This window comes from Sorghum bicolor, chromosome 7 (assembly GCF_000003195.3).
Source record: "Sorghum bicolor cultivar BTx623 chromosome 7, Sorghum_bicolor_NCBIv3, whole genome shotgun sequence".
Classification (NCBI taxonomy): Eukaryota; Viridiplantae; Streptophyta; class Magnoliopsida; order Poales; family Poaceae; genus Sorghum; species Sorghum bicolor.
Genome location: NC_012876.2, coordinates 59783667 through 59854524, shown reverse-complemented (window position 1 = coordinate 59854524; position 70858 = coordinate 59783667). Strand labels below are relative to the sequence as shown.

Genomic DNA, 70858 nt, shown 5'->3' with positions numbered 1-70858 from the left:
TAGCATTTTAGGTACATAGTTTTTGCTACATATTTAAATAAATGATATGTCTAGACACATAATAAAAGTTGACGTCAACAACCTATAATTCAGAATGGAGGGAGTATAGACTAACTATTAGCTAGCAAATTATTAGTAGGGACTGTTAGGATCCACCTACTAATATGTTTGTAATAGGTGGTTGGTGCATATATATGTATTAGTACCTATTATCAGGGATGAAAACGGTACAAATATTTTTTAATCGTATTCGAGACCAAATTCGTTTAGAATGGTTCACTGTATCCGAGTCCGAATATTCAACATCTGATACTGTATCTATATCCGAATACTTAAATTGTATATTTATGATGTCGATATCCAATTTTATCTTATCTGACATGGTTGACATTATCTTTATTCCAATTCAAATAAACAAATATAATATTAATGATATTTATCTATATCTAATCTATTTTCATCTCTACCTGTTAGCAAACCCCGAACTTACTAGCTAGTAGAAGTGTAGCCCCTTAGCTAATATAATGGAAGTTCGCAAAATTATTGAATGTTTATATAAAAGCGAAGTATGGAGGGTGTAACTATATTACTAGTTAAGTAGCCCTCAAGATAGACTAAAGAGAAATCGTTCGAATCGATAAAACAAAAGTGATTACTGATGGTACATGAAAAGTGCAGTGCAGTATATATTGTTAATTGATGGACGCACGAGAAAGACAAAGCAGGCAGCTAGCTTAGCGAACTAAAGCGTACAACTAACAACTAATAAAATGTAGGCGAAGCCGCGAAGGAAAGAAGAACAATCAAAAGGACGGATCGGAAGCGGGTGAGCCGGCTCACATGCAGGCCAGGACCAATGCCAATCGTGAATAAAAAAGTACTCCCGCCTTTGCAATAAAATACAAGGACTTTAGTACATTTGGGAGCATTTGAGCTTATAAATTAAATCTGTCAACTATTCAACAGTGTTTGGCTTATTAGCCGAGCGTTTCTGTATCGTGTAGACTCTTCTGCACCTAAGGTGCTAGGTGCCGTTAAGGGCTTAAGGCATGCATGTTGTCTCTATTTAAGTACAGAGATGTGCTCAACCATTTTGTGTGATCGGAAATAAAGTTTGACTAAATTTATTGAAAAAACAATAATACTTGTGATAATAAATTACCATCATTCAGTATATTATTATGAAATATAATTTTTTATAATTTACCTCTTTGTTATATATGGATATGGTAGATATGTCAATATTATTTTTTATATGTTTAATCAATTTAACACCATTTGACTTCGAACAAATTAAAAAATTTTATATTTTTGGATAGATCAGGAGCAAGTGAATACGACCGGCCTTACGAGTCAGTCTCGCTTCTGTGCATTGCGTTGCATTGTCGGGCATCTATCATGCACAATGCTTGGATGTTGTACACATATAGATATATACTATATGCTACTAGTGACGATGTTCGACTGCTAGTGGATGATAACATATGTAAATACTAGAGTGGGCTCTTAGTGCTCGTCGTCTCATCAATCAGGCCTCACTACTTTATTTATTTGCACTACGTACTGCACTAAAAAAAATCATGTGTGTGGGTACGTAAGATCGATGTGGAATAATATACATGGCAGATGGAAAGGATTAGGAGGTGCCTTCTTCGTCGTCAGATCATCAGTTTATATTAACAAACAAAGGCAGTTTCAGTTAGTGCTAACTGCTATGAATGACAAGACAAACCAGAAGCATATGCATGAAACCGCATGCTAGCTAGCTCTAGGTAGGACGTGGAAGAACCGTGCATGTATCAGTTCAAAATAATCAATATAAGCAAGCGGCGGCGTATGCAATCATATATGCATTATATATGTATGTAAAAGTACTTAATTGGCATTATAAATATATTGGTCTGCGCAACAAAACTGTGTTGTCCCGTGATTCATGGACGGACCTCACCTGTGCTGAAGAAGAAGATAGATTGATTCCTTGAGACTATATTTCTTGATTGATTTCTTCTATTATAAAGCCGGCCGGCCACGCACTTTTGACTTACCAGAGAGTCAACATGTACTGACATTCAAGATAGATATGTACAATATTTATTTCAGTCATAGGTTCTTTTTAGAAAACTATAAACATTTCACGGTACATGAAAACCGCGTGATAGTGATGGCCGCATGAAAACTGCATAATATTTACAGTATTACCTTGATCTCACCACATAAACAGCTGCAGCCGTGGCAGTGCTGTTTATATCAAGGACTATGATGCCCCTCATCCAAGAGATGGAAGAGCAGAGTTTTTTTTTTCACCATTTCATCAAAGCGTTGGACAGTAATGAATTAATGATACATGGGGCAATTGCTTGATCTATTTGGCCTCAGGAACAAGATTCAAATCTTTGCTTGACCGATTTGATCTTGTTGTGTAGGAACAAGATTCATCAATCGTTTATTCATCATTAATACCCCATCTGCATGCATCGTTGCACTTCTATCAGACACCTAGCTAGTCACTTTGGAATCACTCAAAAGTGAAGGTTTCTTTGGCAAACTCAATGGTGACCGATTGTAATGAACACCCATTTACTCAATGGTCCAAGAGAGAGGGGGTAAACTGGACTCTCAAAATTAAATACAATAACCTTAGTATGCAGAAACTACTCACCTCTTTACATGCATGGTAGAAGTCTCGGACTAAAAAGATCACATTAAGAATAAGTCCTTAGGACCATCATATTATTAGACATGATGCACTTAGAAGATTTGTAGCGATGAAGAAATTAACTAGAGTAACATGCTATGCATGTCTACAAAGGGCTTTACGCATTGATTAACACAAAACAACTAGATATGTAACCAGAGAAAAGTTCATGGTTCCACTAAGATAAGTTTCTTAACTTGTGGAAATTAAAACCCATAACATGGAAACACATAGAAAAACAAGGATTTAACGTTTATCTTAATTCAAAAATTCAAAACATTCAAATTGAAATTGTTACACCATTCAAATTTCAATAACATTCTAAATTTGATTTTTAGATAACTTATATGCAACTCTATAAGGACGGCCCGAGAGGGGTGCATTGGGCTCTAAAAATTAAATACAAGCCTTGGCTTATGTAAAATCTAGGGAAAAAATCTACTTTTCATCCTTCAACTTCAAAACCAAGCAAATCACCTCCTTCAACTTTTCAAACCGGGCATTTTACCTCCCTAGAGCGGTTTTGAAGGTAGTTTTGCTACAGTGAATTGTGGTTTTGCTACAGTGATGGTGGTTTTATCTTTTTCTTTTTTTTTATTTTGGCTGGATCTTTGAAAATTCATAGTAAATCAGAGAAAAATCATAAAATAGAAAATCTAATTTTATTAGACTCCACATAAGTAGATCTACACAATGAACATATAATATTGTATGTTTTAGTACAAGTTTTTGTTATAAAGGTTTTGACTTTTCTTTTTTTTATTTATTTTAGCTAAATATTTGAAAAATCATAGTAAATTACAGAAAAAAATCATAAAATAGAAAATTGAATTTTGTTAGACTCCACATGAGCATATCTACATAATAAATATATAATATAGTATGCTTTAGTACAAATTTTTTGTTGTAGCTTTAGATGTATGCTTTTTTAGTTAATTGAAATAATTCATAGCTCCAACTTCTATAATTATTTTGTCAGACTAAAGCATACCTATATTATATGTTCGTGGTGTATATACACTCATGTGGAGTACAAAAAAATTAGATTTTCTATTTTATGATTTTTCTGTGACTTACTATAATTTTTCAAAGATTCAGCCAAATAAATAAAAAAGATAAAGATAAAACCTTTATAGCAAAAACTTTGTACTAAAGCATATCATATTATATATTTACTCAGTATATCTACTTATGTGTGGAGTCCAAAAAAATGGATTTTCCATTTTATGATTTTTCTGTGATTTATTATGACTTTTCAAAGATTCAGACAAAATAATTAAAAAAGAAAAAGATAAAATCACCGTCATTGTAGCAAAACCATCATTCACTGTAGCAAAACCACCATCGAAACCGCTCTAGAGAGGTAAAATGCACGGTTTAAAAAGTTGAGAGAGGTGGTTTGACCGGTTTTAGAGTTGACGAAGGAAAATGGTACTTTCGTGAAAGTTGGAGGAGGAAAAGTAGACTTTTTTCTAAAATCTAAACCCAAAGCTTCTTAGCTCGTAAGTTCTTCTACAAAGCAAACTTGCTAGTAGTTACAATTAAATTAAACAATCAATGTAGATGTGATATAATGTATTTTAAATTATTTAAATTTATTCAAAGTTTTTTCTAACAAATTGCATAATTTACTGTCATAGAGTACTAATATAATTCTAAATTAAATTCCTGTCATCGGTATATGATTCTTTAAGGGAACATTTTCAAAACTATAGATATATATTTATTTGTCATGCAGACATATATATACTTAGTCTGCATGGTGGCACACCACATGTATATTTACTTTGTATTAATCTATGTATTAATAGTGTTAGATGTTGCTAATTTATAGATAAATATATAGGAAGGTCAAATTTATGGTTATCTTTTTAAGAATAGCGTATGATGAAAATTTAGATGCAGATTGGATATGACATTTAGTTTGGAAACTAAAAGAGTTATTAGATGATCTATTACGAGGCATAGGTAGGTACTTTGGATACAAACTTTGGGTTTTATTTGCTCTAGAGAGATTTTTCATAATGAAATATGTTGGTAATTTAGGCACAGATATAGGAGGTTTACTTGATGCTTTAATAGTAGAGGTGGGTAATTGTTAGAGAAAGAGGATAGATTGAACAATTATAAGAGTCTTTACCTTAATGACACTAGTGTTTCTGATTTTCATGAGGATTTTCTAACTTTTTTTTTCAAACACACCTGAGTAAGATAATACATTCGAGTGTCATGCAAATGGCTTTTAAGCCTTCCTGCCAGCTCCATCCAGCTGCAGAAAGAGCATGTGCCACATCATATTGCATGCTGCTACAGGACAGTAGTAGATGACAAACTAAAGCAGGATACAGTCGAGTTAATAATATGGTTAATTATGTCACTGAGATCTCGATTGTGGTTATCATTTGCTTGTTGCATGATTTTTTTTGTAAGGCTTGTTGCATGATTGATCATTGTACAAGCAAGGTAAGCTAAAGCAACCACTGCACATCTATGGATCGATCGTTTCCTATAATAAAGCATCGTACCGGGACGATCTCATCTACCGATGCCTAATAGCTACAATTATGCTCGATCATGCTTTAATTTACACACCTGGCAGAAACGCAAAGCAAATTAAAGCTAGATATGATATATATGCTTTCACGACGGAAAAAGTATATGTACTGATTGGATGATTAAAAGAAGCGCTGCCAATCCTTCTTCTCAAGTTTCCTAAAAAAATCCTTCTTCTCAAATAAACTCTCTTTATCCTGGAAATATATAAGGAATTCAAATTTATCTTAAGTTAAACTATACAAACTATACAAAGTTGAACCAAATTATAGAGAAGGGTATTAATATCTATCATATCAAAGACATAAATTATGATGCTAATTTGATGTCATAAATATTATTCTTATTTTCTACAATTTAGTCAAAATTAACATAATTTGACTTAGCACAAACGTAAATCCTATATTTCATCGGGCCAGATGGAGTACTATCCTATTAGAAATAGCATGTACCCATATCTCTTTTTTAAAGAGGTCTGAAGCCGAGATTTTTCCTTTAATCGCATAGACACGTTAATTATACTCTACTCTCTCTGCACCTAAACAAATAGTAGCAAGTTTAGGGCAGAGTACTATGACAGAGAAATGACCATACTACCGTGCACACTGATGGTGATTGTTTCAAAAGCACACTAATTATAGCATTTAGTATACACATCCAGAAACTCATAATACTAGAGTGAGAAATGGGAAGGGATGCAGTAAATGCGAGAAGACTTGAAAAAAAAATAAATGGAGTAGTAGACCAATTTGCCCTCTAGAGATTGATTTCGTAGACAATTTGTTTTGCCAATTTATTTGGCAGACTATTATTTTTTTAACATTTACATTTATTAATTGTGTTTACATAAATTATTTTTTATCTTTCTTTCCAACTCGTATGAAAATTAAATCGCTAGTTTTCTTGTATTTATTATCCCAAATTTAATATTTGTTAACTGTATTAAGCATGAATTTTTTGTCATAAAATTGAATGATCTAGGTTTTTTTCAGTTCGGCCTTGTTTAGTTCTCACCTAAAAATAAAAAACTTTTTAAGATTTCCTGTCACATCGAATCTTGCGGCATATGCATAATAAAACGAATCTTTTAAGCCTAGCTACTCCATAATTGGACAATTTTTATCAAATAAAAACAAAATGCTATAGTGCCAAAATCCAAAAAAAAATTGGATCTAAACAAGGCCTTCATATGGTGACTAATTATAAACTGTATCATACATGGACTCTTAAGTGATCATCAATTCATCATAAATCCAACATTGTAGCTAGCTTCTTTTTTTCTAAATAGTCTCCTACTAAGGCCTTGTTTAGTTCTGAAAAAATTTCGGATTTCGGTATTGTACCATTTTCGTTTTTATTTGACAAATATTATCCAATCATAGACTAACTATGCTCAAAAGATTCATCTCGTGATTTACAGGCAAACTGTGCAATTAGTTTTTGTTTTCGTCTATATCTAATGCGTTATGCATGTGCCCCAAGATTCGATGTAATGGAGAATCTTGAAAAGTTTTTGATTTTTGGGGTGAACTAAACAAGGGTAACAGATTAACATTCATCATATAAAAGCATATTATATATGTGGTGATCATGATTTGGGTCTCTACTCAACGACAGTTAGAAGTACCACTCACACTCTCTCTCTCTCTCTCAGGACACTCGATGATTGATTGATATTAAGCAGAGCAGGTAATTCTCATTAAGTACAAGTACCTTTTTTTGATCAAACGTACATGTATTAGATTTAAATTTAAGTAAAATGTACATATACCAGTACAAATATAGGTATGCAACAGTAGGACACAGAGGATAGCTATCTCAACCTATTTGCAGAAAGGGCCCTAGAAAAAAACAAAAATTACAAGCAAGTCCCTGGACCCTCTGCTCGTCCAAAACGCCTGCATCTGCCGCTGCCGATCGCCGGAAGCCAGCACACACAGGCAACGTCTGCCCTAAATCCGAGATCGCTCCATCGCATAAAGGCTTTGTGCAGAGCCGCGGTAGAAACTCATCCAAACAAATGAGTAGAGACATCGAAGGACACACATCGACCGGGGCCATGCCCCGAGCAAACTCGGCCTTGAATCAGAGCTCGCCGTCGATGACAACCATCGCCATGGGAAGCATGAGCTCGATCCAACCTCCACATCGCCGCGCAACCCAGAGCTTTCTCTCCATCCTAGAAACAAAAGGCCAACACCAATCTTATCTCGGCGAACACCAGAAAATGAACACCAAGAAAAGAGTGGCGGACGGCCATGGACTCGTGCACAGGGGCTCCATAAGCAGAAACCCACCTCTATGGACTCGTCGCCGGCACTGGAGAGAAGCACCAACAGGACGGGGATGAATCCAGAAGGACTTATTCCATTGCGCCGTCGCCGTCTTGGCAACGATGGCCGGAAACCTACTACTACTGTATACCTGCACAGTCGCTTTCTGGTACAATAAAATGAAAGTAGACAGCCATATTATTTTATTGCAGTGACGATAATAGCCTGCGTAGCAAATACTATACAGTTAATTGGGTGGAGCGAGATCGATGATGGGCGATAGCACGACATGTGGTGTCACGTACCCGTGCAGAGTCGCCGTACGTGCGGCCCCGTTTGATTAAAAGTTTAACTCTCGTCACATTGTATGTTTGAATACATACATAAAGTATTAGATATAGACTATTTATAAAACTAAAAACACAGTTAAAGAATAATTTATGAGATGAATCTTTTAATTCTAATTAATCTATAATTGGACTAATTGTCAAATAAAACAAAAATATTATAGTACCTGTTAAACATTAACAACTCCAACCAAACACGTGTATTTGGCTGGCTGTTTTTTTTTTGCGATGTTGACGTTGATGATAATTTGTTATAGGAGAAAAATATTATTTTATAGTTGGTTGATGACTGATCACTGGGAGATGGACGCTGTTAGCTTGAAGTAGCTTAACCCATGGATCATGGCGCCGTCGGATGAGTAGTAGGTAGTACTAGGCCTTGTTGAGTTTCGAAAAGTGAAAAGTTTTTGATACTGTAGTATTTTCGTTTGTTTATAACAAATATTATCCAATCATGGACTAACAAGGATCAAAAGATTCGTCTCGTGATTTACAGCTAAATTGTGTAATTAGTTTTTGTTTTCGTTTATATTTAATGTTTTATGCATATGCCACAAAATTCGATGTGACGGGAATCTTAAAAACTTTTTAGTTTTCAGAGTGAACTAAACAAGTCAAAACGATCGATGCTTGCTCAAATTTCAACTCCGTAGCACTTATTTACGGCTAATTAAATGCCGGTGCCTGGTTTGCTTGCTTCGGACCATCTATGTACAAACAACAACCCGCGATGTACGTGCGTAGGTACGACCGGACCGATCATTACTAGTTTACTCAAAAACTAAAAACCAAATTTTACGGGCAATTGCATTTTACGGCAAACCATAGCTTAAATGATTCGTCTCGCCAATTCCGACCAAACTGTATAATTAATTTTTATTTTCGTCTATATTTAATACTCCATGCATGTGCTTAAAGATTCGATGTGACGGAGAATCTAAAAAACTTTGCAAAATTTTCTAAACAAGGCCTTGGTTTGTTAGCAAAAAGAATTTTTTTTCATACTGTAACATATTTGTAACTATATCAATAAGTGTTTAATCATAAACTAATTAGGTTTAAAGATTTATCTCACAAAATACATACAAACTGTATAATTAATTATTTTTTTTAATTTATATTTAATGCTTTGTTCATGTATCTAAACATTTGATACTCATGACCGTGCATTTCGTGTCGAACCATGTCCACATTCCTCGTTATGCGTAAAGATGACAAATTTTACCAGAAACCCGATGGGTAATTACCTCATTAGGGTAAGGGTATGGCTATTTTTTTTACCCATGGGTAAAATAATAGGGAAAAAGCTTTACCCAGCAGGTAAAGCGGGTAAGGGTATGAGACTGCATTGTCCGTATCCGTTAACCTATAGGTAATTTTAACCCGATTTAATAAGTTAGAATCATGGGCTAAAATCACCATACACAACTGAAGCCCAATAAAAAATCATATATAATACTGTAAAAACCTAGCCCTTCACCTTAGTACCTCACTGAAAGTGCATCTAGCCCTTTGTGGGTTTTGGTGAATTGAATGACAACATGATTAAAGGTCTAATAAGTTTGCTAAGTGTTGAACAGGATATTGAGTCTATTGCACATACTTGTGGATTGTGTATTAACAAGTATGTTCAAGGCTCAACAAGCAGGCAAACTTGATGATATGCCACATAATGTTGAAATGAAGGCCAAATTGTGTATTGTTGTATTAAAGGATTATGGAAACAATCTAGGTCAAGCAAAAGACAACAATGCAAATAAAATCTATGGAATGGCTTATATGCTGTGGGATATCATAACATCATGAGAAAGCAAGCATATTTGACAAATGGCAAAAGAGACATGAGTTGATGTTCTTGGATTGGTGTCTACAATGGCTTGCTTTTCATGAACAAGAAAAGCTTGATAGTGAACTAGGTTTGATCAAGCTAGAAGTATGAAGATCAATATTGAAGTGAGTATTGAGTGTCAAGCCAAAATAGAGAGGATATAAGGAACTGTGAATTGGCTTGATCATATTGATGTTGATCCATATATGTCTCTATGTGAGTCAAACTGAAGCTTGATTAATCTCAATATTTATATCTAGAAGATATTCAAGCAAGGATCACAATATTGAAGAAATGGTTATTCAATGGATGCTTAATGTGATATGACTTGAGTATGGCTTGATAAGGTGAAGATAGCAAGGAAAGGGCTTCGAGGGACTAAGCGGAGGTGAAGGGATAAGCGACGGCTTAAGGATCGAGGTACCATGGCTAAGGTGAAGAAGAGAGTACTTGCATTGAGTCGAGGAACTAATCAAGCTATGAGGAGTCATATTGTGTTGAGGATCAAATCTTTAGTAGAAGTGACTTGAAGCCATGGAGGTGAACTCATATGTGTTGAATTGGGTCAAGTCACATGCTCAAGGTGTGTTTGCTCAAGAAAAGGAGACAAAGTTGATTGCAACCCTTTATGGAGTAATATTGAGAAGAAATGGCATATGAAGACATTGAAGACTCAAGTGATCAAATTAGTTATATATTCTCTTGTTCTTGAGTATAGGTATGCCGTACTATCAAGGGGGATGCAATACGAATGATAGACAAGTCTCAAGTGCTCAAACTAACCGAACCCAAGTGCTAACATGAGAGAAAACACTTAGCACTGCACCTGCACAAGTTGATCTTGGAGCTTGTTCTCTACAGGGTTAGATAGCCCTCGAAATAAGCTTTCCAAAAAGTCCAAGATCACTGTAAACGGAGTTCGGAGTAAAAAGTTATGGCTTTTTCGGTAAGGTGACCTGTGCTGTTTTTACAAGGGCGGCAGTGCCGCACTTGATGGGCGGCAGTGCCGCCCTTGTACAGTCACAACGGCTAGTTTTCAAATCCTAACGGCTAGTTTGAGTGGAATGAGTATATATACCCATCCCACTGCTTCTGGTCGTGCTGCTGATGCTCCAGACTTTCCCAACCTTTGCAAAGCCTCTCCCCAACCCTCTCTTTGTGGGAGTGAAGTGCTTAGTGCACAATTAAGTGTTGGGGCTGTGTGATTAAGTGTTAGAGAGCATATTAGAGCAATCCTAACCTTGAGCACTTGCTGAGCTTCGTCGATCTTTGTTGTGCATTTGTTACTCTTGGAGGTAAATCCTCCTAGATGGCTAGGCGTCGTCCGGCGAGCTCCCGTGCTTGTGGTGAGCAGCGGGACAGTTTGTAAGACTCTCTTGCAGCTAGTGAAATCACCCCTCATCTCAAGAGTTCATTCTCTTGATTTGAGAATGAGGGCAAGGCAAGCCTTGGTGGCGAGCCAATCCTTTTGTGGATACCTCAACAACGTGGACTTAGGCAAGCCTTGGTGGCGAGCTGAACCACGGGATAAACACCGTGTCATATTGTGCTTGTTTTACATTCTTGCAAGTTTATATTGTTGTTGAGGTGCTTGTAAGGTTTGTTGCCGATCTACTTGGTGGTACTTGTTCTGCTGCGTATAACTACTATTCAGTGACTAACATACTTGTAGGAAGCTGGGAAATTTACCTGATCTAAATTTCCTTGGTTGGATTTTGAATTGTACTAAGTTCCTCCTGCGCAGGCCGGCAGTGCTGCCCTCCAAGGCCGGCAGTGCCGCCCTCTAATCTGATAGTGTTTTGAGTTGAAACTTTGCAGATTTGTCATTGGATACCTCTAGTACTTCTTCACCAAGTTTGGGCTCATTTGGACACACGGTTGCAGGAAGGCAGTGCCGCCCTCAAAGGGAGGCAGTGCCGCCCTAAGTTTTAATTTCAGTTTGAGCAGAATTTTTTTGGCAGGCCTATTCACCCCCCCTCTAGGCCTCCTCGGCGACATCAAGGTCCTTTCAATTGGTATCGGAGCTAGGCTCTCAATTTCGGGCTTAACCGCCTTGAGAGACGATGTCGACAAGTAAGGAGGTATCTCTAGAACTTTTACTTTTAGATGGCTCAAATTATACATCTTGGTCTGCTTGTATGCTTGATTTTTTTAGGGCCATGGGTCCTCAAATAGAGCAGATTATAGATGTAAGTATTTCACCTCCTACTGATAATTTGGACTATCTATCTAGAGAGGAAGTGAAATGCTTACAATACAATGCTCAAGCTACTAATGTCTTATTTAGTGCTTTGAGTGAAGATGTTCTTGATGTCATCATATTTGGAGATGGTGAACCACTTGATGATGCTCATATCATTTGGACCACGCTCAAAGAAAGATATGGCAGCTCCAAATGTGATGAGAAGTTGCTCTCATTGGAGGAACCACTTGAGAGGTGCTCAACTTCACCGACAAATGATGAGCCTCAAGTGATTCTCTCAAAAGGCCTAATGGATCATACCACATCCACTTCCTTGCCAACACATGACTTAATTGATGGTAATGAAATGGTTGGTGAGAACAATGCTTTTACATGTGGTACTTCTACTTCCTCTAGTTTTTGTTGTTCTAACATTTTGAAGGAAGGAGAAGCTTGTGATTGGTGGAGGCCAAACGATGAATCCACCTCACCTACAAGCTCAACTCTCCATGACACTTCTCCTATGTGTCTCATGGCAAAAGGTGAGAAGGTAAAATCAAAAGCCAAACCTCCTTCACCTCCTAGTGACATCTCTAGCAGTGATCTTAGTGATAGATCTAGTGATGATGAATCTAGTGATGAAGAGATTGATGACATAATTAAAAATTTGGATCCTAAGACCAAACTCTTCATCTCTAAACTAATGGAGGATTTAGAGAGCATTCAAGCTGAACTAGCAACTAGAGATGATGATCTTATTGCACAAGAAAATATTTATATTGCTAGTAAGGAAGCTCTTGCATTAGAGAGAAGTGAGGTGGCCTCCTTGCACAAGGCTTTGGCTAAAGAGCAAGATGACCATGCTCTCACAAGGAAGGCAAATATTGCACTCAATCAAAAGTATTGTGACTTAGATGAAAAGCACAAAGAGCTTGAGCTGCAATATAATCTTCTTTGGGAGAGCACCTCACATCCCTCTAAGGCAAAGGATGTTTCTACTCCCTCCACTAGCCAAGGTTGTGGAAAATGCTTTAATCTTGATTTGAATATTTATGCCACTAACCTTGCTAATATGGAGGTCATGAGAAAGGAGATTGCTAGGCTCAATGAAATCATAGCAGCAGGGTGCATGAATGACAAAACTCAATATGCTGGCAAGAAAATTGTGAATGGCCTTAAATGTGTGCAGTTTGAGAGGAGGGAGCAGTTTGGTACAGTTCAGCCTGCACAGACTGCGGCAGTGCCGCACCCCAAGGGCGGCAGTGCCGCACCCCGCAAAAATGGGAAGGCTACCAATCTGTCTCCTGATCAAACTAAGCTCATAATGAAAAAGTCAAGACAGAACAACAAAGCTCCCAAAGCCATCAAGGTGCAGCATCAACCAAAGAAGACTCTCATCACTTGCTTCAAGTGCAAGAAAGAGGGTCACCATGTGAAGGGCTGCACCTTAAAGAAAGAAGAGAAGAGCATGAGCAAGATTCAAGAGAAGAAGAAGATGGCTCATGTCAAGTCCTCTGGTAAGGGACATAATGATTTTATGTGTTCCAACAAAGTTGATGACCAAGCCACACTTCCAAAGAACAAGACAAGAAGAAGCAAGAGGAAGTGTTATGAATGCAAAGAGAAGGGACATGAAATTGACTCATGTCCCAACAAGAAAAGTAAAGGTTTGTCATCATCAACAAAGAGGCTCTTCAGCAAGGTAGCAAGCAAAATGCAAGAAAAGAAGGCTAACAAGAACAAGAGCCGCCTATGCTACACTTGTAGAGGAAAGGGACACCTAAGCATAGATTGTCCCATGGGTAACACTCACAAGCCCAACTCATCAATTGATTCAAATATGCTTAGGAGGCCTAAAAATGACATTTGTGCTAGAAAGGTGATTGGTTCACCAAGTGCTAGCACAAAGGCCATTTGGGTGCCTAAGTCTCTTGTAACTAACCATGATGGACCCAACATAGTTTGGGTACCAAATTGTGCTTGATGAGTGTTGTAGGTACTTGAAGGTGATATGATGCTTCGAGGTGCTTGAGCAAGTTGATTGAAAATATTCACTCAAGCTATCAATCTATTTATATTGTTTCTTCTTATATGGTTGACCCGAAGATAAATTAATGGAATTATTTCAGACTTCATATTCACCTTGGTAACTAGTACCTAACCCTTGCTAGCTAGCCATCTGACTTGTGTAGTCTCTAGTAGTTCACAAATATATGTGTGTTTGTGAATTATCAAGAATGGCTAGAGTATTTCAAGTTAAACGAATCATTTGCCATATGATGCTTTTAATGGCTCTCTCTAGTAGAGCAAGATCTTATTTATATTGTAGGTAATGAGGAATCACCTTATGAGGAAATCAAGAAAATGACCACGGGTGATATGAGACCAAAAGAGTCCAAGTTGCACTGATAAGGATATCCTCAAGCTGCTGCTGCACCTAATTCCGCTGACACCTCTGATGCGGTAGTGCCGCCCCTCAGAGCGGCAGTGCCGCCCCTATATAGATAGCAGCAGCTGACATCAGTCCAAGACATGGATGAAGCCTACAACATGATGATGAGCAAAGTGAAAATGATGAGACCACCTCATCCATTATATCTCAAGAAGGGTGGTAACAACAATATCTCAAGTGCAATTATTTAAAACTAAACTCCTTTGTGTCTTGTGTAGTCACTTAGGATAAATGAAGCACTTGGAGATATTCATTGGTTGCTGGTCATGAAAGAAAAGTATGATTGGAATTGAATAGATCATCCACACCAAGCAACATAGATGACTTTAAGGAGTTTCCTCTGTGGACCTCAAACCAAGAATTCCAAGAAAGCTCAAGTAGAGGCACTTATTATTTACAATTCAAGAACTCTCTACTTGATGGAATCTAGTCATATGGTAGATTGCCAAAATTCTCATTTTCATCTTAAGGGCATCTACATGCTGTAATGGTTTGTAAGTATCTCTTGGCATATTTCAATTTGATTACACTATTTTTGCCACGACCTAGACATAGAGTGAAAATCCCAAGTTCTTGAATGAATAAAAGTGTTATATGAGAAATTCAAATGCTTAGAGCACTTATCAAAAGGGAATTTACTCTATGACTAGAGTTGTGAGACTAACCATTTCTCTAAGTGATTTATGTAGTCTCACTAAATGAGAATGTGTTTCTCAAATGGAGTGTGCTGTTATATGAAGATCATTATTCCAAAACCATGTGATGTATTCTCTCTAGCTATTTTGGAATTGATTCATCTATGATTAGCCACTCACCATAATATGGCTTAAATCTGCCCTTTGGACTTAATTGACCAACCATGCACATTCACACTTTTATTTCTACTCAAAGAGTGTGCATGAGACATCAAGGGAGATTTAGTCCATATTGTGAGGTTTCTCTATTTAGTGACCCACTTGCCATCCACATATAAAGGGTAACTAAGTGAGAAACTAGTGCTTGTGTTTCTAATACCCTCTTGAGCTTGAACTTGTATAGGAAATCAATAAGAGGTTATGATTGACTTAATTGAACAATTCACAAGCTTGAAGGTTACTCTTCACCTAAAGTAAGATATTGCTGCTAGAGGTCATATTGATCAAAAATCTGAATTTGAATGAAATCAAGTTTGAGGTTAAATTGGATGAGCTATATTAGAAGAATTCACAAGATGACAAGTACTGATCAGAGGACTGAATGGAAATTGCATCTTCTGAGTATTCTCAACCAATTCCACCTCAAGACTGGACAAGAAGCAAAGAAGAATTGTGAAATATCAAATCTGTCCAGAAATTTGAAAATCTGAATTGGCTGCCTTCAAGCATGGATTTGAAAGTCCAAACACTGATGAATTGACCTAAAACGTTGTGAGCATGACACACATATCTAATACTTGTTGCTTTACAGTTTGCATGAAGATTGGTTAAGAAGAAAACCAGTTTTGAGTTGAATTCTGTCAGCTTCAGCATTGCAGATTCAGACCATAGCAGTTTTGGTAGAAAAATTCTTTGACTGATTAAATGGGATCCAAATGAGCTGAAATTTATATAGTAGTTAAAGGACTCATAGATGAAGACCTCTACCAAATTTCATGCATATTGGGCTAGTAGTCTGAGAGATATGAAATTTTCTCTAAGGATGACAGAATCTGAAAACTAGCAGTTTGGAATTGGATTGCAGTATAACAACAAGATTCAGTTGGCTCTCAAGTTGGTCATGAAAAATTTATTGAAAATGAGCAGCATCAGTTTGGATAAAGAAGTTTCATTGGAATAAGAGAACTCAGACAAGGATCCAAACAAATTGCAATCAGATTACAAGCAGTAGCAAATAATTGCAATTAGTTGTTAGAAGAATTCAAATGCAGTCTTTCAGAAACAGCAGCTAAGATCAGTTGAAACCTGATGAAACTAGTTGGCTTCAGCAGTGACAAGTAGCAAACATAAGTTACAATCAGATGGTACTAGCTGAAATCAATTGGAAGCAACTGAAACTAATTAGATTACAGCAGCCTGAAGGAGTTTGAAACCAGTTGGAATGCAGTGTAAACTTCTCCCTTGACCTCATGGTATTGATATGCATGAGTGTACTCTGTGTACTCTTGTATGCACACATTAAGGGGGAGTTTAGACTATATCTTGTGAAACTATTGGTTTCTTTCAAGTGTATGCTGTGCAGTCCCACACAATGGAAAAAGGAAGATGGATGATTCCAATGGATTCTCTTAGTGATTCACAATTATTCTAGGATCTTGGTTTTTATAAACCAGGTGCTCCCAGTTTAATGTCGAATGCCCCAATCCTTAGTGGAACTGAATTTGAATGAGTTGGAGAAAATAACTGAAGAATGAGCTTTCATGGCTATTTCTCCTCTCTAGAGCTCTCAAGTGTTCACGACTCATCTCATTGATTACCCAGGATCTTGTCAACAAAGAGTGGTAACTCCTAGTTCATAATTTACAAATTTCATGAATTTTACCTTTTGCTCTCTATGTGGGTTGCCTTAGGTAAAGAAAGAACTAGGAACATAATTTGTATCTTGTATGATCATAAGAGCTCTAATTCACCACATGTCATCAATTGAGAAATATATGTCTATCCAAATCATTGGAGTCTCACTTATGATGGTCATATCAATGAAAATTTGTGTGGTGATCTATCTACCTTGGTGGTGGTATGTTTCCTTGGCATAATTTGAATTATTGCAAATTTATGATGCCTTGACCAAGATATAGGATGAACTCCTCTTGACTCTTAAACCGACTCAAATGCACTTTACAAGTAATTCAAGTACTTGCTGCATATATTAAGGGGGAGTCTATTCTATGTCTTGTGTCTTTGAGACTAACCTTTTCTTCGAGTGAATTTGTGTAGTCTCTTGGTGAGAATGAGTTTCTCATGGGTATGCTACATTAACTCAATCCAAATGGGTAAAGTTATCTCATATTTACTTGGATTACAATTTTACCACTTAAGTAGCTACTCTCCATAATATAGCTTAAATTCCCTTATTTGGACTTAATTGACCAAAAGTGCATATGTTCTTGCCTTCCACACATATATGTATGCACTATCAAAAAGGGGGAATTTAGTCTATGTTATGAGTTTTGCAATTAGTGACTTACATGCCTTCCACATACAAAAGGTCACTAGTTGTGAAACTCTAGCTTGTGCAATTTGATGCTATCTCTTGTATTGTGAGCATTACCTAGGTGACAATATGAGATATGAGCATTCATTCCAATTGGCATCAACTTTTGAAGATTCCTTCAATTGGTGTCAAAATTGTGAAGATCATATTTCAATTGGTATTGATGGATAATCTTTCAACCTGTCATATCAAGAAATATGTCTTCAATTGGTATCTCAAAATGACAACAAGAGTTGGCAATGGACTTTCAATTGAAATCAAGTACAAGCATGTGGTATCTCCTATGATCAAGAGAGATGGGCACAAATGAAGTCCTTTTGCATTTTGCCCAGCCCATCAAAGCACTAAATTCATACTATCATGATCATAGTGGAGATTATGAGGTTTAGAACAAAGGTATATCGCTCCATGAACTCTTGTATTACCTTTATGCATCTAGGACCTTACATGCTAGTGTGTGCATGTGTATGCAATATTTGAGCCACACCATGAGTTTGTTCTTATGGTGACGATTAGAGAAAGATTTAGATATTTGGTTGATACCTCTGTGGTGATAAAGTGAGTTTATCTCATGTTAAAACTATCATCTAAGTGAGGTATGAGCTAAATATGCTAACTTCTCAAGAATCTTGACTTAAGGTGTTGCATACTTGGTTTGGTAGAAAACTTAGGAGAGAAATCCTATATGCTAAACTTTTACCTACCTCTTGCCCTCATTTTTCTACCATTATTTCTTCCTTTCGGTTGAGAGATCCTTTTTGGAGATTAATGCCAAAGGGGGAGAAATATTGGGAGAGAGTGTAAGGGAGGAGAGATTGATATGTGGATTGAAAGGGGTAAAGGAGAGGCATATAAGATTTTTCAAATTTTGTGTGGTGTGTGCAAGGATAGTTTATGCTCTTGATAAGGATTTTTTATGTTAGTGTGAATTGTTCTTGCCCTGAGTGGTGGTTGCCTTTATTTCTATGCTGTTCTGGCCCGGCAGGTGCGGTAGTGCCGCCCTCTTGGTGCGGCAGTGCCGCCCTCTGCTAGCCAGCAAACTTTGAGTGCATGACCTGCCATGAGCATCACATTTATCATGTTGACACCTTGCACCCCACGGATGCTAAGATATAGAAGAGTCCCACACTTCATCTTGAATATGTGCATTTGGCATTTGAGGCCAAAACTTGAAATTCTATTCTATGCACATATTTAAGGGGAGCTCACTATATCATAGGATTCAAAATCTTAATGTTTATCAATCTCTTGTAAGCTTTAATTGTGTTGTCATCAATCACCAAAAAGGGGGAGATTGAAAGTGCATCTAGCCCTTTGTGGGTTTTGGTGAATTGAATGACAACATGATTAAAGGTCTAATAAGTTTGCTAAGTGTTGAACAGGATATTGAGTCTATTGCACATACTTGTGGATTGTGTATTAACAAGTATGTTCAAGGCTCAACAAGCAGGCAAACTTGATGATATGCCACATAGTGTTGAAATGAAGGCCAAATTGTGTATTGTTGTATTAAAGGATTATGGAAACAATCTAGGTCAAGCAAAAGACAACAATGCAAATAAAATCTATGGAATGGCTTATATGCTGTGGGATATCATAACATCATGAGAAAGCAAGCATATTTGACAAATGGCAAAAGAGACATGAGTTGATGTTCTTGGATTGGTGTCTACAATGGCTTGCTTTTCATGAACAAGAAAAGCTTGATAGTGAACTAGGTTTGATCAAGCTAGAAGTATGAAGATCAATATTGAAGTGAGTATTGAGTGTCAAGCCAAAATAGAGAGGATATAAGGAACTGTGAATTGGCTTGATCATATTGATGTTGATCCATATATGTCTCTATGTGAGTCAAACTGGAGCTTGATTAATCTCAATATTTATATCTAGAAGATATTCAAGCAAGGATCACAATATTGAAGAAATGGTTATTCAATGGATGCTTAATGTGATATGACTTGAGTATGGCTTGATAAGGTGAAGATAGCAAGGAAAGGGCTTCGAGGGACTAAGCGGAGGTGAAGGGATAAGCGACGGCTTAAGGACCGAGGTACCATGGCTAAGGTGAAGAAGAGAGTACTTGCATTGAGTCGAGGAACTAATCAAGCTATGAGGAGTCATATTGTGTTGAGGATCAAATCTTTAGTAGAAGTGACTTGAAGCCATGGAGGTGAACTCATATGTGTTGAATTGGGTCAAGTCACATGCTCAAGGTGTGTTTGCTCAAGAAAAGGAGACAAAGTTGATTGCAACCCTTTATGGAGTAATATTGAGAAGAAATGGCATATGAAGACATTGAAGACTCAAGTAATCAAATTAGTTATATATTCTCTTGTTCTTGAGTATAGGTATGCCGTACTATCAAGGGGGATGCAATACGAATGATAGACAAGTCTCAAGTGCTCAAACTAACCGAACCCAAGTGCTAACATGAGAGAAAACACTTAGCACTGCACCTGCACAAGTTGATCTTGGAGCTTGTTCTCTGCAGGGTTAGATAGCCCTCGAAATAAGCTTTCCGAAAAGTCCAAGATCACTGTAAACGGAGTTCGGAGTAAAAAGTTATGGCTTTTTCCGTAAGGTGACCTGTGCTGTTTTTACAAGGGCGGTAGTGCCGCACTTGATGGGCGGCAGTGCCGCCCTTATACAGTCACAACGGCTAGTTTTCGAATCCTAACGGCTAATTTGAGTGGAATGAGTATATATACCCATCCCACTGCTTCTGGTCGTGCTGCTGATGCTCCAGACTTTCCCAACCTTTGCAAAGCCTCTCCCCAACCCTCTCTTTGTGGGAGTGAAGTGCTTAGTGCACAATTAAGTGTTGGGGCTGTGTGATTAAGTGTTAGAGAGCATATTAGAGCAATCCTAACCTTGAGCACTTGCTGAGCTTCGTCGATCTTTGTTGTGCATTTGTTACTCTTGGAGGTAAATCCTGCTAGACGGCTAGGCGTCGTCCGGCGAGCTCCCGTGCTTGTGGTGAGCAGCGGGACAGTTTGTAAGACTCTCTTGCAGCTAGTGAAATCACCCCTCATCTCAAGAGTTCATTCTCTTGATTTGAGAACGAGGGCAAGGCAAGCCTTGGTGGCGAGCCAATCCTTTTGTGGATACCTCAACAACGTGGACTTAGGCAAGCCTTGGTGGCGAGCTGAACCACGGGATAAACACCGTGTCATATTGTGCTTGTTTTACATTCTTGCAAGTTTATATTGTTGTTGAGGTGCTTGTAAGGTTTGTGGCCGATCTACTTGGTGGTACTTGTTCTGCTGCGTATAACTACTATTCAGTGACTAACATACTTGTAGGAAGCTGGGAAATTTACCTGATCTAAATTTCCTTGGTTGGATTTTGAATTGTACTAAGTTCCTCCTGCGCAGGCCGGCAGTGCCGCCCTCTAATCTGATAGTGTTTTGAGTTGAAACTTTGCAGATTTGTCATTGGATACCTCTAGTACTTCTTCACCAAGTTTGGGCTCATTTGGACACACGGTTGCAGGAAGGCAGTGCCGCCCTCAAAGGGAGGCAGTGCCGCCCTGAGTTGAGCAGAATTTTTTTGGCAGGCCTATTCACCCCCCCTCTAGGCCTCCTCGGCGACATCAAGGTCCTTTCACTCACCCATCTGCTCCCTCCTCTTTCCCCTATCTGCTTGCTACGGCAGCACAACACAAGAACTTGTGAAATTTGCCACTTGTTATCTATTAATAATGGATTTATCTATTAGATTACTTGATCAGGTGTTCATAGAGCTTGTATATTTGATGATTTTATTAATGACTTGAGATGATTTGGCTCAAATTGGGAGCCTAAAATATTTAAATATGTATTTATTTTTTGCAAGTATTCTTGTAATCATGAGTAAGGATAACTTATGGGTTACCCGTTACCTGCGTGGATAAGGGTATAAGGTCAGTCTCAATGCATGTTTCATGGGAGTGCCATGCATATTAAATAGGGTGCCACATAAGCAAATTTGCTGACTTGACAGGGTCATTAAATGAATGAGTTTCATCAGATGAGAGAGGAGTTTCATCCCCATGAAACTCATGTGGCTCAATTACCTAGTTTATTGTCTTGGTAACTATACCATGAAACTATGCATTGAGACTGGCCTAAGAAAACACTATTACTTTGCACGGGTATAAATAAATTAGTGGATAAAATATTTTTTTTTAGGTAAAAGAGTATGAGTAGCATATACGCAGCAGCGGGTAATTACCCATTGCCACCTTTAGTTATGCGTGTGTGTGTGTGAACTCAACGACTAATGTAAGGAGCAGGAATGCGGTCCGGCCTCCGCGTGAGCATCGAAGCGCAAAGCTTTCCTCCTCCCTCTGCAGCCCGGCCGCGCAGGTCAACCCGAGCATTGCATTGCAGTTGCAGCCTGCCAATGCACATGGTGGTGCACCTGCAACTGCATGCTTGTTGCGCATGCACGACCAATTGGCAGCATTGGGCGCGCCACGTCTCTCTCCTCTCTCTTCATCCTCATCGGTCGGTCAGTTCCGCCTCGGGGAGCCTCGTGGTCGTGGCTTGGAGGAGAAGGATCGCTCCCCTCCCCGCGGGTGCCCTGCTCCTCCTTGTTTTCTGCCCTGTCTGTCGGAGATCCAGCCGAGCCGAGAGTCCGAGACGTGTTCACATGTTCTGGTCAAAGGCTACAGTCCTATCCTTTTACACAGTACTCGGGCCTTGGGCCTTGTTTCGGAGGCCTTGGCCTTAATTTTTTTTAATTCCTCATCGAATATGCATGAATTTTTTAAGCCTATTAGTCTATTTACTAAATACAAACAAAATGCTACAATGTCAAAATCTAAAAATTTTTACTAACTAAACAAGGTAAAATCCAACAACTTTTTAAGATTTTCAGTTTAGAGCGTATGTATAGAGCACTAAATATAGATAAAAAAAATAACTAATTGCACAATTTACGTCTAATTTATGAATCTTTTGAGCCTAATTAGTCTATGGTTAGACAATAATTATCAAATACAAATGAAAATGCTAGTATCAAAATCCAAAATAAAGATCTAAACAAGGCCTTAGTTCCTAAGAAAATTTGTAAATTTTTTTAGATTTTCTATCACCTCGAATTTTGCGGCACATGCATAGAGCATTACATATACACTAAAACAACTAATTACAGTTTGCCTGTAATTTACGAGACGAATCTTTTGAGTCTAGTTAGTCTATAGTTAAATAATAATTGTCAAATACAAATGAAAGTGTTATAGTATTGAAATCATAAAACTTTTTTATATGTCTTGTTTAGTTCACCCTTAGGGCTTGTTTAGTTCCCAAAAAAAATTGCAAAATTCTTCAAATTCCCCATCACATCGAATCTTTAGACGTAAGCATGGAGTATTAAATATAGACGAAATAAAAAATAATTGTACAGTTTGGTCAGAATTGACGAGATAAATCTTTTGAGTCTAGTTAGTCCATGATTGGATAATATTTGTCAAATACAAACGAAAAAACTAAGGCCTTGTTTAGATGCACCTAAAAACCCAAAACTTTACAAGATTCCCCATCACATCGAATCTTGTGGCACATGCATGGAATATTAAATATAGATAAAAAAGATAACTAATTATACAGTTTACCTGTAAATCACGATACAAATCTAAAAAGACGAAAATGCTACGGTGTCAAAATCTAAAAAGTTTTTGCATCTAAACAAGGGCCTTGTTTAGTTCGCAAAATTTTTAAGATTTCCCGTCACATCGAATCTTTGGTCGTATGCATGGAGCATTAAATATAGATAAAAATAAAAACTAATTGCACAGTTTACCTGTAATTTGTGAGATGAATCTTTTGAGCCTAGTTACTCCATGATTGGACAATGTTTGTCAAATAAAAACAAAAGTGCTACAGTAGTCAAAAACCAAAGTTTTTGCCAACTAAACGAGGCCTAGGCCTAATTGCACATTTTGACTGTAAATCGCGAGACGAATCTTTGAAAACTTTTTATACGTCTTGTTTAGTTCACCCTTAAAAACCAAAAATTTTTTCAAGATTCTCCGTCACATCGAATCTTATGGCACAAACATGTGCACTAAAAATAGATGAAAACACAAACTAATTGTACAGTTTGTCTGTAAATCGCGAGACGAATCTTTTAAATCTAGTTACTGTATGATTGAATAATGTTTGTTAAATAAAAATGAAAGTGGCCTTACACCGGTCCTCAGCGAAGGAAGAAACACGAAATTCTTGTAGAGCACAAGCACAAAAGGTTTTCCATCGGCCATAGATTTTCGTGACGACACTGATAGAACGCAACGCGTAGAATACATCCATTCTCGTTCGTTTTCCACAGTATGGGGATGAGTACTGTACTGTGCAAGGAGCCCCCCCGTACATTCACAGTCTCTCTCACTCGTTGGACTCTTCCTCTACTCCTACAAAGACACACGAGGCTGCCTGGGATTGGAGCCTTGCACTGGGCCGACGCCGACCGGACGGCCGAGCGAACGAGCCTGAACCAGAGCCCCTCTCATCAGAGGTCTCAAGCCGCAAGCCAATTATAAGAGGCGAGACAAAGCAACTCCCAATTCAATCCACCCCAGGGCCTCCCTCCCTCCCTCTCGGCATCCTCTGCTTTGCTCTGCGCCAGCCACTCTGCCGAGGTGGGGGCAGAGGAGAGGAGAGCTTCCCCCCCTCCCTTCCCTCGGTCCCTCCCCGGCCCCCGATCGATGTCTACCAACGACCCGGACGAGATCAGGGCGCGCGTCGTCGTCCTCGGCGCCCCTCATGCCGACGACGACGCCGGCGACGAGTGGGCCCGCCCCGAGCTCGAGGCCTTCCACCTCCCCTCTCCCGCCCACCAGCCTCCTGGCTTCCACCTAGCCGCTGGGCACCAACCGGAAGCTGCAGCAGAGCAACCCACCACGCTCCCTGCTGCCCGCCGCACCAGCGACACATCCACTGCTGCTGGTGCTGCTCCTCCTTCTCCTTCGCCGCCTCCGCCGCCGGCTCCTTTGGAGATGGACCAGCCGCCCAATGCCAAGCCGGCCTCCTCCTCCGCCGCCGCCGCCGGCGCCAATGACAACAAGAAGCCCACCCCGCCCGCCGCGCTGCGCGACCTCTTCCGCTTCGCCGACGGCCTCGACTGCGCGCTCATGCTCGTCGGCACGCTCGGCGCGCTCGTCCACGGCTGCTCGCTCCCCGTCTTCCTCCGCTTCTTCGCCGACCTCGTCGACTCCTTCGGCTCCCACGCCAACGACCCGGACACCATGGTCCGCCTCGTCGTCAAGTACGCCTTCTACTTCCTCGTCGTCGGAGCCGCAATCTGGGCGTCCTCATGGGCAGGTAACCAACGTTATTCCTCCTCCTCCTCCTCTTCCTCCTCCCGGCACTGCTGCTCGCGTCGCGAATTGTCTGTCGATTTGGATTGGATGGCGAATCACATCAGTCGCTCAATCTTCATGGCCCATGGCTAGCAATGAGATCGACCTTCGAATCCCTCGCTTGCAGAGATCTCCTGCTGGATGTGGACCGGCGAGCGGCAGTCGACGCGGATGCGGATCCGGTACCTGGACGCGGCGCTGCGGCAGGACGTGTCCTTCTTCGACACCGACGTGCGCGCCTCGGACGTCATCTACGCCATCAACGCGGACGCCGTGGTGGTGCAGGACGCCATCAGCGAGAAGCTGGGCAACCTCATCCACTACATGGCCACCTTCGTGGCGGGCTTCGTCGTGGGCTTCACCGCCGCCTGGCAGCTGGCGCTCGTCACGCTCGCCGTCGTGCCGCTCATCGCCGTCATCGGGGGGCTCAGCGCCGCCGCGCTCGCCAAGCTCTCCTCCAGGAGCCAGGACGCGCTGTCGGGCGCCAGCGGCATCGCGGAGCAGGCGCTCGCGCAGATACGGATCGTGCAGGCCTTCGTCGGCGAGGAGCGCGAAATGCGGGCGTACTCGGCGGCGCTGGCCGTCGCGCAGAAGATCGGCTACCGCAGCGGCTTCGCCAAGGGGCTCGGCCTCGGCGGCACCTACTTCACCGTCTTCTGCTGCTACGGCCTCCTGCTCTGGTACGGCGGACACCTCGTCCGCGGCAACCACACCAACGGAGGGCTCGCCATCGCCACCATGTTCTCCGTCATGATCGGCGGGCTGTAAGATGATCAGTTTCTCCCGGGCTCTCCTGTTCTTCCGTCATGACACAGCATGTACTACGTACGCTTACTGGTCTGTGTCTGTGTGTGTGTGGATCGCGTGCGTCCAGGGCCCTCGGGCAGTCGGCGCCGAGCATGGCCGCGTTCGCCAAGGCGCGCGTGGCGGCCGCCAAGATCTTCCGCATCATCGACCACAGGCCGGGCATCTCCTCGCGGGACGGCGAGGACGGCGGCGGCGTGGAGCTGGAGTCGGTGACGGGGCGGGTGGAGATGAGGGGCGTGGACTTCGCGTACCCGTCGCGGCCGGACGTCCCCATCCTGCGCGGCTTCTCGCTCAGCGTGCCCGCCGGCAAGACCATCGCGCTGGTGGGCAGCTCCGGCTCCGGGAAGAGCACGGTGGTGTCGCTCCTCGAGAGGTTCTACGACCCCAGCGCAGGTATACATAGTACGCTACCAATTCTAGCTTTAGCGCATTGATTAATTAGTGTTGGAGTTCACTTGCTTGCCAATTGCCATTGCCATCACACATCAGCAGCTACCATACATTGCCAACTGCCATTGCTGCTGCCTTGCTGGGTGGTTAGTAGGGGAAGAAGCTTCCACTGTAGCAGGAGTACATTGCAAACAGGAAGTGAATTTTGCAGTGGGAAATGAAGAAGTGAATGCTTGGAGCAGAGCTGGCCGGCCTCATGGGCTGCTTACCTACTAGCTAGTCAACCAAGCATCCTGTTTCTTCCTTGTTTATGGTCATGCATTCACACAGCTAGAACTAGAAGAGCTAGCCTTGTTTAGTTTCTAGAAAATTTTGTAAAATTTTTAAGTTCCCTGTCACATCGAATCTTTAGACGCATGCATGGAGTATTAAATATAGACGAAAATAAAAACTAATTGCACAGTTTGGTCGAAATTGACGAAACGAATCTTTTGAGCCTAATTAGTCCATGATTGGACAATATTTGTCAAATACAAACGAAAGTGCTGCCGTATCGATTTTGCAAAGTTTTTCGGAACTAAACAAAGCCTGGTGCCTGCAACGCGAGACAAAGAAAACTATTTGCCTGGCAAGATGCCACTATTGCACATGCATGCCACTCTTTGAGCCTTGACCGACTGACTGACTACTCAGAGTAGGAGTGGTTCAATTGTATTGACATGTAGTAGGAGTACTCGTATGCTATAGTAGTCCTGTAGTTTTTTCAAACAAAAAAAAAAGAGAAAGAAAGAAATGAAGTCTGAAATTTGTTGGTTTTGGCAGGGCAAATCTTGCTGGACGGGCATGATCTCAAGTCGCTGAAGCTCCGGTGGCTCCGGCAGCAGATTGGTCTGGTGAGCCAGGAGCCGACGCTGTTCGCGACGAGCATCAAGGAGAACCTGCTGCTGGGGCGGGACAGTCAGAGTGCGACGCAGGCCGAGATGGAGGAGGCCGCCAGGGTGGCCAACGCGCACTCCTTCATCGTCAAGCTCCCCGACGGCTACGACACGCAGGTCCGTATCGTATAGCTAGCTCCTAGCTGCACTGTGCTGCCCTTTTCTTGCTCGCCACCGTTGCTGCCTGACATGTTTGTGCCTGTTGTTCTCCAACCCATTTGTCAGTGTCTAGACCACCATGCCTGCCTGCCTAGCTACTCGCTGCTCCCCGTCTCCTTCCTTTCGCTACCCTGCCTTTTTTCTCATCTGCATGCAGCCTTTTTCTTTTCTCCATGTCATGAGAGGATGCAGCATGTTGCATCATGTCATCCATCTCCATTCATGCGTCGCGCTCGTGCCTGCCCGGGGTAGCCTCAGATCAGATACTGTTTGTGTTTGTTAGGCCGCGGCAGCGGCACATGAGCAGCTCATGACAGGCAGCACCACCAACGCCATGTCCGCCATGGAGGTGTCGGGTCCATGTCCATTCCATCACAGCACGGCACTACTCATCCATCACATAGATACCAGTAGACAGACACTAGTACTAGTACTAGAACTAGGGATGGGAGAGCAATTGCTTGTTAGGAGCCTGTTGCTATCACGATTGCTGTTGTGGGTTACCAACAAGTAACATGCCAGGGATGCTTTGCTATCACACACAGGACAGGAGAGGTCCCTTTCTCAACACGAAACTCTACTAGCAGTTTAGCACTTGCTGCTGAGTGCTGAGAGCAGAGGGCAGAGGGAGATGAATGGATGGTGAGCAGCTAGAGGAAGAGCCAGAAAAGGTTAATAACAATAGTAAAAAGATTAAGAATCAACCTGGGGTACGTAGAAAGAGGTAGAATTCCTAAGAATAATATAGGAGTGGGAGTGGAACAGAACAAATTCCAAGCTGGTATTTTTGTCAGGAATGTCAAGTTGATTTGATCCCAGTGCAAGCAAGAATTATCAATCACCCATCCTGTCTGTACAATCCAGCTCTTGCTACTCTACTTAGCACTACTGTGCTACTAGTGGTAGGTATCTTCCACTTCTCTTAATATAATCTGTCATGAGAGAAAGAGAGTCAGACAAGCCCATGCTGCTGCTTATTTTAATCACTGTCAGTGGCAGGCAGTCTGGTTTGTTAATAACATCTGGGAAGGGTTTAATCAAACCAGATCAAATCTAATGAAATCTAAGAGGTCACATGGGATATGGGCCACATAGAGCAGGGCCTTGTTTAGTTCCCAAAAAATTTTACAAAATTTTTTAGATTCTCCATCACATCGAATCTTTAGACACATGCATGAAGTATTAAATATAGATAAAAATAAAAACTAATTGCACAGTTTGGTCGAAATTGACGAGACGAATCTTTTGAACCTAGTTAGTCTTTGATTGGATAATATTTGTCAAATACAAACGAAAAAGCTACAGTGTCGATTTTGCAAAATATTTTGGAACTAAACAAGGCCCAGCTCGCCTTCCCACACTCCCATGACTGATTCCTTGCTAAGCAATGCTCGCATGCCCATGCATCATCCCTGGTCAAACACTCTGCACCATCATAAGACTAGTATTAACAAATGATTTCATTTTTGTTGTTATTAATTATGCTGGAGGAGTGGTACTATTTTATTATATTTGATGAAAAACTTGGCAGTCAAAGTCAACCCGTTTGTTTGACACTGCGTGCATGGCCGGTGCAGGTTGGGGAGCGCGGCCTGCAGCTCTCCGGCGGGCAGAAGCAGCGCATCGCCATCGCCCGCGCCATGCTCAAGAACCCTGCCATCCTGCTGCTGGACGAGGCTACCAGCGCGCTCGACTCCGAGTCGGAGAAGCTCGTGCAGGAGGCGCTGGACCGCTTCATGATCGGGCGCACCACCCTGGTGATCGCGCACAGGCTGTCCACCATCCGCAAGGCCGACGTCGTGGCCGTGCTGCAGGGCGGCGCCGTCTCCGAGATGGGCACCCACGACGAGCTCATGGCCAAGGGCGAGAACGGCACCTACGCCAAGCTGATCCGCATGCAGGAGCAGGCGCACGAGGCGGCGCTCGTCAACGCCCGCCGCAGCAGCGCCAGGCCCTCCAGCGCCCGCAACTCCGTCAGCTCGCCCATCATGACGCGCAACTCCTCCTACGGCCGCTCCCCCTACTCCCGCCGCCTCTCCGACTTCTCCACCTCCGACTTCACCCTCTCCATCCACGACCCGCACCACCACCACCGGACGATGGCCGACAAGCAGCTCGCGTTCCGCGCCGGCGCCAGCTCCTTCCTCCGCCTCGCCAGGATGAACTCGCCCGAGTGGGCCTACGCGCTCGTCGGCTCCCTGGGCTCCATGGTCTGCGGCTCCTTCAGCGCCATCTTCGCCTACATCCTCAGCGCCGTGCTCAGCGTCTACTACGCGCCGGACCCTCGCTACATGAAGCGCGAGATCGCCAAGTACTGCTACCTGCTCATCGGCATGTCCTCCGCGGCGCTGCTGTTCAACACGGTGCAGCACGTGTTCTGGGACACGGTCGGCGAGAACCTCACGAAGCGTGTGCGCGAGAAGATGTTCGCCGCCGTGCTCCGCAACGAGATCGCCTGGTTCGACGCCGACGAGAACGCCAGCGCGCGCGTCGCCGCCAGGCTCGCGCTCGACGCCCAGAACGTGCGCTCCGCCATCGGGGACCGTATCTCCGTCATCGTCCAGAACTCGGCGCTCATGCTCGTCGCCTGCACCGCGGGCTTCGTCCTCCAGTGGCGCCTCGCGCTCGTGCTCCTCGCCGTCTTCCCGCTCGTCGTCGGCGCCACCGTCCTGCAGAAGATGTTCATGAAGGGCTTCTCGGGGGACCTGGAGGCCGCGCACGCCAGGGCCACGCAGATCGCGGGCGAGGCCGTCGCCAACCTGCGCACCGTGGCGGCGTTCAACGCGGAGCGCAAGATCACGGGGCTCTTCGAGGCCAACCTTCGCGGCCCGCTCCGGCGCTGCTTCTGGAAGGGGCAGATCGCCGGGAGCGGCTACGGCGTGGCGCAGTTCCTGCTGTACGCGTCCTACGCGCTGGGGCTCTGGTACGCCGCGTGGCTAGTGAAGCACGGCGTCTCCGACTTCTCGCGCACCATCCGCGTGTTCATGGTGCTCATGGTGTCCGCCAACGGCGCCGCCGAGACGCTGACGCTGGCGCCGGACTTTGTCAAGGGCGGGCGCGCGATGCGGTCCGTGTTCGAGACCATCGACCGGAAAACGGAGGTGGAGCCCGACGACGTGGACGCGGCGCCGGTGCCGGAGCGGCCCAAGGGCGAGGTGGAGCTGAAGCACGTGGACTTCTCGTACCCGTCGCGGCCGGACATCCAGGTGTTCCGCGACCTGAGCCTCCGGGCGCGCGCCGGGAAGACGCTGGCGCTGGTGGGTCCGAGCGGGTGCGGCAAGAGCTCGGTGCTGGCGCTGGTGCAGCGGTTCTACGAGCCCACGTCCGGGCGCGTGCTCCTGGACGGCAAGGACGTGCGCAAGTACAACCTGCGGGCGCTGCGGCGCGTGGTGGCGGTGGTGCCGCAGGAGCCGTTCCTGTTCGCGGCGAGCATCCACGACAACATCGCGTACGGGCGCGAGGGCGCGACGGAGGCGGAGGTGGTGGAGGCGGCGACGCAGGCGAACGCGCACCGGTTCATCTCGGCGCTGCCGGAGGGCTACGGGACGCAGGTGGGCGAGCGCGGGGTGCAGCTGTCGGGCGGGCAGCGGCAGCGGATCGCGATCGCGCGCGCGCTGGTGAAGCAGGCGGCCATCATGCTGCTGGACGAGGCGACCAGCGCGCTGGACGCCGAGTCGGAGCGGTGGCTCTTCGAGGCCAACCTTCGCGGCCCGCTCCGGCGCTGCTTCTGGAAGGGGCAGATCGCCGGGAGCGGCTACGGCGTGGCGCAGTTCCTGCTGTACGCGTCCTACGCGCTGGGGCTCTGGTACGCCGCGTGGCTAGTGAAGCACGGCGTCTCCGACTTCTCGCGCACCATCCGCGTGTTCATGGTGCTCATGGTGTCCGCCAACGGCGCCGCCGAGACGCTGACGCTGGCGCCGGACTTTGTCAAGGGCGGGCGCGCGATGCGGTCCGTGTTCGAGACCATCGACCGGAAAACGGAGGTGGAGCCCGACGACGTGGACGCGGCGCCGGTGCCGGAGCGGCCCAAGGGCGAGGTGGAGCTGAAGCACGTGGACTTCTCGTACCCGTCGCGGCCGGACATCCAGGTGTTCCGCGACCTGAGCCTCCGGGCGCGCGCCGGGAAGACGCTGGCGCTGGTGGGTCCGAGCGGGTGCGGCAAGAGCTCGGTGCTGGCGCTGGTGCAGCGGTTCTACGAGCCCACGTCCGGGCGCGTGCTCCTGGACGGCAAGGACGTGCGCAAGTACAACCTGCGGGCGCTGCGGCGCGTGGTGGCGGTGGTGCCGCAGGAGCCGTTCCTGTTCGCGGCGAGCATCCACGACAACATCGCGTACGGGCGCGAGGGCGCGACGGAGGCGGAGGTGGTGGAGGCGGCGACGCAGGCGAACGCGCACCGGTTCATCTCGGCGCTGCCGGAGGGCTACGGGACGCAGGTGGGCGAGCGCGGGGTGCAGCTGTCGGGCGGGCAGCGGCAGCGGATCGCGATCGCGCGCGCGCTGGTGAAGCAGGCGGCCATCATGCTGCTGGACGAGGCGACCAGCGCGCTGGACGCCGAGTCGGAGCGGTGCGTGCAGGAGGCGCTGGAGCGCGCCGGGAACGGCCGCACCACCATCGTGGTGGCGCACCGGCTGGCCACGGTGCGGAACGCGCACACCATCGCCGTGATCGACGACGGCAAGGTGGTGGAGCAAGGGTCGCACTCGCACCTGCTCAAGCACCATCCCGACGGGTGCTACGCGCGGATGCTGCAGCTGCAGCGGCTGACAGGCGGTGCCGCGCCCGGGCCGCCGCCGTCGTCGTCCAACGGGGCCGCCGCGTAGGATGGATGGATGGATCATGGATGAGTTTGGTTCCTTGAGAGATTGATGGATGAGGAAGCTGAAGCTCCGGAGGGAATGATGGTACTCCATGATCGCAACAAGGGGAAAAGAAAAAAAGAAGCAGAAAACACGGTGGTTCATATGATTGTACAATTTGATGATGATCTCTTTGAGTTGAGGTTTTAGGATGATGTAAACTTTCACATCTTTTTTTTTTTGACTCTTTTTGCTTCTCATTCTTCTTGTTTCTCATCTGCTAGCTGGGACTGAGATGTGGAACAGATAGAAGCAACAGCATCTATCTAAATACAGTGCCAGAGATGGGAATTGATCCTTCCTTGTAAGTAGACGATGGCTAGCTCCCAACTTCCCAAGGAAAAGGAACCCAGATCATATGTACTACTGTACTTATACTGTATTAGTTAGCCTCTTATATACACCATATATAGCAGATTTACTGCTTATTTGCAATAGCAGCAACAGATAGGGACCAGAAAAATGAAGGTAGTGCATGAATGATTGCTACTATCGGTGAGTACTCCCTCCGTATCAAATTACAAGTCATTTTAAGAATCTTGGAGAGTCAAAGATTTTTAAGTTTGACCAAATTTATATAGTAAAACAATAATATTTTTGGTATCAACTAAGTATCATTAGATTCTTTGTTAGTTATATTTTCATAGTATGCCTATTTTATGACATAAATCTTTATATTTTTCTATATATTTTTGGTCAAACTTGAAAATACTTTGACTCTCCAAGATTCTTGAATGACTTATAATTTAGAACGGAGGGAGTAGCATGAAAGAAATGGCAAGCTCCACTTGTCTCTGAAACACAAAAGCATCTCGATTTTCAGCGGCAGAGGAGCTGAACAGTATCTATCCTTTTCCGTTTCTGTTTCTTCTCTCTATTTTTGCGAGGACACTCTCCATCCTTTTCAGGCAGACAGGAAGCGGATCTAGTGGTGAGCAGTGAGCACGCCTCTCAGAATTTTTTTTTATTTTTAGCCCATTTTTAAATCAAATTTCAATTTTAGGCCGCTTTTGAAAAAAATTTCAAAACTAGGCCGTTTGGCCCCGCCACCATGCATGGCGGGGCAAAACCACTACACCCCGCCATGCATGGCGGCGGGGTTGAAGCGCCACGTGGCGCCCAGATGGGCGGGGCCGGCTGACGTGGACCCCGCCGTAGGTGGTGGCGGGGTAGGGGTTCCCCGCCGCGGATCATGGCGGGTTCGCACCCCGCCCCGCATCGTGGCGGGTTACCCCCTGTCAGAAGAAAACCGGGGCCCGACCCGCACATTGCCCACACCGTAACGCTGACCCCGCGCACCCGCCGCCCCGCTGCCGTGCCCGCGCCGCCGCCCCGCCCTCTCCGCGCCCGCGCCGCCGCCGCGCTCGCGCCCAACCCCGCCCCCGCGCCTGCCGCGCACGTCCTCCCGCGCCGAGCACGCCCTCACGCGGACGCCCCCAGCCCCCGGCCGCGCGCCGCGGCCGCGTCGCTCTGGGCGCACGGCCGCGTCCCGCCCCCGCGGCGCGCCGCCGCTGCCGCGCACGGCCTCCGCGCCCCGCTGCCGCGCCGCGGCACGCCGCTGCTGCCCGGCCTCCGCGCCCTGCCCCATCCGGCCGCCTTGTTGTGAAGGTATTTTTTTTATTTAAACTCATATTATTACATATTTAGTATTATTATTTTACATTTTGTATTAGTTATTTTTATTAGTTAAAGTTAAACTTTGTTTAGATATTAGTTTTATAGTAATTAGTTTTTAGTTAATATTATTATTTAATATTAGTAGCGTTATTTAGTGATTAGTGATTAGTTATTATTATTTAATAATGTTTAGTGTGTTTACATATAAGTTACCTAGTAATTAGTAATTAGATATTAAGATTTAGTGATTAGTAATTAATAATTAGTTATTAGTTACTATTATTATATAGTAATTTAGTTAGTAAAATAGTTAATAAATTCGGTAGTACTGTACTTAGTTATTTTGTATTTATTAGTACCATATTGGTTAGTTGATGAGGAATGTACTTAAATCGTTTTGTAGATGGATTACGGTGTAAGAGTTTTTTACGGAGGAAGTGTTAGGAGAGAGGATTGTCAGTTTGAGGATATGTCTGAGGATTTGGAATGGTTTGATGGTCCCCCTAGTTTTAGTGATCTATGTGAGCGTTTGAGTTTGAAGTTTGGCGATTCTTTCACACTAAAGGGTAGGTTTGATGTTGGAAAGAATAGGGCACACTATGTGATGATGGAGTTGTGCAACCAAGCTGAGTGGTCCCGATACAATAGGGTCATCCAAGGTTCGAATGTAGGCATGGCTGAGTTGGTGTTGGAGACTGTTGAGAATGAGGAGCCGTCCTTCGACGACGGTGGTGATTGTGGTGTGCAGGTCCAACAAACTATGGAGAGTATGGACTTGGATGGTAATTGGACGCAGGAGCGGGTTCAATCTCCTCCAGTTGGTCAAATAAGAAATGATTTTGATGTAGACGAGTTTGAACAAGAGGAGAATGAGGCGGCAGAGGATGAAATGATTGGTGATGATGTTTGCTCTGATTCTGAGGAATCAGAAAATGAGGAAGTAGGTTCACCTGGCATGTGTGCACCGGTTCGTGGCATGCCCTCAGGAGTTCCGCTTGAGGTACTTCATGCAACGCACACTCACGGCAATTTAGCCACAGGGTATCCAGTTGATGGAGAGGAATACGAAGGATGGGGTCGGGTTCGAGTGGCGGAACCTTACGTTGCACCACCCTCTTATACATCGGCTGAGCTTAGACAGCTGAGGGAGGCTGGCTTGCCCTTTACCGGTGTTCCTAATTATATGGATGTCAGCATGTCGCATATGGCGGTTTGTGACACGGGTTTGCAGATTTGTAAGGAATCATTGTACAACCATGAAAATTTAATACTCAGGAAGGGAATGCTTTTCAATACGATGTCTGAGATGAAGTTGTTCCTTCAGGACTATGCTGTGTATCATCATAGGCCGTACACGGTTCGGCATTCCGACAAGGAGGTAAAATTTCAAATAGTATGCAAGGCAGGTTTCCCGTGCACGTGGAAGTTGAATGCACGGAAACGGTCGAGTGATGGGAAGTGGAAGGTAACTTCAGTGGAGCAGCCGCACAGATGCCAGACGAACAAGGGCAAACGGTACCATCCCCAGTTGACGGCTCGGTACCTTGCTCGCCGTATATTGGGTCTTGTAGATGCGGACAACGACGTATCGGTGTCTTTCTTGCAGGAGACCATAGCCACTTTTGTTGGGTATGAGGTAACATATGGAAAGGCATGGCGGGCAAAGCAAATTGCCCTGGCAATTCGGTGGGGTAGTTGGGAGGAAGCCTATAACAGGGTTCCACGCATTTTGTGTGCAATGCAACACTTCAACCCTGGCATGAGATGGTTCATATACACAGGAGGGTTTTATCTTCAGAACCCGTTGAGGCATATTCTGTACCGTGTGTTCTGGTATTTTGATCAGTGTAAGCGTGCATTTCAGTATTGCCGGCCAGTTGTTCTAGTTGACGGCACATTCCTCACCGGCAAATACAGAGGTACATTGATGATGGCTGCTGCTGTAGACCCTGAGAATCAAATTGTGCCACTGGCTTTTGCTTTGGCAGAGGGGGAGAACAATGATTCGTGGTCATGGTTCATGCGTCTGCTCCGTCTTCACGTCCTTGGTCCTTCTCGCACCATTTGTTTGATATCGGACCGTCACATTGGAATTCTTAATGCTGCCGGTGAACACATTGATGGGCACCCACCCCTAGTGCATCGTTGGTGCATGAGGCATTTTGCCGCTAATTTCTGGCGCCGTCAACGGAAGAAGGAGGTGGCAGACAAGTTAAAGGAACTTTGTAATAAACGTACGGAACACCAGTTTAAGGAGACAATGGCGGAACTACAGAAGATGATGAACCGAGCGGGCAAGGAATGGTTAGATCAGCAGATGGAAAATAAAGCGAAGTGGGCATTAGCATATGATGAGGGTGGGTTTCGGTATGGCATAATGACAACAAACTCCTCTGAGTCTTTCAATCGTGTGTTCAAAGGCGTTCGATCTCTACCAGTGTCCGGTATTGTTGAGTTCTCTTTTAAGAAGTGCAATGAATATTTTGTTACGCGGTATGGCCTAGCCCTGAGGAATGAAGAGGAGCTTGGAAGATGGGGAAAGGCTGCACACGAATATTTGCAGGAGGCTGAGGAGTTGTCCAAGCAACAGGTTGGTGAGCCCTATGGACGAGAAAGACTTGTTTTTAGCGTACGAGCTAGAGGGGGCACAAACCTTGGCGGTGAACGATTTGGTGGGCGAACGTACCGTGTGGATCTCGAAAAAGTAGAATGCAGTTGCAACGTACCTCAGATCATGCATGCCCCTTGCTCACACATGATTACGTCTTGTCGGCTTAGAGGTTTTGACCATACAGCTGATCCATACATGTCACCCTTGTATCTCCGTGCCAACACCCTAAATGTTTGGGAGAAGAGTTTCGAGCCGTACCTTGACGAGTCGCAGTGGCCTCCATATTATGGTGAGGACTACGTGCCTTATCCGGATCTAAGAAAGGTAGGGAAGGGAAGGAGGAAGAAGAAGCGACTGAAAGGCGATATGGACAATATGAAAGGTTATGGCGATGACATGTATGGTGGCGGTGACTTCAACGAAGAACGTGCGCAGAACCTATGCAGCATTTGCAAGAAACCTGGTCATAACGCTAGATTTCATAGGAGGGGTAGACAAGAGGTTGTTTATTAATCTTTGTGCTTATCAAAATTCTTAGTAATCATGCATTTATGTTAATTGTCTTCAAATGTACTTGCTTTGTCTTATTACTAATGTTAATAATTGTACTAATGTTGTTTATTTCATTTTTGAAACAGGCGGGCTACGATGGCGGCGCGAGCACCTCATCCCCGCTTTAGCCTCATTGAGGCGGACTACGACAAGGACCACCGGGCCAAGGCCTTGTCGGAGCAGCAGAGGCCGTTGTGTGTGCTTCGTGGTCGCACGCACCACGTACACAGCTGGAACGAGCGATACGCGCCGTACATTCGTCGTGCAGGCTTTCTTGAGATCGTCCGGGTCTACAACAGTGGACTTCCCACTCTAGACCCTGCAGTTCTTACTGCTTTTGTTGACAGGTAAAATAGCATTTTACATTACTTTAATTTGTATGTCAAATATGTGACCTCAAATAATTGATATACACAACATTATAACGATGCAGGTGGAGACCAGAGACGCACACCTTCCACACACCTTGTGGAGAAATGACTATCACATTGCAGGATGTGAAGTTGATATTGTGTTTGAGTTTGGAGAAACCACGATCCTACAAAAAGAACACATTAGAACACACATATACGAACTGAAATTTTAAGATTGAATCAAAACTTACTTCACGCCGCAGAGGACAAACAAACTCTAGTTCATTCTGTGGATTTATCACGGCTTGTTCTCCGCAATGACACTTCGGAGGATCCTCGAGCCGAAGTGCAGAGGCGACGGCCTTCTCTTCCTCCGTCATAGGAGGAGGGTTAGGGGGGGGCGGAACCCAGCGAGTAAACAACTCACGTTTGCAATGATCAACGCCGGGGTAGAAAAGCAGAATTCTTGGGTCAAACTTGTCCGGCCCGTCGATCCATTGGAAGAAAAAGCACCGGAAGTAGGGCTGCAAAAGAGTTTCGATTGTCTCATGGGGAATAAAAACATAAAAAACCAATAAGAATAATAAAGGGCACAGTGACTTACGCTATAACTATAACAAGTATAGAAGCAACGTGCCGCAGTATCCGGATGTCTCGACTGGCTCACGTGTGCCGGATGTCCACAATCACAGTTAGGAATAGGTTCCTCTGGAGGCACGGGGGCATCCTTGCAAGACACATCGGGGTACAACTCTCTAGGACGACCCTTTTTTCGCCAAATCGACTCACGATACGAGTCCTCCATCTAAATTCGCGAAAATAATTCAACACAAATCACATAACTAAACAAAGTAACGTAACAAGAGACTTACTAAACATATTAAAAATAAACAATTGATGTTATTTAAACTATGAAAACGTAAAGGTGGTAAGAAATTTACCTTCTCCAAACGAGGGGTGGCCGGAAAAACAACCGTGGAGAACGACAAGGTGGGGAATACGCAGCGGAGAGGGACGCCGAGGCGGGGCAATGGGGGTGAAGGACGACGCGAAGGGGCACCGGAGAAGAGCGGAGCTCGGGTGTGAGAGAGGGAGAGAAAGAAAGACCCTCGGGCTGAGTGAGGGAGAGAAATGAGAAAAAGATGGCCGTTCGGCCGGCTAAGTAGGGCGCGGGCATACCCCGCCATGATCCACGGCGGGGTACCCCTACCCCGCCATGATCCACGGCGGGGTCCACGTCAGCCCACTTTCGCCACGAGTGCCATGCAAATGCCACGTGGCAGGGTGTACCCCGCCACCATGCATGGCGGGGTGCAGTGATTTTGCCCCGCCATGCGTGGTGGCGGGGCCAAACGGCCTAGATTTGAAATTTTTTTCAAAAACGTGTCAAAATTGAAATTTGTTTTAAAAATGGGCTAAAAATAAAAAAAAATTCGCCTCTCAAGTCTCAAGTCCGGACCGACCAAACTGCACACCCAAGAACCGATCGAGAAGAGCATTCTCTGCACTATAGACTGACAGAATCCCGGGAATATCTACCGAATCGTCAGTAGCATAGCTATCTCTATCTCCCTAATGAATTGAGCCATGTGTTCCTGATGTCGATTGCGCTGCAGATTTGCAGACGACACGGGAAGGATTCAGGGTCGCACTAGTAATATCTAGTGCAAAGACCAAAATGGCAGGATTGCTGGAAAATGGGGACCAAGGGTTTGACCTGATTTATGAGGTTATGGTATGGAGGAGTCACATGCAATGCAGAGTCTATCTTTCATCTTCCAACACACACCGTGACACCGGTCCGGAGGGACATTTGATTTCTTTCAGAGGTTGCTTTCACTGCTACCAATCCACTAATTCTTGGTGTGCTTCTTCTTCGCTGCACATGATGGTGTGCCCCAACAGCAGCACTGGCCACCAACAGGCATAGTAGCCTCAGGGAATGGATGGTGAATTGAGGGGGATCGACCGGCGCATGGTCCCTCGCTCATGAAGATGAACGAACGCCCAAGGCCAAGGCCGGACGGGACGGAGTAGGACCAGGACCATGGCTGGCTGGGCCTGGGCTCACACATCCCACGAAAAAGAGGTCTGCTCTGTCCTGTCCCTCCCCGGTCCAAATCCCAAGCGCCGATGTGTCCAATCTCGAGCCAGCCTATCGACCTTGCCATTCACCAGACACTGTTGTCTTGTCACTGTTACCTGGCAACACAACACACGAATTTGAATGCTCCTGATGTCCAATCCTCAATCCAATCTTTATACGGAGTAAAAAGATTGAGATTTTGGAAGGAAAGGAACCATGAGAGAGTAGTACTGTACAACCGAAGGAGCGAGTGTTTGGATTCACGCCACTCTGCCTTACCACAGGCTTTGTTTCGTACACAATCTTTGGAAGCCACAACACTTATTCATTTGGGCCTTGTTTACTTCCATCCTAAAACCCAAAATTTTTTTCAAGATTTCTCGTCCCATCGAATCTTTAGACGCATGCATGGAGTATTAAATATAGACGAAAATAAAAACTAATTGCACAGTTTGGTCGGAATTTACGAGACGGATCTTTTGAGCTTAGTTAGTCTATGGTTGGACAATAATTACCACAAACAAACGAAAGTGTTATAATGTCGTAAAAATTTTCACGCTCAGGAACTAAACACGGCCCTTTTTCAGCTATAGAGTGTGGCGCTGGATTTTGCCCCACACTTGCGGCGCCGCCACAGCTCGTCGCAGTTGGATGTGGCCTAGAACCGAACGGCCCATTTGGTCTTCTCAAAACACGAAGGCTTGAGCTCATGTTTTAAGGGCTTGTTTGTTTGGCCGAGCGTCAACAACTTCTAAGCTGAATCCAAGATGAGCTATACGTAATAATTTTTTAATTGAGAAATGATTCTATGCTGATTATGTAAACTGATAACCTGAAATGGACTAGGAGCTACAAGTTGAAAAAAGTCGTTTCTTCTGGTTTACTTCACGCAAAGAGTCATTGTATTCATAGAGTTTATCTTATCATAGGAACACATTTTCAATCAGAAAATCACTTATCTGAGAGAATCAACTTTCATACAGAATTTGGAGTAGGAGCTCTTCCAAACAGGCCTAAGTATCCTACAAGGTTAAGGTATATAAATGTGCATTCCATAGGAGTTGTGCCAAAAATGCATTTCTTTGTTCCAGATCTTAGAATCTCGCTGGGCTTTCTTAGCAACGGCACCCACCCCGTGACAGACAGACAACCTTGGTAGTGAGAGAACCGAGAGCGATCTGGATCTGGCGTTCCATCAGCACCAGCAAATTCTGGGCCATGCATGCCCCCATGCAACAGCACCACCCATGGCTCACTCAACAAACAGTAAAACCAAAGGCAAGCAACCTTTTGAATTCATTGCCACATCAATTAGCACTTAGCAGCAGGAGTAGCTTTCAGGGAAGCAGAGAATATATATAGCAAGTTGCACTGGTGCTCCAGAGATTAGATTGGATCAGATGGACAAAGGAGGACCTTGCCAAGTCACCGGCGCACGTGTCGTGTGTGCGTGTCTGAATTCTCAAAGAGCAGACGCAACCATTGGCAGATGGATCTATCTTATCATTAGCGCTCTGAGAACACATATGTTGCTTGACATCAAAGAAACTGCATAATGATTTGGTACTGCTGCTTCTTTCCAGAGCAGAGCACGGGCGAAATTGGGTACACCTAGGCCTTGTTTAGTTCACCCTAAAAATCAAAAAGTTTTCAAGATTCCCCGTCACATCGAATCTTGCGGCACATGCATGAACCATTAAATATAGACGAAAGCAAAAACTAGTTACACAGTTCAGCTGGAAATCGCGAGATGAATCTTTTGATCTTAGTTGGTCCATAATTGGATAATATTTGTCACAAACAAACGAAAGTGCTACAGTATCGAAATCCGAAATCTTTTCGGAACTAAACAAGGCCCTAGCTGTAGTACAAGTCATGTGTTCAGTCATTTCCACCCATTACTACGATGTGCTCACTCGTGCCGACGTGCCGTGCTGTGCATGGTCCCGTCCTGCTGGAGGACATCCTTCGAAGAGCTTGACAGACAGACAGACAATGGAAGGATGGCGTTTGCCCAGTACAAAATGATAGATCCAAGATGAAATGAGCACAAAACAGCCCAAGGAATCTCTCATCTCTATGGAAAACAGTCAATTATAGGCCCTGCCATCAGCATCAGCAGCCAAAACCGGAGTCACGGAGATCACAAGCAGAATCATGTACTACTATACATACAGATCTAGAAAATCTTCACAAAGAATGGAAGCTGACAAGTGCTGCTGTCCTGGTCGCCCTTAGCGTCCATCCGTCTTGTTTCGTGGTACCATTACATCACAAGTAGCATGCCACGAACCCTACCAGTGTTGGGACGGTACGTCGGTACCGGTACCTCAACATTTGGTAGCTTGTGTTCATCGAACCAGACAGGCTGTAAAACCAACTCTACTGTTTCATAGTCCTAGCAGATAACGCACAATCTGAGGCCAAATGATACGAGACATCATCATTACTAGTATGGGTCGGTAAATGATTTCATGATACAAACATTGACCCCTGACACCTCTCTAAAACCAACTCCCCCTCCTGATCAAGCCCCACCTTTCAAAAGTCTTGTGCACAATAAAAACCATCTACTAACTCTGCTAATACTGAGCAAAGCAGCTTCAGATGTACGACAGCAACGAAAACACGGAACAAGTACTAATAACAAGAGGTTCCTTCACATGGACATAAGCTTCAGGCCATTGTCAGGCTTTCCCATTCCAGCAGCAAGTTCAGCATCAAGTTGCGTGTGTGGGGCTGGCCCAGACATTACCTTGACCCTACAATCATCCAAAGCTTGTGATTAGACAAAGCACACGCCAAGCAGACCAAATTATGCCACTCACGTGTACCAGAACCTGTCCTACATCAGATTTTTTCACATGTTCTGCCGACGGGAAAGATCATACTGGTAATCTAGTATATCTGCTTTCAACCTTCAGTTACTATCACAGGACCAACTGCTTTAGCTATGGTGTCATATCAAACTACAGAATAAGGTCCCTCCGAGTTTTATCAACTGGTTATACTCTAGATAACAGGTCAACTGCAGAGAGCTGTACTACAGTATTCTAACCATCTGAATTCATTGGTCCTAGCAATATAAACCAAGCGGTTCTTTTTTCTTCAATTGAGAATGACCATGCAACAAGCATAGTAAGTGCAGGTCATCACATGTTTGCCAATCAAACTGGTAGCATAAATAAATGTGTTCAGGGAAGTTTTTCTTCAACATTATCTCTGAATGATGAGTACCGCGATGTTACTTAGACAGAGCGAACAGAATGAAAATCACCTTTTCTTGTGGCGCTTTGAGCGGTAGTGGTCATCCTTCACACTTTCACTAGCAAAGTAGCGACTGCAGCCAAAGCCAATACCAGATATATATGATTATCAGTAGAAGAACAGATTATAGCTAGCACATTTACAAGATAAGTACAGTTCATCGCAAGAATAGTAACGCCAGCAATCACACCTTAAACTGTAACCACATTTTTACCAATTCCTCTAAATCAATTCAAGGTACCTACTATCAGTTAAATTCCAGGAAGCATCAAACCACCTAAGGCCTTGTTTGGATGTAGTCGGATTCGCATCAATCCACATGAGTTGGGGTGGATTGGAGTGGAACTTGAACTAAATTCCACCCCAATCCACTCCAACACATGTGGATTGAGGTGAATCCGACAACATCCAAACAAAGCCTAAACATCACCCAAAGTTCACCATCTTACTCTGAACCAGACAACTCAACTGAAACACACAGTTTATTAATATCAACACAAAAATTGGCAGTGGCTTATAAATTCTGCACGTACATACAACTAATTCATCAACTGAACCAACCCTAGCTCACTGAAATCGCCCTACTGTTTGCTGATAAGACAATACAATAGTGTTCAGGACAGCTAGTATGACCTTCTATCTTCTATACCACTAAAAAGAATGAAACACAACCCATCTACCACAGGCGCAGTGAAGCCCCTGTGACTGCGATCAGCATCCCATTAAAAAAACCATCACCCATCCACACCCCTCCCCCATCTGACTGCCAAACGCACCGCCATCTGCACCTCCACCCCCACCTAATTCTAGGTGACTACTATTAGGGTCCAAGCGCCACCCACGCCGGAGCTACAAGGACAACACCGTCCAGTGCCCAAGCAATTAGGTGGCCAGCCCTCACTGGTTACCCACCCAGAGCCAGATCTCCCAGGAGGCAATGACCAAGCGATGGCGACTACACACAGGCACGGCCGCACCTCCATGAGAGCCGGCCGTCCTGGACAAGGTGAGCCACGACATCAGCGGCGAAGGAGCAGGATGTCCAAGGTACGCTGCGGCAGGCCTGATGTGTTCCGAGTGTGGGGACATGACCTGCTTTGGCTGAGTGGTGGTCGAGGAGGGGTTTACCTATAAGTGGATGGGCATGAGATAAATATCATATTGCAAGTCCAAAAATAAAGCAAGTTGGTGTTATCATGCTTCAAACTGAAGCAAGTTGGTGGTCAATGAGGGGTTTATCATCCTTGAAACAAATGGGAATAAATGATGGACAAATTGATAAGAATCTTGATTTCTCGTTGCTCTATTTTTTGTGGGAACAAATACAGTAGTTGCTTCCACTATTGTGGTCTTTATTAGATTTACATAACTAAAGGAAGGCGAAACAGTATGTAAAGTTCAGAAATATGGGGAGAGAAAAGAGGAGTGAAAGAGAGACTTCAAGGAGGGTTTAGCAGATTTATGAGGATTGAGGAGGTTTACCCCCAATAGAGAATTAGATATTGTGAAGCATATCAAAGAAAGAAATCACAGTCCATCATCAATACAAATACCAAATGGTCAGCTCTTGCAGACATCCCATCAACAAGAAGCTCTACAGATTCAGCTATGCCTGCTTTATAGTCGGTGCAGCAGGAATAGTTCTCAGTTTCTACATATCCGTGTAGATGTTTACATCACAGTTTCGTATCACAGGAAAATCACAAATATAAGTTACCCGTCCATTCTTTAATGAAGTAAACCAAATTGATTATCCTAGAGTGGGTGCATGAAAATTCCCTATACAATTGCACCCGTTGTTGCTGCCTAATTCCAGTGCTGAATCCCATTGCATATTTTCTTTTGTGTCAAGGAAGGGAAAAAATAATTGTTGGCACACGAGGACGATGAAATAGCAAGAGACTAGAATATTGGAACTGCGTGCTTTCTTTAAGATCATGTGTGTACTATATTTTAAGTTCATTTTACATGATAGTGTAATAAGTTTTACATCATGCATACATTACATGGAAATTCATATTAGTTTGCAATCATAAACATGGTTAGTCATTCGTTAGAGTCCATCTAGTCTAGATCAGTTGTTTTTGTACAACGAATTATAGCACATGCTCCACCAATGCTCAATTAGGAACCACAATAAACACAAGCATCGCTTGAATTTGTTAATTAAGAAATACATATACATAGCATGGATTTTTTTGCCCGTAGTAACGTACGGGCACAGACCCAGTAGAGGATAAGAAATAACGGACTGGTGGAAGGGAGGGACGGGAAGGAGAGGAGAGGGGGATCATACTCGCAATGGAGGCAGTAGAACTGTCCCATGCCTGGGAGGTCCTCGTCGACGGGGAGCTCCTTGCCTTCAGCGTCCTTGCCCTGGTCGGCCAGCTTGACGAGCTCGTCGTAGACGGCATCGTCGGCCTTGAGGAGGAACTTACCGCGGCGCGCCGTCTTGTGCGAGAGGCGGCGCTTCTTCACCTTGCGGTGCGGGCACTTGCCTCCCATCTCGACGAAGAGCAGCGACGGCGGCGGCGGCTAGGGTTTTCGTTTGGTAGCCGAACTGCGTAGTGGGGAAGAGATGGACAGAGGTTGCAATGCAAGGAGTCAAGGAGAAGAGGGAGGACGACGCGCGGGCCAAGCAAGGAAAGCCCAGCAGCAAAAGAAGCCCATTGGGCCATATGTGACTGCTCGAGCCTAGCAGCAAAAGAAGCCCAATCGTTCATTTTGGATGATGTACTAGCAGCCTGTTATTGTTGCAATTCATCATTTGCTCAATTTTTTTTGCAGTAAAATCTCAGGTACATCACAGGCAAAGAAAGATTTCGTGTCCTTCTGGTTTCCCCTTATATATTTTCAACATATAAAACGAGCTCTAGGGTAGGATAGGAGGGAGGTAAAGCCAGATTGAAGGCTGCTAGGTCTTTCTGACAAACAAAATGTCATTCCATCATGTGTAAGGAACACTAGAGAAACTGAGAAAGCAAGAACACCTGAGCATGTAAAAAACGCTCATGATCAGTAAGTACATTCACATCTGTCTTCACCATTACAAATGCGACCAACGCAGTCGTGAGTCCATCCGACCATCACATTACAACACTGCTCAACCGTGCAAAGGATCCATCCAATCCAACCAACAAGAACATTCTGCTATGAACTTATATACCACAGAAGTTAACAGGTTCTTATTCTTCTTATATACATAACGTACCAGGTCAGGTTCTTACATGATCACAGCTGACAATACAACACCACTAGAGCTGCAACACAAGGACAATGTGATGGATGACTGGTGCTTCCTTGGTAGTAGTAGTAGTAGTAGTAGTAGTAGTAGTAGTAAGTAGGTTCATATACAACCCCCTAGATAAAATGAACATGTGTCAGCGACCATCTACGTCGATTGTTATAATTCAGTGTTCAGAAGACACAAAAACAGTCCTAATTACGTAAATGAAAACAAATGCTGATACAACAGGTGTTCAAGGAAAAACCAATAGCACAAGTGGATCAAGCAAGCACAAACTAGTCCACGCATGATGACTGATGAGACCTGGTCACAAGTCACTGCGTTTGTAGCGTACAGTATTGCAGGTGTTTATCCATCATAAACAAGTATTCTGGAGGCAAATTAAAGCACCATACCTATAACAAACTATGGCTTGGGGGATGGATACACAGATAGCTTGCTCCTGGGCTTACTAAAAAAAAACGATACACAGATAGCTTGTTCCTGGGCTTATTAAAAAAAACGAACAGTTCATATCGAGCAAATCATAAATCCAGCTATGAAGGTGGATCAGGACGATACTGCAGTCACACGGTCAGGTAAGGTGCTGTTTGGTTCAACCATTTAGGGCTGTAATCAGTTTACATTGGTATCTTGGTTGTATTAGGCTGCAATCGATCGCAGCAGCATCTGTCACATGCTAGTGCAAAATCATTAACGCTCCCCTCCGGCCGTGATCCAATGCCACGCCAAATAAAAGCTGCTAATCGTGGCATCATAACTGATACCAGGAGCAGCTAGTAGCTGAACCAAACAGCACCTAAGTTGCTACTTTGCTAGAGTGGCCTGCATAAATATCTGCACAACGTAGTAATATAGAAATACTACTAGTTGCTTCCTCTAGTAGCTAATTACTACGAGTAGATTACTCCGCTAGCAATTGCGAGTACATACAATTTGGTACGGAGCAGTAATTACTATAACTAACAATTGGGCAGGTTCCCAATTTGACCATACATACAATTCCACTAGTGCAAACTGCAAAGCTTCAGGTGCTGGCAATGGACTGAGCAAGTACTCAGTACAGTACCAAATTGTGCGGCTAGGTGAAGCTAGATTGCGAATAGAAGACGAGGTTCCGCTTCCGCGTGCTATATAGTACTGTGCACCGGATCGTGAATCCTTATCCTAGATCCAATTCCTAGGTGGTACCTGGTGGAAGGGGGCCGGGCGAGCAAAGCAACGGCGGCGCCGGCAGCGGCAGTCAGTCGAGGTCTTGGTCGTCGAAGTCGTCGGGGAAGGCGTTGAAGAAGTCGGCGTCGGGGGCGGACGGGGGGCGGCGGTCGTCGGCGTCGACCTCCATCATGCTGCTGATGGCGATGCCGACGCCCATGCCCACGGAGGAGGAAGGCGCTGCGTCCTCAGAGTCCATCTCCCCCGCGGAGTCGTCACCCCAGTCCACCGCCGGCGAGGTGGAGTTGTTCATCTCGATCCCTTGTGGGAATTGGGGTGGAACCTACTAGAAGGTGGAAGTTCCTCTAGACAGTCTACAGTAGTGTGTGTGCAGGGCAGAGAACAAAAGAAAGTAAGAAACCCACTGTCTGCTTTGCTCAGGAAGATGGGCCCATTAGCAATAGCTTGGCCCAGACCAGCCCAGTGACATGTAATGCTCACAGCAACGTCGGCTGGGCCGCTTGGCTCGGCCTAGAGGCCCAGAAGGGAAACATGATGTTTTTTTTTCTTAAAAAAACAAATAAATGCGAGGGGGCACGATGATGTACTACATGCTCTACATACATTACAGGGTTATAAACTATTTCCTAAAAGGTCAGTGCATGTACATACCCCTTGTACTTGTTAAAGAAAAATACATCTCGTTTGAGCCTGCTGTATAATAAAATACTCTATTTATCCATAAAAGAATGCGACTAAGGGATCTGTGCTAGTAAAATTTACACAAATTTGACCAAATTTATAGTAAATATTATTAGCATTTACGTCCCCAGTAAATTTATTATGAAAAACATATTCTATAACTAATCTAATGATACTTATTTTATACAAAAGTTAGCACCTTTTTTGTATAAATTCAGTCAAAATTCAAACTGCTTGAGTTATCGAAAAGTAAGAATTAAATTTTTTTTAGTGGACGAAGTAAGATAAAGTTGATTGCTTTGTCTGCCCCATTTTGAGAAAATTATAAAGGAGTTTTTTTCCTTAAAACGCATACTCCCTCATCCTAGATTATTATAATTTTCTTTTTTATTATTCTAAATCAAATTTTTCTAAGTTTGATTAAAATTTAAGAAAAAAAAATATGAACACCTAAAAGTTTAGACAAAGCTTCATAGTATTATTTCATGAACAATTTAATGAAACTAGGATGATGCTCTAGATGTTTTTGCGCATTTGTATATAATTTGGTCATAGCTAAAGAAGTTAGACTTAATACAATGCATGCTAAAGTTAATGTAATTTAGAGCAGAGGGAGCACGTGAGAGGGAGAAAGATTCACAATAAAGCTTTTTTTTAATGTAAAGTTATAGCTAACGTTAATTTTGAGGTGTTTTTTTGTTATCAACTAGATGGTCAATGTGTCTTATGTTTCAGCTGAGCTCAACTCCTCTATAGGGAATGTTCCACAAAGTTAGGATCCTTAGGATGCATCTTTTCCGACTAATTCTTTATAATTTATACAGTAGTCCATCTTGGATGACTATGCATGGACACGGTGCCCATGGTGCATTGTGAGGGCCAAAAAAAAAAATCCCCGGATGAGGGTGATGCATCCATGCATCTTAATAAGAAGATTCACTAGAGACATCCCCAATGATTACAAATAGCTAGTTTAGAAAGAATTCCATTGAATATCAAAAAGAAGTTTAAATAGCTAATTAATGACTTTCAAATAGCTAGTCTTATACGATCTCCTAGAAACATCTCTTTCACATCTCACATAACATAACTCTCCACTATATGTTTTTTTTACTATTTATTTGCCTCATTGCAAATTGTCATTGCGAAAATACGGACACCCTAAACAACACCATTATGAACCAAGCATCCTTTGAATAATAATGCGTATAAAATTACATACAGATGTCTATGCAGCTATCCATCCTACAAATCTTAGGAGGATATTAGTTCGATTAATGATCAATTACACATGCCATCTGGGCTTGCTGTTTCTGCTCAACGCCTCCCTCTTTTTTCTGCTCCGGCTAGGAGCATCCGTCCCTTTCCTTGCCGCCATCACAAGAGGAGTTGACTGACGCCGCGTCCTGCTGCTCCCACGGCCGCCTCCTCCTTCGCCATCAATAATGTCCTCCCAGCTACTGCTGCTTTGCTCTTCAACCTGGCACATCCCTTCTTCATCCTGTGCCTCGTCACCAGCAGCTCGCACATTGCCGTCGCCTCCGCCCTGCTCGTCAAGCTCGGAGTGATGGTCTGAAACAATCTTCGTCCTCTCTTCGCCATCATCGCCAATTCCTGAGTACCCGGGCTTCTGATTCCCTGTCGACAAAGCAGGAGGATGAGGCGTTCCTGCGCCGTCGTCTTCGTCGTCCTCGTCCTCCATGCTTATGAACTCGTCGCTGGACTTGTTGGTAGTCCCTGTCTCATCCTCATCCTCGGGTGCTGCTTCTTCGTCACTGCCGCTCCTCCTTGGCATCTCATCGGATTCCTCCCCAGCGTCGTCCGCCGCTGCTACGTCTCCACCTCCCATTGCTAGCAGCACCTGCACGGCGTGTTTTGCAGCATCGGCAGCCCACCGGCCGCCGCCGGCGCCCTCGTCGCAGGTGACATCATCCAGTTCGCCACCCGCCACCTTCTCTTGTGCTTTGGCAAGCAAGTCCATCGCGCTGCTCCTGATGCTCTCGGAGGAGAAACCACCTAGCTCCGCGAATTCCAGCAGGAAATGAACATCGAGCTGGACCTGGGCGGCGCCATGGACGGCCCACGAGACCAGGTTGCTGGAGAGCCAGGAGATGATGGCCTCCATCAGCTCCCGCAGGAGCTTCTTCATGGTCCCGTCCTCGCCGCTCAAGATGGCGCCGTACACCTCGTTCAGACGCCTCACCCGAAGGAACACCACCTGGAAAGCCATGGAAGGCATCGTCGTCGTGCCCTGCTCCTGCTCCTGCGGCGGCGGCGGCGTTCCGCTTCCGAAGCGGTGGACCTGCGCTAACGACGACATGGTGTCTCGTATGAACTGCTGGCAGAAGCAGCTCCACACCTGCCCGGCCGCTTCCTTGATCAGCGAGATGAGGCTGTCCACTACTTCCCTCTGTGCTGACGCCGGAAAACCCGACGGCGTCGATGGCGGTGGTGGTGCTGTCCTGAAGACGCCGGACGCCATGGTCCGAAACAGGGACACCAACGTCGTGCAGTTGATTAGCACGGCGAGCTGCCACGTGTACCGCTCGTCGCCGCCGCCGCCGCCATTCGCTTCGTCTTGGAGTTGTAGGAAATCTTTAAGTTGGAGAGCAGCTGCTGCTTCCTTTCTGGGGACGAGCACCACGATGGAGTGCATGTACTCCCTGAACAGCTCTGCCACAAGCTGCAGGCCGACTGAATCGTTCGTCCCAATCCCAAGTCTGTGCAACGGCCACGCTACGTCTTCCACAACCTCCTGTCCATGCCAAATCATCAATTATACATACATATTGTTTGTGAACAACAATACATACATATATATACATATATATAAATATGTAAATACCTGTATAAGGGTGACAAATTTCCTTCCGTTGGTTGTGAGCAGGCAGTACTCAGGCTGCGGTGCTCCAGCAGCAGCACCCTGCACGACTCCTGATGGCATGAGGAACCTGCCGAGCACCCAGGCGTCAGAAGCCACCAGCAGCCGGACCACGTCCTTGAGGTGCCTGCCATACATGGCGACGGCGTCTCGGACGCAGGGCACGACGAGGGCAACCACGTCTTGCTCGGAGGCGACGACGTCGACGGCCCGCAGCAGAGGGGAGTAGGAGACCGCGCACTCGGCAGCCTCCAGCGCCAGAGCCAAGCTGTGGGCGGCAGTAGCCGGCGACGACATGGACGTCACGTACTCGGAGAAGGCGGCGCTCAGGTCCTCCATCTCCTCCCTCGCCCACCGGACCAGCCGAGGTGTGTAGGGAGACGGGTGCCCGTGCAGCGCCACGAAGCTCCTCGACGTCCGCACGATGGAGGCGAAGACCACGCGCGCCAGGTCCTTGATGTAGTTGCCGCCACCGCCGCCGCCGGCGATGCTCTGTTGGTGGCCTCGCGACGCGCGCAGCTCCTCCACGCCGCGGACGACGCTCGCGCGGTGCACCTGGAAGAGCAGGTGGTTCGCCTGCTCCGGGTCGCCGAGCCTGCAGAGGCCCGAGAGCGCCTTGAGGAGTTCGGGCCGCGGCGTCCGCGGGTTCTCCGCCAGGGAGGCCAAGCGGGCGGCGACCCTCGCCTTCGTGGCGGACAGAGCGCGCACGCTCGACGCGAACGCGATCGCTCCGTCGTCGTCGTCGGCCTGCTGCTGCATCGTCTGCAGCGCTTGGCCTCGGAGCTCCAGGAGCTGGATGGCCTCGTCCATCCGGTGCTCGGACAGAAGCTCGTCCAGTTCCAGGTCCTCGTCGCGTTCGCCTTGATGGTCTGGGAGGAAGATTCCGTCCATGTCGGCGGCCTCCTCCTCCTCCTCCTTGGAACCGCCGGAGCTAGGTAGTACCATCGATGCTGACGACGGTGAGTACAGGCAGTTGATGCTGAGATGCTGGACGAGCCGCCTGTGTGCCATGACCTGACGCTTCAGGTGGTGCACGTCCTTCTCCAGATCACCAGCTTCTTGGAACATCCTGGGCCGCCGTCGATCAAGATACATATATATGACAACGAATTAATTAGTACTAGATCATGCCGGCGTGGTGTTCTTGGAACGAAGGAGGGTTAATGGAATGGAAGCCTACGTACGTATTTATGTTACCTAATGAAGGAGAGGTAGCTGAGATAAACATTGGCGCTGAAGTCTTCCTCCGAGGCCTTCTTGATTTCGAGGAGCTCAGAGCACAGGTGCTGTATGCCCTGGAGCAGTAACGGAAACATACAATACAATCAGAAACCCTTGGTGAATTCTGAAGTCTGAACTGTCAACGAGCTGAGCTAGCTCTGAATCGATTCAAGGATCGGAGTGGTAGCATGCAAGCAGTCAGCAACCAATAGCACAGGACTAACCTTTGCAGTCATGGAGTGGAGTCCCAGGTGCAGGCGGCGGCGGCCGTCCTCCACCTCCTCCCTTTCTTCTTCTTCCTCTTCCTCGTCATCGTCGGCGTCCTCCTCCTCCTCCGGATCCGTGGCGGTGTCATCGGTGTCAGGTGCTGTAGTCCCGCTGCCGTCGTCGTCGTCATGGATGTAATCGTCGTAGCCCTTGGCGGCTCCGATACCGCGGCGGTGCCTCAGAGACGCCATGATAGACAGATGCCGTAGCTTTGGTGGACACCGCTGCACAGCGAGGCCGCCCGCGCAGTGCGTTCAGCATATATACTCCATCCACCTCTCCAAGTCCTATATATGAGCTGCTAGTACGTCGATGAGATCGATGGATCATATATATATATATATATATATATATATATATATATATATATATATACACACACACACATGTTGATGACAGCTTTGCGTTCGTTGGCCTGGTTGATCTCGTCCACGCGCGATCGAGCATCCCTATGAAAGACGACGACTATGACAGAGACTGCCGCCGCCGGCAGCCGGCCATTTTTTTGGGGGGGTATACCTCGCCATGCTTCAGCCATCATTGTATTGTATACGTATAATATCTCAGCAGTGCCTGGCCGATAGCTATGGAAGGATGAAAACGGTCGGAAACGGTTAAAAATAGAATTGCAATATAGAAAACGAACACGGTCGGTACGAAATATTTCTATATTTTAGCAATTAAAGAGTACAAAAAATGATTAAAAATGGTTGTGAAACCAACAGAAACTGACAAATTTTTATGTCTGACAAAATTCAAAAACAGTATTATAATATAAAAAACGATATCATAATATAGAAAACGAAAGCGGTCGATACTGTTCCGTTTTCATCCTCAGGTACGTTGGCGTGGGACGGCTATCGAGAGAGACAGAGTCGCACAAATAAACAGTGACGACTAATTCATGGACAAACACTACGGGACGCATCATCGTGGTCTCTTCTCTTGGTTTGGTATACTCCAGTTCCAACTTCCAACTTGAAAGCTGCACTGGCTTGGTAAGCGTGAGCTTGACCCCTTGGCCCTTGCATCGGTAGGAGTTTATTAAGAGCTACTCCCTCCGTTTCCAAATACTGTTATTTCTAACAGATTTCAGACAGATTAGTGTGGCAAATAAAAAACCATTCTACCCTTAATTAATTTGGGTTCCACCATTTAATCATGCACGTTAAATCATGGTTCTCTGTTCCAACGAGCTGCATTTAATGTCAACTGAATAGACTCAAACAATTATCATGCGTCAAAATACTACTCCCTAGAAGAAATTAAATGAGTTGGTGGACCATGCAAGTTTCGAGGAGAATTAAATGGGCTGGTGGACTGAGTATGTTAGTAGAAATAGCAGTATTTGTGGACAAAATTTTCTTTTAGAAATAGCAGTATTTAAGGACGGAGGGAGTACTAGGATCGATGCATGGGCAAGTCGTCATCATAATAATGTCATAATAATGTTACAACCCACTTAGTCTTGTTCTTCGTTAAGGTATGTTCGGTTCGCGAAAATTTTTAGTTTTTGCTACTGTAGTACTTTCGTTGTATGTGACAATTATTATTTAATTATAGAGTAACTAGACTCAAAAAATTTGTCTCTCAAATTACAAATAAATTGTGCAATTAATTTTTATTTTCGTCTATATTTAATGTTTCATATATATGTACATAGATTTAATGTTACGAAGAATCTTGAAATTTTTTGGAAACTAAACAAGGCCTCAGAGACAGCTGCCGGAGTACTTCTGGAGCTGAACCGAGACCACATGTGTGTGTTTTGTTGACGATGATGAGTTGAGTTCGCATTGCCGGTTGCCCAGGCGGCAGGTCGCCAGCTCTGTTCGGTTCTGACTTGTCAAATACTACTCCTGAAGTCACATGGTCCGACGAGGCGACGACGACATGCAGGATGCAGCACGCCCGTTCGCATCTCGAAACTAGCTATGGCTTGAAGCTTTTAGCCTGCCGGTCGGGTCTTATTACTTGTTTAGTTCGTGAATTTTTTTAATATTGTAACACATATAATCATAGATTAGCTTGCAAAAAATATAATTATAGATTAATTAAATTTAAAAGATTCGTTTCACAAAATACATACAAACTATATAATTAGTTATTATTTAATCTATATTTAATGTTTTATGAATGTGTTTAAATATTCGATGTGATGAGTTAAAAAAATTTTGGTGGAAACTAAATGAGGCACAATACTCCGTATATGAGCCTGTTTGATTATCTTAAAACCGTACTTTTTTGTTTTTTCAACCATAATTTTTTAGACCAGCGAACAGAGCTCGCAAACAAATGCGCTGCAACGTACAGGGATTTTTACCCTTGGCAGTATGCATGGTGCCCATGCAGTCATGCTTTCCAAACCAGTTCGCCTCGTTCAGTTTTTAAATTTTTTTGATTTTGAGTAACGTAACACTTTTATTTTTATTTGATAAATATTGTCTAATCATAGACTAACTTAGCTTAAAAGATTCATCTCGTGATTTACAAGTAAATTATACAATTAATTTTTGTTTTAATCTTTAATGCTCCATACAAATGTTATAAGATTCGATGTGACAGAGAATCTTGAAATTTTTTTAGTTTTTTGAGTGAACTAGGCCTTGTTTACTTCCACCCAAAAACCCAAAATTTTTCAAAATTCCCCATCACATCGAATATTTAGACGCATGCATGGAGTATTAAATATAGATAAAAATAAAAACTAATTACATAGTTTGATCGAAATTTACGAGACGAATCTTTTGAGCCTAGTTAGTCTATGGTTGGGCAATAATTACCACAAACAAACGAAAGTACTACAATGTCACGAAATTTTTTCACCCACGAACTAAACACGGGCCTTGTTTAGTTCAGCCTGAAAACCAAAAAGTTTTCAAGATTCCCCGTCACATCGAATCTTATGGCACATGCATGAAACATTAAATATAGACGAAAACAAAAACTAGTTACACAGTTTAGCTGGAAATCACGAGACGAATCTTTTGATCCTAGTTAGTCCATGATTGGATAATATCTGTCACAAACAAACGAAAGTGCTACAGTACCGAAATCTTTTCACTTTTCGGAACTAAACAAGGCCACGGCCTAAACAAGGCCCTTCACCCTCAGCTCTCCGACTCAAGTCTCCGTTGATGCATCCTTGGAACTTGGAAGATCATCATCTTCTAGTTGTAGGTAGAGGACGTGGCAACTAGACTTGGTTCGTACTATACTGTAGTCCACACGAGGCTAGCTATCATGTGTCTTTTTTTCTTGGCTGAGGCAGAGTGCGCTTTTAGCTGCCAAAAGGCAATATATTCACAGTTTGCCGGAACGGTGAGCAGCTCCATTGCTTATCACGAAGCTCTTGTCCATCAGCTGTCCTAGTCTTTAGTAATCCGAGGCCAAGCAGAAGCAAGCCACAATTAGGCCCTGTTTAGTTTCTATATTTTTTTTCATCTTATCACATCGAACTTTTAAATGCATGCATAAAACATTATATATATATATATAAATTAATTATACAGTTTTTTTACGAGACTCAGTTTACATATACTCCATCCATCCTAAATTGTAAGTCATTCCAAAAATTTTGGAGAGTCAAACTTTTGTAAGTTTGACTAAATTTATATGATAAAATAATAATTATTATGATACCAACTAAATATCATTAGATTATTTCTTAATTATATTTTCATAGTATACTCACTTTACATTACAAATCTTAGTATTTTTCTCTATAATTTTAGTCAAACATAAAAATATTTTGACTCTCCAAGATTTTTGGAATGACTTACAATTTGGGATGGAGCGAGTAGTTTATAAGATGAATCTTTAATCTAATTAGTTCATAATTAAACCGGTAAATCTATGTCGCGCTCGAGCGTTTCTCCGGGTCGGCTCACTCGATTTCCCTGGCCGTCGATTTCGTGGAGCTCACCTAGGCGCTGGCGTGGCCCGTGGGTGCGTGCGTCCGTGCCTCCCCAACAGGCCTATGTTGGCGAAAGCGTTTTTTGTTTGACTTTAAAGGCATATTACCCTCACTCTCTCATCCATTAGATTCGCTTTAAAAAGTATAAAAAATATTTCCTCCATTTCAAATTATAAGTTATTCCAAAATCTTTGAGAGTAAAAGCATTTTTAAGTTTGACCAAAAATATAGAGAGAAATATAAAGATTTATGTTATAAAATAGGTATACTATGAAAATATAATTAACAAAGAATCTAATAATACTTGGTTGGTACCAAAAATATTATTATTTTGCTATATAAATTTGGTCAAATTTGAAAAACTTTGACTCTCCAAAATTCTTGGAATTACTTATAATTTGAGACGGAGGGAGTACATCTTAAAACAATTTTACATTAAGATGTGTATTTACACACTTCTCAAAGCAAATCCAATGTATGAAAGAGTAAGGCCTTGAGTTCTCAAAAATTTTCAAGATTCCCATCACGTCAAATCTTTGTACGCATGCATGGAGCATTAAATGTAGATAAAAATAAAAACTAATTGCATAGTTTGTCTGTAATTTGCGAGACGAATCTTTTAAACCTAGTTACTCTATAATTAGATAATAATTACCACATACAAACGAAAGTGCTACAGTAGTCAAAGCCAAATTTTTTTCACGAACTAAACAAGGCCTAAATGCACATACTCTTGCCTCCTTGGTTTGCGCTGCTCCTCTAAGGCCTTGTTTAGTTCAAAAAAAATTTAAAACGGTTACTGTTGTTCAATTATATATTAACTAGATTTAAAAGATTCGTCTCGCAAATTAGAGATAAACTGTGTAATTGGTTTTTGTTTTTATCTATATTCAATGCTTTATGCATGTGTCCAAAGATTTGATATGAGAGGAAATCTTGAAAAATTTTGGATTTTGGGAAGGAACTTATTGGGTACCATAAATCGGGATACCCTAACCAAGAGAAAAAAAGCGGCAAAGAGAAACTTAGATCTATAGAGACAAGTCCTGAGCCATAGCGCAATCAACGCCTCGCTCGAGCTCCGGCCTCGAGCGCGATCAACGCCTCGCCCGAGCCTCAGCCTCGAGCGCAATCAACGTCTCACCCGAGCCTTGGCCTCAAACGCAATTCACGTCTCACCCGAGCCCCGACCTCGAGCGCAATCAATGCCTCGCCCGAGCCCCGGCCTAGAGCGCAATCAACGCCTCGCCCGAGTCCCAGCCTCGGCGCCAGGCTTCTCATACACGGCGTCCCTACCCCTGACGCGACGCGAGCCATGCCTCCCATGTCGTGGCGGGGCATGTCGCCCACTATTCCAACAACTCCCGTCCCTGTGATACCTCACCCCTGTCACAGTGGGTACGGCACGACAGTAAGAAGGATGGAAGGCGTTAACTCGCACCGTTGTTACCATATCCTGGCGGCTACTGTTCTCCTGTTGCAGGACAGAGCACAGAGCCTCGGATCCGATGGGCACGATCCAAACAGGGTTCGACGACACCACCAACAGAGATGACCACACCGCTGCCAATACCGCAAGGACGTGGCGGCCAATCTCCACAATGCCGACGCCATGACTCCCCTGCGTACCAAGAAGAGTAGATGACCAGATTTACACATGTAAAAGGTCCACCTCCCCTTGTGGCTATAAAAGGGGAGGTAGAGCACCCCACAAGGGAGAGTTCGAGCATCGACACACACACAACAAAATTAGACACTCCAGAGCTCAGAAGAGCACGCTCATCCTCACACATTCTAAGTCGAGACTCGGGATTTTTTCCTTCTATTGCAGCAAGCTTGTACACCTCTACTACAAGCACTTTCGGGTGCAAGGCAATACAGGTTCCGACCCCCACATTGGACGTAGAGCATCGTTAATTCGAACCAGTATAAATTCTCTGTGTTCTCTTGCATCACCATTCGGGTTAAAAGGGTACGCAGACTTATTACTCGTTGGATCCTAGACCCCGAGTCCAGACACCGACAGAACTAAACAAAGCCTAAATATGTTCAGAATGAATATTTAGTTAATTTTGGCTGCCCCGAGAATCAAGTGGACAGGAGTGCTAGAAACACTCGATTGGTAAGTAGACACGGCATGTTTGCTTAATTATCTGACGAGCTTTAGCTTTATAAGGGCAGTCCCAATGGGAAATTTATGGTAGTTTCTATCCCTATTAATTAAGTTGACAGCTCAGCTTTTTGACGATGTGGCAAGAGAATTAATGAGGAAAGATAGTACAAAACAAGGAAACGGTTTCTACTCCACGGAACCATGTCGACGCTCGCAACGAGGCTCATAGACGCGACCAAATCGCCGTTGGGGAGAAACTACTCGAGTCTATCTGGATCCGCTGCATCGCCACCGCCGCTGCACGCGCAGCGCGCTCCCGCCTCCAATTCCCGCGATTCCAGCGTGCTCCCGCCATCTTCCTCGCTCCCGCCTCAGCTTTCCCGCGATTCGTCACCACGCGCGCGCGCTCACGTTCTTCTTCCCGCGCGCCGCAGCCAACTCCCCTTTCATAGGCCGCTAAATCTCCATCTCCAGTGAGGTGTGTCGCTCAATCTCAAGGCCTAGCATCGTCCGTCCCCAATCCATCCCAAATTTGAGCGAACATGAATCAGCTCAAGAGGAATCCGAGTTCAAGTTCCAGGCGAGGCACTGGTACTCTCGCTGCTGTCGCTGCCAGTTCTGCTAGGGTTGCCCGTTCTCCTACCGCCCCTGCTGACGGAAGTGCTCCTGGCGCCCATGGATCCAACTCTACTGACGGTAATCACGCTGCCTTGGCTGCTGCATCTCCATCACTTCTAAGTTTTCAAGCTGCCGGCTTTCCTGCGTGGTGGATAAGTTCTTCTCCGATGGGCTCCAGTGAAGGGTAAGCGTTGTAGTGTTCAGATTTATTTGATAATGTACTATAATTCTATTTTTCCAAATGGAGTGCTAGGATAATATACCAGATTTTTTATTCTTTTTCCGATGGAATGAGCAGTAGTCAATTTTCCATGTCCAGTCCTTTGTCGACATATACACAGGTTAAGTGAATGTTTAGTGTCAAGGTTAAGTGGAAAGCCTGTCTTCTCCCTCCCTTTAGAGGCCCTTACTGTATCTTCTCTCCAGAACACAGATCTTCTGATATTGTCAAAGCTATATCCTTTTCTACTTAGTTTTTGTGGTTGCAAAGACAGTGGTGGTGTCCATAAACCTACTCCCAATGCACCTTTCCTGTTCACGTGCACAATCTCTTAAAATGTTGTGTTGAGAATTAAATCAAGAAAAGCTCTTCTGTTTGCGGACACACCATGTCTGCTCAATACTATTTCTGCCACCCAGATAGCCAACCTGGATACCCCAGCGATCTCAGCTGCTATACAAGTAGCCCATGTTGTGTCGTATGCCCGGAACAACAGAACACTTGGGGTGTGCACATGGTCAGTGTTCAGATTCTCCAAGTGGAACCTCGCCTTGAATCTAGCCAAGCTTGTACCCTGAACATAAGGCCGCAGTATCAAAATCTCCTGCAAGTTATCAAAGTTGCATCTCCTTGTTCTCATATGTCTGAAATAAAAGCTTTAGAATTGTAATTAATCTGTTACATGGAATTTCAGGATGCACCCACTAGGTGGATTTACCAACATTCTCCAGTCAAACATCAGTCCTGAAAATTTTCATTTAGTTGGCAATACAAGAAGCAAAGCTACAATTTCACCAACTCCACCAAGTATGAAAAGAACCCTACCAGCTGAAAGCAATAAGCAGGACAAACAAACAATCAATGTTGATGCAGATGAAACCAATGAAGACGAGAGGACTGAGAGGCGATTGAACTGGACGAAAGATGAAGACATTAGATTGGTAAGAAACCTTTCTTAGTTTGTGAACTTTAAGCTTCAACTTTAGCGGAAAATTTGCTTGGTTGTAAACTTTGAGATCTTTTTTTTCTGAATGTAGGCTACTGCTTGGTTGCGTAACTCAAAGGACCCAGTTGATGGAAACGATAGGAAGGCAGACCAATATTGGGGGATGTCACTAAAGAATACAATAAAACAACAGAGCTTTGCCGCAGGAGAAACCGAAACCAACTGAAGATCCGTTGGGATCGTGTTAAGAAACCAGTCATGGATTTTCATGGTTGTTGGGTTAAAACCAACAAAGTATACAGAAGTGGTGTGAGTGATGACCAGCTGATGGAAATTACTGAAAAGATGTATGCTAGTGAACATAGTGATAAAGATTTCATGCTGAAGCACTTTTGGAAGGTTGTAAAAAATGAAAGAAAGTGGTCTGCGTATGTTAAAAAGGAACAGGAAAAAGAAAAGAACAAGGGTGCAACTAATAAGCCAGCTGAAGTGGTGAATCTAGAAGACAATCCTGACATTCGTCCTATGGGTCATAAGAAGGCTAAGAATGAACTCTATGGGAAAAAGAAGACACCTGAAGCTTATTCATCTATTAGTGAGAAGCTAGACAAGTTCATTGAAGTAAGCATGGTGGCTAGGAAGGATCGTGCGAAGATGGCAGAGACGCAGAAAATTTTGGCAAATAGTAAGATTGAAGCTGCTAGGTTGAATGATGAGGCAGCAGAAAAGCAGCTGAAGTGTAAAATGTTGGACACTTACAGAGAGCTGTTGCTAGCAACGACAACTGATATGATTCTCATGCTTTGACTGAGAGGGAGAAAGCACTAGAGAGTATGAGGTTGGCCTTATTTGCTACTGATAATTAAGGTATTTTCTAAATACTATTTTTAAATACTAATTAAGGTATTTTCTCTTTTCGATGTGAAACTGCAATATTTATTAGTACTTGTTATCTGTAAAATTAGCACTGCCCACTACATCTCTAGAAACTGAAAAGAGTGTGAACACAGCCCACTACATTTCTAGAAACTGAAAAAATAGTGTGAACACAGACCACTGCCTCTTGGTGTGAAAACTGTACTATTTGTGTGAATGCACTAATTGGTGTGAAACTGAAACTACATCTGTGGTGTGAACAGCCCACGATGTTGTGCCTCTAGTGTGTGTATATATGGACTGCACGTCCAGGACTACCCTCCATCTCTAGTTCTCTCTCTGCCTACTCCATCTCTAGTTCTCTCTCTGCCTACTCCTAATGTCTCAGCAACCACCATCTGATACTGAACCTCATGACGAGGAAGGCGGCATAGACCCAGAAGATTTGTACACACTTGAGGAATTTGAAGCGGAGCAAGATGTATTAGAAGACCTGCAAGATGAAATGGTTGCAGAACTAAAGAATGATATTGAAGCACTAGAAGAAGGGAGGAGACACATCAGTGGTCCAAGGAGGTATGTTGCAAGGCCTCGAGAAGAAGCCAATCAGCGGCTTATGGAGGACTATTTCACGCAGAACCCTATCTATAATTCTACAATCTTTCGTAGAAGGTTTAGAATGAGAAGGCCCCTGTTTCTACGCATTGTCGATGCCCTCAGTGAGTGGAATCCATTTTTCACCTTAAGATTTGATGCTACTAATCGTCCTGGCCTATCGCCAATCCAAAAATGCATAAGATTTGATGCTACTAATCGTCCTGGCCTATCGCCAATCCAAAAAATGCACTGCTGCTATAAGGCAGCTAGCAAATGGGAGCCCAGCAGACCAGCTTGATGAGTATATTAAGATTGGTGAAAGTACCGCAGTAGAGTGTTTGAAGTTATTTGTGAAGGGAGTGAAAGAAATATTTGGGGCGCAATATTTGAGGCGGCCAACAGTACAAGATTTTGAACGCTTAATGGAGATTGGTGAGCGTCGTGGGTTCCCTGGCATGCTAGGCAGCATTGACTGTATGCATTGGCATTGGGAAAAATGTCCTTATGCGTGGAAGGGTATGTATACCCGCGGTGATCATGGTGTGCCTACAGTCATTCTAGAGGCAGTAGCTTCGCACGATCGTTGGATATGGCACGCCTTCTTTGGTGTTGCTGGATCGAACAATGATATCAACGTTCTTAACCAATCACATTTGTTTGTCGAGCAGCTGAGAGGAGAAGCTCCTCAGGTGCAGTATTCTATCAACGGAAGACAATATAATATTGGTTATTACCTAGCAGACGGCATATATCCTGAGTGGCCTGTTTTTGTTAAGTCTATACGTCAGCCACAATCTGAGGAACATAAACTTTTTGCTGAGAAGCAAGAAGGGGCAAGGAAGGATGTTGAATGCGCCTTTGGCATTTTACAGTCTCGCTTTTGTATTTTACGTCGACCAGCACGTCTCTACGAGCAAGGAGATCTTCAGGATATCATGCTTGCTTGTATAATTCTCCACAACATGATAATTGAAGATGAGAAAGATATAGAGCAGGTTCCACTTGATTTGAATGAGGAAGGCAGCACATATACTGTTCAAGAAGCTATAATAACTCATGGAGAAAACCCAGAGATGGAAGATGTAATTAACAGAAATACCGCCTTACATGATCGCCAAGCATATAGACAACTTCAATCTGATTTGATTGATCGTATTTGGCAAAAGTTTGGGAATTCATATAGGCAAAATAATTAGGGTATGAGAATGGCTAATCTGCCCTCAACTTGTATTGCTTTTTTTAATGCAAGTCTGAACACTAGTACCATCTATTTTTTATTTTTTTTTGAGTATGAGTCTATGTTCTAATTTTTTTTTGCACTTGTAGATAATGCTGTGGTTTGTGGAGGATTTTTGCAACCTGATGGCTTCAGGTGGACTTGTGAACTATCTGAGATGATGCTGTGCAATGTTGGACTATCTGAGATTTTTGCAACCTGTTCTTATATCATGAACTTTAGTTTTATATCTGAGATGATACTTTTGAACTGTTTTGTTGCATGCGCAACCTGGTGATGAAACCAGATGTTGCAGCCTATTTATCTTTTAAGTTTCTGGATTGGTATGATTATGAATATATGATTCTGGAAACTATATGTGCAGCACAAGCAGAGTACTGTATTCCTGTAATTTTGTTGTGACTTACGAGATATTTGATCTGTTGAGGTACAAAAGCAATCAGGCTATACTGTTGCTTGCCACAGTTGATCTATTGTTTTTTTGTGTTGCATTTAAGTCACCTCTTGTATAGCAATTATTGTAGAAATCATGCATTGGGAACGATAGTTTCTATAGTACATTAATTGTTTTAATTCTCTCTTGGAAACTGTCCTAAGAAACTACCCATTGGGACTGCCCTAAGGGCACTCACAATGCAAGACTCTATCACAGAGTCCAAGACACTTAATTACATATTATTTATGGTATTTTGCTGATGTGGCAGCATATTTATTGAAGAAAGAGGTAGAAAAAATAAGACTCCAAGTCTTAGGGCAGTCCCGATGGGCAATAATAGTGGTTTCTATCTCTATTAAATGAGATGCCACGTAGCCAAATATGGTGACATGGCAGGTCAATTAATGAGGAAAGAGAATCAAATTAGAAGAAACCGTTTCTCCGAGGAGAAACCACGTCTACCCTCGCCCCAACGCACCAAGAAACGACGAAATCGCCCTTGGGAAGAAACCGGTGGTTTCTACTGTCGCCGCGCCGCGAGAGCCCGCACCGGCCAGGTTCTGCCGCTGCTCGAGCCCAGCCGCGTCCTCGCTCGGACACGCCGAGCGCGTTGGCCGCGTACTCACGCCGCTCGTGCTCTTGCCCGGATGCCATGTCCACTCGCCGAAGCCACCGCGCTCGCCCCGTGCCCGCACACGCCATAGACAAAACTCGTCGGAGCCTTCTCGCCCGAGCGCACCGCCGTAGGAACACCTCGGAGTCACTTTGCTCACGTGCGCCGCCACAGAAAATCGTCGGAGCCGCCTCAATGGAGCACCGCCATGCGCGTGCCACGACCAGAACTCGACGCCGCCGCCTCGCACCACGCACGCGACCGCGGGAACACGTCGGAGCCGCTTTGCTCGCATGCGACGCCGCGCTGCTGCGGAAACTCACCGAAGCCACTGTGCTGGCCCCCGACCACGCGCGCCGCCGCAGGAACCCACCGGAGTGCCTTGCTCACGCGCCGCCATAGGAACTGCTTCGCCCGCATGCTGCCATCAGAGCCGCTTGCCCCGCCGCATCTGCTAGCCAGAGGCCCGGAGCTATGTGCGCTCGCCCGCGCCTCCATGCTTGGCCTTTGCATCTGCTCGCCTCGCTCGTCTGCGCTGCCGCTTGCAAGCTCGTGTGCTAGTCCTTTTGGTTGGTAATGTGCTGCTCGTCGTCGTGCTTGAGGTTTGGCCAGTAGGAACGAACGGATGAGCATCCGAGATGGAGAAAAAGATAAGGTGGAAAGAGAAAATAGACTAAGGGCCTGTTTAGATTGGAAACGAAAATTTTTAGGGTGTCACATCGGATGTGTCGGAAGGATGTCGGGAGGGGTTTTTAGAAACTAATAAAAAAACAAATTACATAACTCGTCAGGAAACTGCAAGACAAATTTATTAAGCATAATTAATCTGTCATTAGCATATGTGGGTTACTGTAGCACTTAAGGCTAATCATGGAGTAACTAGGCTTAAAAGATTCGTCTCGCGATTCTTAACTAAACTGTGTATTTAGTTTATTTTTTATCTACATTTAATGTTCCATACATGTGTCTAAAGATTCGATGGGATGGATGAAAAAATTTTAGGTGGGGAACTAAACAGGGCCTAATATTTATTACTTCAAGACACTACCATTGTGGAAGATAGTTTCTACACATAATTTTTTGTTGACGTGGCCGTTATAGAAACCGTGTCTAGTTTCTACCATTGGGACTGCCCTTATTTAGACTCCAAGTCCACATTGTTCGAGGTAATAAATAACTTTAGACTCTATGATAGAGTCTGCATTGTGAATGCCCTAATCCAGCTTATATAAGCTCGTGCAGTCTAAACTCAAAAGCCAACATGATCCTTGTCTCCCAAGCTTCCGTAATCCGTAGCCAGCTTATTTTGGCGTATTTATTATTTTCTTCTGCAACTGTAAACTAGATTTTATGTTAGGACCACCTAAAGTTTATAGGGAACTGCTAAAAAAGGCTATAGCTGATCCTAAAGCTATAGCATATTCTTTTACTATCTAGGGTCTAGTTTAGTTCTCAAATTTTTTCAAGATTCACCATCACATCGAATCTTTAGACGCATGCATAAAACATTAAATATAAACAAAAATAAAAACTGCAGTTTGACTGTAATTTGCGAGACGAATCTTTTGAACCTAGTTAGCCTATGATTGGAAAATAATTGTCAAATATAAACAAAAGTGCTACATTAGCCAAAGCCAAAAAATTTCGCGAACTAAACAAGGTCTAAGAGCATCTCAAAAGTTTGCAAAATCCACTCTCACTTTAGACTTTTTTAGGACAAGATTAGAAAATTGTTCTCCAACAACCTCCCTATCTCAATCCCATTTCTTCAGCACTTGTAAAATCGACCAAATCGCACGGATACGTGTATCCATCGGCCAATAGGATAGTAGAGGACATGGCAATGAATAAGAAGTCGGACAATAAAGTTATTATACAAATGGAGCCCCAAGAGCTTCCTCCTCCCTCCTAAAACATTTTTTATTCATTCAAAAAAAAACCTTCTTTATAAAAAGACAAAGAAAGAAAAGAGGAATATAAAGTGAAAACAGGAGAAAGAGAAGAAGAAGCCCGTTATATCATCCCGAATTCCAATCTCGTGATTGTTTGCTCGGGTGCAAACAGTTTTACTGCTCCTAACGTGGTCCAGGTGCATCCCCCCTCACCTTCTTGATCTCCATAAACACTCTCTTTTCTTTTCTTTTTCTTTTATATTTTTATTTCCTTGTTTTTCCTTTGTTTTTTATATTAGCCTACATTTTTTTCTATATATAGATACCATGAACAAAGTTTTCAGATTGAAAATTTTGTGTAAAACAAATTATATGAGAAAGTTATACTAGATAAGTTTTATGTAGAAAACATGTTAAACAACCAAGATTTATAAAAATTCTCTGCTCATATGTGAACAATAGGTTGGTTTCAACATGTAGAAAATCTATAAGAGCGTCGACAATGGGCGTTCCTATGTTGGGTCCATGCATTTACTGCGAAGATAAGACCCGGGTCTTTACATTGTGAGACTAACTAGGCTCAAAATATTGTGAAGACCCGGGTCATAGACTAATTAATTGTACAATTTAAATCATGAACTATTTAGGTTCAAAAGATTTATCTCGCGATTTACAAGTAAACTATGTAATTAATTTTTATTTTTATCTATATTTAATGCTTTATATATATATATATACTATAAGATTTGATGTAACGAAAAATCTTGAAAATTTTTTAGTTCCTACAAATGGTGTGTCGAGGAGTACGGTGGGTGTAATTAGAACTTGCCGCTCAAGAAACGGATGAGAAAGAAATGGCCCATTGGCCCTGTCCCTCTGCAAACTGCAGCTTGAGCTGAGCTGGCTGCTCGCACACACTAGTAGACAGGCACACTCGCCTGTCACTGTGCCTGCTGCCACTCACGCGCGCGTCCTGCTGCCTCCAGAGCGCCGAATTAACTACAGGACGTACGTATACGTACGTACGTGTGGTACCGTATACGGCAGATACGTACTACTCTCCGTTCGATTTCAAATCTACCGTGCACACGTACTCCCCCAGCTCCTAGCGCCTAAAGTTCATTGCTGACAATTTGCAATGCGCGATGGAATTATGGAAATGCTACTGTATGCAAAATATGCAATGCAAGTACGGCTGCACCCCACAGTTTCCATTTCACATCTGCCTTCCTTGCCGCCTTGCTTTTGTTCCTGTACGTCCCTTCTTCTTTTCGTGTCGTGTTGCTGTTGCTGCGGTGCGACATGGCCACAGTAGACAAAAGGAAAGCGAGAGGGACCCAACCACCCATTTCTCATTGCATTTCATTGCATCGCACGAGCGAGCCTGAGCTCTTCCTCAAATCAAACTCTCCTTGTACTTCACTCCACTCCACTCCACTCCACTTGAGGCTTGAGAGCACTAGGAGGAGCTCACTCCTTCCTCACTCTCATCACTCCGCGAGCTCGAGCTGCTAGCCTCTACAGTCCTTCCAGACCTTCCTCGAGGCCCCCCAGGCAGGCCGGCCGACCTCGATGCATCCTTGCCTACCCTTCCTCCTCCTCTGCTTGGCCGCCGCGGTGCCGCTGGCCTCGCCCTCCACCAACCCCGACGTGGCGCTGCTCCTCACCAAGATCAAGCCGGCGCTGCAGGGGCAGCGGCCCAACGCGGAGCTCGCCACCTGGAACGCCTCCACGCCGCTCTGCCTCTGGCGGGGGCTCCGCTGGGCCACGCCCGACGGCCGGCCCCTCCGCTGCGACGCCTCCTCCTCCTCTTCCTCCTCCACGCGCGCCAACCTGTCGCTCGCCTCCGACCCGGCCCTCCTCCTCGTCTCCATCCGCCTCCCCGCCGCCGCGCTCGCCGGCCGCCTCCCACCGGACCTCGGCGCCTTCTCCGCGCTCGACTCCGTCTACCTCGCCGCCAACGCCCTGTCCGGCCCCGTCCCGCTCGAGCTCGGCAACGCGCCCGCGCTCTCCGCGCTCGACCTCGCCGGCAACCGCCTCACGGGGACCCTGCCACCCTCCATATGGAACCTCTGCGACCGCGTCACCGAGCTCCGTCTCCACGGCAACGCTTTCACTGGGGCCGTCCCGGCGCCCGCCGGGCCCAACACCACCTGCGACCGCCTCCGCGTCCTTGACCTCGGCGCCAACCGTTTCTCCGGCGGCTTCCCGACATTCCTCACCGCGTTCCGAGGACTCCAGCGCCTCGACCTGGGCGGCAACCGCTTGGAGGGGCCCATCCCGGAGGCCCTCGCCGGGATGGCGACGACCCAGCAGCAGCAGCTCCAGGCGCTGAACGTGTCCTACAACAACTTCTCCGGCCAGCTGCCCCCGGCCTTCGCGGGCTCCCGCTTCACGGCGGACTCCTTCCAAGGCAACGATCCGTCGCTGTGCGGCCCGCCGCTGCGCCAGTGCGTGTCGGCGTCCGGCCTCAGCTCCCGCGGCGTCGCCGGGATGGTCATCGGCCTCATGGCCGGCGCCGTCGTGCTTGCGTCCGTGTCCATCGGCTGGGCGCAGGGGAGGTGGAGGCGGGACGGCAGGATCAGGAGGCGCGACGACGCGGAGCGGGACGAGATGCTCGACTCCGTTGACGACGGCCAGGACGCGTCGTCGTCGGAGGGCAGGCTGGTGGTGTTCGAGGGCGGCGAGCACCTCACGCTGGAGGAGGTGCTCAACGCGACGGGGCAGGTGGTGGACAAGGCCAGCTACTGCACGGTGTACAAGGCGAAGCTGGCGAGCGGCGGCGGCAGCATCGAGCTGCGGCTGCTGCGGGAGGGGAGCTGCAAGGACGCCGCGTCGTGCGCGCCCGTGGTGCGCCGCATCGGCCGCGCGCGGCACGACAACCTGGTGCCGCTCAGGGCCTTCTACCAGGGGAGGCGCGGCGAGAAGCTGCTGGTGTACGACTACTTCCCCCGCAGCAGGACGCTGCAGGAGCTCCTGCACGGCGGCGCTGGTGGCGGCGGAGAGCCCGCGGCGGCGGGGCGGCCGGCGCTCACCTGGGCGCGGCGGCACAAGATCGCGCTGGGCGCGGCGCGCGCGCTGGCGTACCTGCACGCCGGGCAGGGCGAGGCGCACGGGAACGTGCGCTCGTCTAACGTGGTGGTGGACGACCTCTTCGTGGCGCGCCTGGCGGAGTACGCGGTGGACCGGCTGCTGGTGCCGGCGGCGGCGGAGGCGGTGCTGGCGGCGGCCAAGGCGGACGGGTACAAGGCGCCGGAGCTGCACTCCATGAAGAAGTGCAGCGCGCGCACGGACGTGTACGCGTTCGGGATCCTGCTACTGGAGCTGCTCATGGGGAGGAAGCCGTCATCGTCGTCGTCGTCCTCTGCAGGTGGTGGAGCCGCAAGGGCGGCGATGGACCTGCCGTCGGTGGTGAAGGTGGCGGTGCTGGAGGAGACGGCGCTGGAGGAGGTGCTGGACGCGGAGGTGGTGAAGGGACTGCGGGTGAGTCCCGCGGAGGAGGGGCTGGTGCAGGCGCTGAAGCTGGCGATGGGCTGCTGCGCGCCGGTGGCGGCGGCGAGGCCGAGCATGGCGGAGGTGGTGCGGCAGCTGGAGGAGAGCCGGCCCAAGAACCTCCACCCACGGTCGGCGCTGTACAGCCCCACAGAGAGCAGGAGCGACGCCGGCACACCGACCACCGCCTAGCTACAACATCTCGTCTCCACTGGGGGCTGCATCACCTGATTATCAATCAGCCTTGTTCTGAATTCTGATCATCCGGCCAGAATGCACGAGACCGAGCATCACTTCTTCTCTTGTCTCTGCAATCAATCAACTTAGAATCCAACCAACTACTGTTCTACTCCGTAGCTAGGAAGTGCAAGCTCTATCTCTATGTATAATTTGAAGAAGGAAACAAATTAAACAAAGACAAGGTTTAATTTGATTGGGAGGAATCGATGCATACTGGCATAGTGCCAAACAAAGATACGAGAGGTGTTTGTTTATTTTTCCAAGTATTATCGTCGCACACCTCTCCTTTGCCGCTAGACCAAAATCCCCAATGAACAGACAGTTCTTTAGGCAAGCTGGCTAATAATAAACTTGCAGTAGGATAAATAGTGTTTTCTTTAACCTGGGGCCACTTTGGATCTAGCTAGCTGGTAGCCAAGAAGTAGTAGCTGCTAAAAACAGGTTCGATTCAGTTAGGGCTTGTTTAGATGCACCCAAAACTTTACAAGATTCTCCGTCATATCGAATCTTGCGGCACGTGCATTGAGCATTAAATATTGATAAAAAAATAACTAATTGCACAGTTTACCTGTAAATCAAGAGACGAACCTTTTAAGCCTAGTTACTCTATGATTGGACAATGTTTGTCAAATAAAAACGAAAGTGTTATAGTGTCAAAATCCAAATAGTTTTTGGATCTAAATAAGGCCTTAATAGAGTGGCTAACCATTAGCTGAGTATCTAGCCATAGTTTTTCAATACCTGCTCTAACCTAGTTAATACTCCTACGCAATGTTTTTTCTCATCTTTCTCGCTTTAGGGCAACTCCAAACAATACCTTATCTGAGCCCACATCTTATTTTAAGGGTCAAAAAAAAAGTTCTCCAACCCATCTCCTATCTCGACCCGGACGGATGAGGATGCCTCATTCCTCTCTCCTCGTCTTCCACATCTGAGGGACTCCCATAGTCCCATCTGAAGCCTCATCCACCGAGGGGCCCAACGGCCGTCTTCCTCGCGCCGTCGAGGAGTTCTCCAATGGTAGGTCCTTGTTCCTCTCTTCTTGTTGTTGTGGCATCCATGGCTACCTTCTCGAAAGTCAAAATAGACATGCTTGTGGATGGATGAGAGATGGGGATATATAATATACCTTGTAGATTTGGGTGGCGTGGCCGCCACCGCTCGCCCACCACCCATGCTAGGCTGTTCATGAGGGTACATGATTGATAAAATCGATGGTTTAGATATAAAATGCTGGACTTCGTAGTTAGAAATTATGTATAAAATATAGGTGAGAAAATAAAGAGACTGAAATGAGAGTTCGGTTGGAGTCGAGAGACAAATGAGGGCTGGAATCTAGACGAGCAATCCTCATTTATGGGAGTAGGTGGCCAAATTTTGAGGGATTGGTTGGAGTTGCCCTTATCCACTCTCAGCGTCGGCACACATCGAGAGATCAAAGATAAAACTCGTGTGATAAGTCCGGGTGCCACAAGCCTCACGCTCATTGTGGTCGCACACCCAAGATAATAAATAGCGTATAGCGTTGGTAGCGAATTGGTGTCGAGGTAGCAGATTGCGGATAGCGGGCGATATTGCGGACGATAAGTTCTAATAGCGGCACCTGATAATCTCACATAATTTTAAGTGTATATATATATCATGAATAATGAGTATAAACAGACATTTAATTACACCGGAGGAACTGATGTCTCACAT

General features: G+C 45.1%; 6 protein-coding genes across 7 annotated transcripts; 4 read left to right on the top strand and 2 right to left on the bottom strand.

Annotated features, from left to right (window-relative positions):
* LOC8054828 (ABC transporter B family member 1) lies at window positions 23965-32436 on the top strand. 2 transcript variants are annotated; one of them, XM_021465069.1, is made up of 6 exons: window positions 23965-24823; window positions 24989-25625; window positions 25736-26061; window positions 26881-27110; window positions 28730-30253; window positions 31136-32436. In XM_021465069.1, the coding sequence occupies exons 1-6, from the start codon at window positions 24208-24210 to the stop codon at window positions 31970-31972; spliced, it is 4170 nt and encodes a 1389-aa protein (XP_021320744.1). In that variant the 5' UTR covers window positions 23965-24207; the 3' UTR covers window positions 31973-32436. The 2 variants fall into 2 exon arrangements, with proteins under 2 accessions (XP_021320744.1, XP_021320743.1); XM_021465068.1 differs by having other exon boundaries at window positions 23966-24823; window positions 28730-29965; window positions 30848-32436.
* LOC110437032 (protein MAINTENANCE OF MERISTEMS-like) lies at window positions 36562-37367 on the top strand. The gene is made up of 2 exons (XM_021465067.1): window positions 36562-37135; window positions 37222-37367. The coding sequence occupies exons 1-2, from the start codon at window positions 36885-36887 to the stop codon at window positions 37364-37366; spliced, it is 396 nt and encodes a 131-aa protein (XP_021320742.1). The 5' UTR covers window positions 36562-36884; the 3' UTR covers window position 37367.
* Window positions 37316-38468, bottom strand: LOC110437031. Its single transcript, XM_021465066.1, has 3 exons — window positions 38083-38468; window positions 37746-37946; window positions 37316-37665 (listed from the first exon to the last, which is right to left on the bottom strand). The coding sequence occupies exons 1-3, from the start codon at window positions 38326-38328 to the stop codon at window positions 37327-37329; spliced, it is 786 nt and encodes a 261-aa protein (XP_021320741.1). The 5' UTR covers window positions 38329-38468; the 3' UTR covers window positions 37316-37326.
* Window positions 41646-45095, bottom strand: LOC8054827 (zinc finger protein 593 homolog). The gene is made up of 3 exons (XM_002444508.2): window positions 44791-45095; window positions 42505-42567; window positions 41646-41989 (listed from the first exon to the last, which is right to left on the bottom strand). Exons 1-3 carry the CDS (start codon window positions 44997-44999, stop codon window positions 41887-41889), a joined length of 375 nt encoding a protein of 124 aa, XP_002444553.1. The 5' UTR covers window positions 45000-45095; the 3' UTR covers window positions 41646-41886.
* On the top strand, window positions 61333-62446 carry LOC110437314 (putative nuclease HARBI1). The gene is made up of 2 exons (XM_021465715.1): window positions 61333-61438; window positions 61491-62446. Exons 1-2 carry the CDS (start codon window positions 61333-61335, stop codon window positions 62444-62446), a joined length of 1062 nt encoding a protein of 353 aa, XP_021321390.1.
* Window positions 66787-69358, top strand: LOC8054825 (putative kinase-like protein TMKL1). The gene has a single exon (XM_002445617.2). It carries the CDS (start codon window positions 67001-67003, stop codon window positions 69110-69112), a length of 2112 nt encoding a protein of 703 aa, XP_002445662.1. The 5' UTR covers window positions 66787-67000; the 3' UTR covers window positions 69113-69358.

Bases quoted from the DNA above. Each gene is read 5' to 3' on its own strand.
- LOC8054828 (XM_021465069.1), top strand. From the start codon at position 24,208: ATGTCTACCAACGACCCGGACGAGATCAGGGCGCGCGTCGTCGTCCTC. The intron at 27,111-28,729 runs GTCCGTATCGTA...TGGCCGGTGCAG, and splicing joins CCGACGGCTACGACACGCAG to GTTGGGGAGCGCGGCCTGCA. The intron at 30,254-31,135 runs GTGGAGCCCGAC...CGGAAAACGGAG, and splicing joins CCATCGACCGGAAAACGGAG to GTGGAGCCCGACGACGTGGA.
- LOC110437032 (XM_021465067.1), top strand. From the start codon at position 36,885: ATGGCGGCGCGAGCACCTCATCCCCGCTTTAGCCTCATTGAGGCGGAC. The intron at 37,136-37,221 runs GTAAAATAGCAT...ATAACGATGCAG, and splicing joins CTTACTGCTTTTGTTGACAG to GTGGAGACCAGAGACGCACA.
- LOC110437031 (XM_021465066.1), bottom strand. From the start codon at position 38,328: ATGGCGGGGTATGCCCGCGCCCTACTTAGCCGGCCGAACGGCCATCTT. The intron at 37,947-38,082 runs GTAAATTTCTTA...TCGCGAATTTAG, and splicing joins CCACCCCTCGTTTGGAGAAG to ATGGAGGACTCGTATCGTGA. The intron at 37,666-37,745 runs GTAAGTCACTGT...ACTCTTTTGCAG, and splicing joins ATACTTGTTATAGTTATAGC to CCCTACTTCCGGTGCTTTTT.
- LOC8054827 (XM_002444508.2), bottom strand. From the start codon at position 44,999: ATGGGAGGCAAGTGCCCGCACCGCAAGGTGAAGAAGCGCCGCCTCTCG. The intron at 42,568-44,790 runs GTATGATCCCCC...CTTTGGCTGCAG, and splicing joins TTCTACTGCCTCCATTGCGA to TCGCTACTTTGCTAGTGAAA. The intron at 41,990-42,504 runs GTGATTTTCATT...GGATGATTGTAG, and splicing joins TCAAAGCGCCACAAGAAAAG to GGTCAAGGTAATGTCTGGGC.
- LOC110437314 (XM_021465715.1), top strand. From the start codon at position 61,333: ATGAGAAGGCCCCTGTTTCTACGCATTGTCGATGCCCTCAGTGAGTGG. The intron at 61,439-61,490 runs AAAAATGCATAA...ATCGCCAATCCA, and splicing joins TCCTGGCCTATCGCCAATCC to AAAAATGCACTGCTGCTATA.
- LOC8054825 (XM_002445617.2), top strand. From the start codon at position 67,001: ATGCATCCTTGCCTACCCTTCCTCCTCCTCTGCTTGGCCGCCGCGGTG.